Raw genomic sequence first — 72,089 nt, forward strand, 5'->3', positions numbered from 1 at the left:
TTGACTCTTGGGGGCCAGGCGGATGCAGAAGAAGGCACCCTTGAAGTCTAGGCATATGAAGAAGGCAGCTTCGGCAGGGATAAGACCTAAGAGAGCGTATGAGTTCCAGACAACTGGGTGCAGGGTGACCGTGGCCTGGTTTATTGCGCAGGTCTTGGCCGATAGTCATCAGTGCCCAACTCCTAGGCTGGTAGGCGTGTTCCAAGATGATTGACAGGGTCAGAGGATGCTGTATTTTAGAAGCCTCTCCAGGTGCTTCTGTATCCCCATTTGTGCCTAATGAGATATGAAATATTGTTTTTGGAAGATGGGCCCTGCCGCTGGCTCTAGTTCTAAAATTACTGGAGGTATGTTCCGGGCCAGTCCTGATGGGTTGTCCTCAGCCCACACCCCCAGTAATCTGAAGGGCAGCTCAGGTCCCTGTTGTGGCTCCTCCATGAGACTGTAGAGGCGCCATTCTTCCCTTTAGGGAGTTGTGAGAGTCATAATCTTCACTGCCAGCTTTCATAGGGTCAGAGTAGCTTGTCTGCAGAAGTTGAAAGTTGTCTGGGCCTGCAGCTTTCCCAACAGGTCCTGGCCCATTAAAGCTATGGGGAAGTCATGGAGGGACAGGAATTCATGGATGACTCCATGGCCACCTAAATTACATTGCTGAGGCAGCGGGAAGGACAGTGTGTCCAATTGCCCATGGCCCCACAATAGTGGCTTGTCTCTGTGATGGGGGCCCATGGGTTGGGTCACCACCAAGGGTTTCACCCCAATATCTACCATGAACGTGATGGGTCAGCCACCCACATTCATTAGGACCATAGGCTCTTCAGGGCCTAACAAAATAGAGCCCTATCTTTCCTAGCCCTCCTCAGAGTCCTCCATGGCAGTTAGCCCCACAAAATCATCTTTGGGGGCCCCATGAGGCCATGATGCTGGTTGGTACCAGTCTTGGACCACATGGCCTCTTTCTTTCTGCTTGGGGCCCTGCTGAGAATCACCCAGCTGAAGGGGGCACTCGTTTTTCCAGTGGCCCTCCTGACAGCAGTGAGCACAGAGGTTTCATCTAACTTTGGTCCTGGGCGATATGATCCTCCCTGCCATTCCCCTTTATGGCCTGACCCCGTCCCTGCAGGGCATCTTTCTAGGAGCATTCTGACCACTCCATCAAGGCAGCAGCTAACAACTCTGCCTTTTCTGCATCTTCCAGCATTCTTCTCTTCAAGCCACCTGGTCACAGCTCACAAATACCTTAGTAGCTACTTCTAGCAACTAACTGGCATTCATGTCGGTGAAACCCTCTAGCTTTTGCAGCTTGCACCAGATGTCCCTTTGGGCCTGACCTACAAAAGCTGCACTGACCATCTGCTGGGTAACGGGCACCTCTGGATCAAAAGGAGTGTAGAGATAAAATGCCTCACATAGTCTCTCATAGAACTGGCTCGGGCTCTCCTTGGGTCCCTGGAGCACCTCTGATATTTTACTTATATTTATGGCCCTTTCCCCTCCTTCCTTCATCCTATTTAGAAGGGCTTCTTGATACCATTCAGTCCTTATAAGCCCTCCATCTACACTTGAGTCATTTGTGTCCCATTTGGGGTCCTCCCCAGGGAAGTGAGCCCAAGCGCAAGCCTGGGTGTCCAGTGTCCCAGCCGGGGCATTCTCCTCTAACCATTTTAGGCCTGCCCCTGTAATTCAGCAAGGCCCCTTTTGTCAGAGGGTCAGGAGGAGTTGATGGCAGTCCATCCAGGTAGGTTAATGGGTTTGAATTATGGACTGCATTAGTTCAATCATAGCCTGGGGCTTCTCCGCATAGGAGGGAAAATGGTACTTCCAATTTAGGAGGCTTATAGTGGTAAAGGGTCTGTACACAAAAACACTCTGGCCTCCATGGATCTGGCCTTCCTGAACATAATAGACAGGTCACCTAGTCTCCCTCAGTGGCCTCAGTAGGGCTCCCCGGTGTTGCTGCAGGGAGGGAGTGTCTCCAATGGCCTCATCTTCTACTCACCTTCTGGGAGGGGTGTATGGGGTTAGGATTGATGGTTTGGGTGAGCCAGTCACATCTGGAGAGGCTGGTGGCACTAAAGGAGGTGAGGTCTTGGGACAAAGGGACAGACTCCAGTAGGGTTTTGGCAGCCAGGGCGGCTGGAGCTGCAGGTGGCAGTGAGGGGTACAGTGAGGCATATGGCAGTGGGGTCCCCTCAGGCTCTCCTGACAGTATACATTTTTAAGATTTTGGCTGGCATTTGGAGGAAGCCGTGACACAAGCCATCATAACTTTACAGTCTCAGCCAGGATAGGACCAGGTCTTGCCAAGGGTCAACGTTAGGAAATTGGTTGGGGTGGCCTGGATCCCCCACAATGACCTTGAACACTCAGCCAACTAGTCCCTTATCAAGTGAGACCTCAGAGGGCCAGCCCACCCTGAACCATGGCCAATCAATTTCACAGAATGTCAGGAGGTTTCTGGGAGTTAATTTCTTTGTAGCAGAGACTCGTTGGTGATTAACTCAACACAATCTCAATTATTGTCTTCACTGTCCCTTCACTGAGGTTGAAAATCTGAGTAATTGCACCCAAGCCTTGCTTATCAACATGCAGAAGACTTCTGGCTAATAATGGTAAACAGGAGTGGGCTGGGTGCTTCTGGAAAAGTATTCTTCCTGAGAAGAGAATGGTTACTGTTGGCACAACAACCACCACCTTTGTCTTTTTTATCCCTCTTCTCCTTGTTCCTGCCTTAAGGAGCAGCAGCAAACCTGAGTCCATGAAGCAAAGGCACAGGGAGATACCAAAATGCTGGCATTGTTGAGCAGCTGAGGCACCACCAGAGGTTTCTTCTTCCGTGCTTCTTACTAGGAAAAAAAATGCAATCCGTGTTAATGTTCTCCACATTTGATTTGCTGTTGTTGCCAGCTAGCTCTGCCTTACTAATGCAACACAACTGTTTGGTTAGTAATGAACGATTGTCGTATTGTTTTCTGCATGTGGGTTTATTCTTCTTGCATACATGGTAATTTTAAAGAGATGATTTTGGTTTTCTTTTGTTTGCCAAAAAAGTTGTGTGGAAGATTAGACACTTGGCAAATGTAATAAATAACTTCATATTATTTATTCTATGGCAGGGTTTCTTCACTTCAGCACTTATTGACATTCTGGGCTGAATAATTCTTTGTTAGGGTGGGAAAAGGGTCTGTCCTGTACATCGTAGGGTTTTTAGGAGCATTCTTGGTCTCTACCTACTAGATGCCCGTAACATCTTCCTCTGAGACATGACCATCAAAAAGTCTACAGACCTACCAGATGTCCTCTTGGGGGCAACATCATTCTAGTTGAGAAACAAAATATCTAAAGCCATTTGGATAAGATACATTAAAAAATGAGGAAATTCACCTTAATATTTTTATTCTTCAGTTGCATTTGGTAAATATTTTCTGTATTGCAGTTACTTTTGCAGTACACATATTTTATTTTGATCTATGAAATTGCTTTCTACAACATGACATGAAATAAGCTTCAAATATAAATAACTTGCAAGAAAATGCTGTAGAGTTAGTCGTTTTTATGTGATATGAAAACCACAGGTTAATTCTGTTAAAAAGGAACACTGAAGCAAAGTAGTAAATAGTTACTTGGCATTGGGTAACATTCAGTTGACACAAAGTTACAAAGTCAATTGACATCAGCCACAAAGGGGGAAAGAAAGTCTGTGAAACAGCTTTAAAATTTCTACTGCATTAGAGACTTGTAAACTGAAGCACATTATCCTGAAGAATATTTAAACCCAAAGAATGCTAAGCACTCTACAGGCTGTAAAATTGTATGCTTAGGTATATTCAACTGCTAGTTTGCAACTCCTAAATAATTTTGTCCACAGGGGACCCTATAACCATTCCATGTTCAACTGGATGCTTTGGCATAAAATGTCCATCTTTGTATTGTCTTTGAGTTGGCTCATCTGGACAGTCTACACATTTAAATTGCGTTTTAAACTGGGTACCAGGAAAATGATTTCTTTTTCACCTTAAGTGCTAGGCCATGTGTTTTGGTCACAGACAGGCAATAATTATCAAACCAATTTCATTGATGTTCTACTCTATTTCTATAAAAACATGAAATACTTGACTGGCACAAAATGATTTAGAGTGGTTGTTAGTTATTCATTCATTCTTTATATCATTCAGCAATTATTTATCCATTACCTATTTGGAAACTGTAACTGCATCAGATGCTGAGGTTGCAAAGAATAATGATAATAATAAATGATGTTGATCCAAAGATACCCACTGTCAAGTAAAAATAGATGGTAAAGAAATAATTATAATACTATGTGGTATTATATGATAATACAAACATTCATAAAATATTATAGAAATATGGGGAAAAACTAGCTCATTCATTCATTTCTTTTCATTTTTTTCTAAGTTTTTTTATTTATTTTGAGAGAGAGAGAGAGCGAGCTGGGGAGGGGCAGAGAGACAGGGAGAGAGAGAATCCCAAGCAAGCTCCACTCTGTCAGAGCAGAGACCAACATGCGACTTGATCTCATGGACTGTAAGATCCTGACCTGAGCAGAAATCAAGAGTCCAGCACTCAACTGATTGAGCCACTCAGGCGCCTCAAGAAATCACTTTCAATAAATCACTTAAGCAAATAAGATTAACCATAAAAGATTCAATTGAAGCACACCGACACTTATTTCAATATTGTTATTATGCAGATTTGTGGTTTTAAAGCAACTAAAATCAATGTAACTCAAAAAAGTGGTCAGCTTCTTTTTCTATTTTAATCCATTATCATCAATGGGAAACTTTTGAGGATAAATTAAATTATTAATTTAATATTAATATCAGATTATTATTAATTAATATTCAATGAATTAAATTCTAATGGAATGTGTCTCAGGACAGAAATAAGACAGCAAATAAGAAGATGATCAGCACAGGAATAAATTTTATCCATTTAAGCTGCTATTAATCACAATTAATCCTCTAAATTGAGCGTTTATTTTTGCAAATAAAGCAGGTGGGCTCTACGACAGTGGACTTTAAGGCCCTTATTATTAAAGAATCATTGGAACCACAGCTTTTCTTTTTCTTCTCTTCTCTTGAAATTATTATACTTTCTACTGATTTCAAAAAGCAAGAGCCATTCCTCATTCTTAAAATATTATTCAAGATACTCTTAGTGCTCAATCCATACCCTTTGGAATCTAGTCCAGCACATGCCACATTTTGTGGAACCAATATACCAATTTTCTCCCTCAGGGTAGCGTAATGTTAAAGCATCTTTTACATGTCTGTCTCCCAAATGTTCATATTAAGTGAAGCTTCAGATGCACATAGTAATAATCTGCTAATAATATACCTTTCACTATTATATGTGAATATATAAATTATATATATATATATATATATATATATATATATATATATATACCTTGTCTTCCTTCCATTCCCGTACTCACTTCCCAACATCCCCATCAGTGTTTCCTGGGATCGCTATCCAAATAAACTCCTTGATTCAGGAGACTGATATAAATACAAATTTATATTTATTATTCTACAAAGAAAAATAAGCATTTTATTACACTTGGATTATATTATTCTTTGTCATATACTAATTTATAAATTATGATTCCTAAAGTGATGTTGTGTGATGATTATTTGTGGATCTTAAACTCTCGGGTAGTTAGAATAATAGTAGTAAGTAATAACAATAGTAAAATATGCACTTAAAGTTAGTACAAAGCAACATATTAAAATGTTGTGAGTAGTGGGACACCTGGGTGGCTTGGTCCATTAAGCACCCAACTCTTGATTTCTGCTCAGGTCATGAGCTCACGGTTTGTGGGATTGAGCCCCGCCTGTGTTAGGCTCAGTGCTGACAGCATGGAACCTACTTGGGATTCCCTCTCTCTCTCTCTCTATGCCCCTCCTTGGCTCTTTCTCTCTTTCTCTCTCTCTCTCTCTCTCTCTCTCTCTCTCTCAAAGTAAATAAATAAACATTTAAAAAATCTTTTAATTAAAAAATAAATAAAATAATATGGCTGTGAGTGGTAAAAATAATTTAAAGGCTTATAAAACAAGAGGAAACTTCTGGATGGAGTTATCAGGAAATCAGGGGAAACATTAATCCATTCTTTTAGTCAACAATTCTTTAGTGTCTCCTATGTAGCAGGCACAAAGCTAACAGATGTGAAGAAAAAATTTGGTTATAATGACCTGACCTTTTGTATGTTGTAGATTGGCAACATCATTTCAAGACACACATACATTTAAAAATATTTTTCATGATTCATTTGACAGAAGTCATTCATTTGGCAATTTAACTAAAAAGGGGGTAGTACAGAGACATAAGAAATATATAAGGAAGGGTAATTTTATAATTTATTAAAATATAAATTGCAGCGTTTGATTTTTGAACTTCAATCAAAGCATTGCAATGACTTTTAAACTGGTAAGTCAGACAGTCTAGTATTCTCAAAGTGTCACATAAATACAAAGGATAAAATCTGTGGTTTTTCTGGAGGGAGGAATAAGAAGAATGTAGATCCTAGATGTTTTACCATCACTGATCAGATGAACCTACAGAAACTGAAGCTAACACAGAGCCCTCTCTAGTGAATTTTACAGCGGAGTTTGCTAATTTGCTTGTCCTCTAAGAAAGATAATTAAAATTTGAAAGAAAGAAGTAGCTGAATGTAAAACAAAGTTGGAATCAATAGCTCAGGAATCACTAGTACGATGATAATGGAATAGAACAATCTCATTCGATCTCAAGCATTATTATTATTAATATTAATAATTATTAATATTATAATAATATAATAGAATAATTAATATTAATAATAAAATAATACTAATGCTATTATTAATATTAATTATTATACCTTTTAGAGCAAGTTGCATGGATCTGTTCAAGTTATTTGAAACCTGAAGATTCAATAAAGTATATTGTATGTGTATCATTAAATCCGCTACAATATTTCTAGAACTGCCAGGACTTAGACCTACCAAAATGGAACACATTGAATCAGAACTACTAAATCTTTTAGTGACATTTGATTTCTTTGAATGATTTGGACAGTACTTCTTATTTTATACCTCTAGTTGGATATCTTCAAATATAGTAAGTAATGCCAGTCATTCTTTTATTTTGAACTTTGGCTCCCTCATCTTGAAAATGCTGATATCGGGCCAACCTCTTTCTTTCTTTCTTCGTTCTTTCTTTCTTTCTTTCTTTTTTATTTCATTCTCTTTTTCTTTCATTTCTTTCTTTCCTTCATTTCTTTCTTTTCTTTCTTTCTTTCTTTCATTTCTTTCTTTCTTTTTATAATATAGTAAACATAGAGTTGGATATTTACAATGCCTAGACTTCCTCTTTAATGAGAATTAGACATGATTTAAGATCAAAAAGAGCTCTAAGCCACATAATAATGATAAAAAGAATGTTATTGAGTATTACTATAACTGTGCATTTGCTAGCATTTCATTCCTTTAAAAAGTATCATTATATAACCAGAAACTACTTTTTAACATTTTAGTGGAAAATCTCTCACTATAATTCAAAGTATTATAATTGAAAGAAGTTTTTAATCATCTCCACTGACCTCTTATCTGATTCTGATATTGTTTTCTCTTGGTAGTTCCTTTTTATTTATTGATAGATATCATCTGGGCAGAATGTTTATTTCATAATAAAGAGGAATTGCATGCAATAGGGGAGATGACAGCATATGAAATATTTATAATGTCCTTCAGTTGCTTTGCAATATGTTAAAATGACCTATGTTTTTGGATTTTAGGTATTGTGACATATGTTGACACAATTTGAGATCTAGAATGTGATGTTTTTGCACAATAGTGCCACCAGTGAACCCTAAAAGGGGAAAATGAATTCCGGAAAGAATAAGTGCTATGTATTAAATCCATCAAAAATTATTTTCTTTAAGATCAATTCTCTCTGAAGATTTTTGCGATCTTTGCATTTCAATGCCAAGTCATACTGCTAACTGCAAGTTCATGTGGGCATTTGTGAATTGAAACTAACAATTCAAGTGGGTAAGCATTTAGCCTCAATATGGACCAATAATAACTCCAGCTATAAAAAGTAAGTGGACGGAACCCCTGACTACCTTTTGTTTCTAATGGAATGGTTGAGTGACAGGATTGCACATTGTCACAATAACACAAATGCTGCTCTATACTCATTGACCTTAATCCGAACATTCCATAACGAACCTACTTTTCAGAGGGTTGATTATACCATTGGTTATATTTAAAGCTTGTTAGTTTAAATCCTGTTGATTGCCTTCAGATGTGCTACTTAGGTTTCTGATAGTACACATTTTTTTTTACTCAATAAGAGTCCTTTGTTAACGTGAAAAATCGTCAGTTTTTTCTGCTCTCCAATCGGGACCAGTCAATATCCTTGAATTCGAGAAAGGAAAACAAAATTACAGTGCTGAATATTTCAAGTTGTGTTATGTGTACAGAAAGAGAAAGAGTGAGAAAGAAAAAAGAGAATATAGCCAATTAAAACTATAAATTATATCATGATTATGGTTCTAAGAAATAATGTATGCTTTAAAGAACATGCTTTACTCTAGCGTGAAAAAAATTGACTCAGCTGACATTTTATTTATTTTAGAAGATAGTTCAGTTTTTTCTTTTTATTTCGAGAGTTTTTTGTACCTACAAAAATGTTGAAGGAATGGTACATTAAATGCTTGTATACCTTTCACATAGATTCACAAATTGTTAACAATTTGCCAGATTTTGCTGCCTTTGATCTGTTTATCTCGACTTTTTCTTCCTTTGCTGAAAAATTTGAGAGTAAGTTGCAGACCTTGTTATATTTCTCCATTAAATTGTAATACATTTCTCCATTACCACAATACCATAGTCACTCTCCCCAAATTTAAGACTGATAAATATATATGTGTATATAAAAACACTGATATACTGAAATATATATATATATACACATATATAGTTATGTAGTTAATATATAGATAGTATATATGTATATAGTCAAAATATATGTCTATATACATATTTTTCAGTATATGGTATGTATATGTATATATACTTTTTTTCTTTTTCTAATGTCTTTCATGATATTGAAAATATTAAAGAGCTTAGGTCAATTGCCTTACAGAGAGTAGCACATTTAATCTTACCTGATTGTTCAAACTTTAATTTCAGGATACACACACACACACATGCACAAATGTATTTTGCAAGACTATTCTAAACAAGGTGTTATGTGTCTTCTTTTTTTTTTTAAGTTTATTTATTTATTTTGAGAGAGAGAGAAAGCACAAGTGGGGGGGGCGGGTAGAGAGAGAGGGAGACCAAGAATACCAAGCAGGCTCTGCACTGTCAGGGTAGAGCCTGATAAGGGGCCCGAACTCACCAACTGTGAGATCATGACCTGAGCTGGTCCCAGGTGTTTAACCTGGGCCACCCAGGTGCTCCTAGGTGTCATGTGTTTTCAATTGCTTCACATCGGAAGGCACATAAGTGTCAGATGATTTCTGTTATCAGCAATGCTAATTTTGATCACTTGGTTAAGGTGATATCCACAGGTCTCTCCATTTTTGAAGATGTAATTTTACTGTTATAACTAAAATGGCATCTGTAGGGGGTGATATTATCAAGTCATTTCATCTAGGTTTTAACATTTATTGGCGTAGAAGTATTCAAATTAATATTTTTATTCCATATATAAATTTTAATTGTCAAAATTATCTAATATTATGAATTTTCCCCATGACATTCCCTCAATATATATACATCCATATTTATTTAGAAATTCTTCAATTTCATTTGTATTTTGTGTATCTTCCGGGCACTTAGTAAAGAAATCATAAATTTCAAAAAGGAAGAATTTTTGTTGTTATTAATATATAGTTCAAGGCCTAATGATCAGGGAAATGTTTTTGTTTGTTTGTTTGAAATTTGTGGAATTAATTTAGGTTTTTTTCAGAAGTCCTCACGCACACTCAGTTTTCAGGAGTGATCCATGTGCAACTGAATGAAACACAGGAAATGAAAGTATGCAGACTAAGATGGGGCAAGTGAGCAAGAGAGTGTATGTACTTACAGACATTTGCCATGTCCCTTCCACGAAGAGCAGTGCTTGTAGAGATAAGATTATAGGGGTGTAAGAATTGATTCTCACCTCATTATGAGGTTCTTATGGGGTTTTGCAACAAGATCTGCATATGGTATCTTGGCATGATTCATCTATAACATATTAAAAGCACACACAGTTCCTGTGACAAAGTTTCGTTGTAGCTCTGTGTGGGCCCATCTTTACAATAGAGGAAGTAGCAGCCAAAACCAAAGTCTGTTTGGTGTCCACATTATGCTAGATTTATGCACATGCCAGATTTTTGTTATAAAAACTGAGTAATATAAAAGCAATACCTAAATATTGAATTGGTGAGACTGACTAAATATTTGTGTAGTCTCAAATGCATCGGCTTAAACCTATTTAAGATTGTTTTTACAGTGGAAAAGAAAACAGATGAATATTTCAGAGACTAGAAGAATAGTGAGGGGTTACCCACAAACACATTAATCAAAAAAATGTACTCTTAGTAACCAAGTATTTCAGTAAATTATTTCTAAAATGGTTAGCTTCACCATAGCGTCATCAAATATTCTGGCTTCTCAAATCCAGATTTATAATAGTTTTAAAAATGACAGTTTTTAATGAAGTCACCGACATTAAAAATGAGCAAAAATAGACTGCTTAGCATCGTGCGGCCATTTAAGCTAATTATTTAGGAACAGTGTATTTTGCCAAATGATACGAATGATTTATGCCATATGGCTGCTGAGAGAAACTTTAATGTATTTGAACAGCCAATTTTTATGAAGATCACATGCTTTATTGTTAAAAAGTTTTACTGAATTTGTAAATCCATTTGAAATAGCAAGTGTTCCATGCTTATAACGATAGGCTGTTAATGCTTAGAAAGTAAGAGGCACTGTGCCATCCATAATGCAAAAATAAGACCACGACAATCCTGACAAACATAAATGAAATTTAATATTAATAAATTAAATGGAATAAATATTAACTTAAGGTAATTTATTTTTTTTTAATTTTTTTTCAATGTTTTTTATTTATTTTTGGGACAGAGAGAGACAGAGCATGAATGGGGGAGGGGCAGAGAGAGAGGGAGACACAGAATCGGAAACAGGCTCCAGGCTCTGAGCCATCAGCCCAGAGCCTGACGCGGGGCTCGAACTCCCGGACCGCGAGATCGTGACCTGGCTGAAGTCGGACGCTTAACCGACTGCGCCACCCAGGCGCCCCATAACTTAAGGTAATTTAAAAGAAACAAATTCATATTGTTTATTCAGGATGCTTATCAGTATTTACCAGACCACAGGTAGTTTTCAAAGTCAAATGTTTCCTCCATGCAAAACCTATAGGAGACATGAAACTAGGATAATGTTCTCTCATAATAGGAAAAATCAAAACAAAATCTCATTTTATCTTTAGATAAAATGCACTGATACAATAATAAATTTAAGAATTTTCAAATTCACCATTACCGGTTACAGTAGCTTAGTCAAGGAAAGATAATTGAAACCTAATCATATAAATTATTCAGGAAAGGAAGTACAATACTGAAGACCCGATCCTCCTTGGGGCTGGGTAAATTAACCCCTCACTTTAGCATTTCCCAGATGATATCCAAGGCTCCTTAAGTCTGAAATCAATGTTCAGACATGACAATGTGCTTGACATCCTAGCTGTTTAGGGGATACCCTTACTGAAACTTTGGCAAAGTTACCCAACACAGTTCATGTCTGTCAGTGTTTCTTGACCTTCCTGGGGAAATCATCGACTTATCATTTTCTCAAAGCCATGAGATAACAAGAGTAACAATGATAGTCGTATTCTTCTGAGCATGAGGAAAATAAAAAACCTGGTGCTGTCCCCATTGTCTGCTTTTTCTACCAACTAATTGAAGAGAGGATTTTAGATAGGGTGGGAAGTATGTGTAACAACATTGAACTTAGAGTAATTTGAAGGCTGCCTGGGAAATCAGCTTATGTTGGGGAACTTTACGTGAGAAATACAAAATATTATTCACTCTCTTCAGTTGTAGAAAGTAAAAAGGAGATTCAATATTCAAATTCTTACAACAATATGTATGTAACTGTTTAAAACACATACATAAAAGCAAGTGAAAATGTAGGGAATGGGTTTTGGATTCTGCCAATACGGTTGAAGTCTCAAATTGGCCACAACCTGGAAAATATTGTACCAACTCTACTTGTGTTCTGCCTACAAATTGAAATAATAATTATGAAGTTGTCAAAATTAAAATAAGTTATGAGTGTAAAGAACTTAACATGTTTCTTGGCATCTACTATGTCCTCAGTATATAGTAGCTTTGATTAAAACTGTAGTTAAATGAACGCATTCATCCTTCAAACCACACATTTTCTCCTTTTTTTAAGAATTTATTTTATTTTTTCATGTAATCTCTACATCTTACATGAGGCTCAAAACTGCAACTCCAAGATCAAGACTCACGACATGCTCCATTGACTGCGCCAGCTGGGTGCACTTTGAACCCCAAACTTTCACTCATTTCCATAAGAGAGTCCTCCCAGTACCACACCCTCTGCCAGGTATTGGGGGTCCAGCAGTGGGTAGGATACCTCTGCTCTATACAGCTTAGAGTTAACAAATGACAGACATTTTAAAAATATTAACACCAAAGTACGTTTGCACAGCCGCACAAAGTCCTATAAGGAAAGAAAATTACAAGAGACTCTGAGAGGGAATAATAGATCAAATTGGATAAATTCTCCAGGACCTCCAGGACCAAATTCATTCGATTTGAGCTTATTCATAATTAAGTCTTTCCTGTTCAAGTCCTGATAAAGTGGCATTTGTGAGTTCTTTGTAGGTTAGTTTTGTTCTTTAGTACTATATATTCTACCCAGGGGCAAATATTATATACTATATACTGTGACGGGGGAGGATATTACTTTAAAAGCTGGATGGAGTTCAGTTAGTTGTTTATAATCATAAATTGGAAGAGATAGATCTTTACTTTATGAAATCATTTTGACTGGGGCACCTGGGTGGGTCAGTTGGTTGAGTGACCTGATCTTGATTTCAGTTCAGGTTATGATCTCACAGTTCATGGAATCAAGCCGCACATAGAGCTCTGTGCTGACAGCATGGAGCCTATTTGGGAGTCTCCCTCTCCCTCTCTCTGCCCCTCCCCCACTGTCATGTGCCTGCACGTGGTCTCTTCAGTCTCTTAAAATAAATAAACATTAAAATTTTTGACTTTTGTTCCTGTCCTTGTAATCATGATATTGTCGACATTTTTATTGTTGATAAGTAGTTCATATGGCTAATGTCCTTGAGAAAGCTTTTAAAAGAAAGAAAATAATTAGATCTGCATAAAAAGGTGATAGACATAAGGTGTTTCTAAAGTAAGTTAGTGGGGAGAAGTGAGGGACTAAAGTAAGTTAGCCGGGAGACGTGAGGAACTAAAATTTGAAGACCTGGACAATTAAGGAACTTGGACTCTATGGAGGTAAGGAAAGAGAAATTTCCTTAGGTGTTCTGTGATGAAATGGCTGTTTGCAAAACAGTGATATCTGCCTTTTTAACAAAAAAAATTGTTTCTGAATATGTTCAGTACTCACCCTATGGATCACCAAAGCTCCAATGGAGACAATTCTAAGAGTATTGGGCAGCTGTTATTTGGTTGAGATAATGAAAAGGAAACTGTGTTCTACACTCAGTTTAAAATAGTGTAGAAGGGGCACCTGGGTGGCTCAGTCTGTCGGGCGTCCGACTTCAGCTCAGGTCATGATCTCATGGTCCGTGAGTTTGAGCCCCGCTTCAGGCTCTGTGCTGACAACTCAGAGCCTGGAGCCTGCTTCGGATTCTGTGTCTCCCTCTTTCTCTGCCCCTCTCCCACTCAGGCTCTGTCTTTGTCTCTTTTAAACATAAATAAACATTAAAAAAAAAAAGTAGAGTAGAAGACAGCAGCCAGAGAGGATGTAATAGTAAGGATCAGACATACAAATGAAACAGGATTTTGGTGAGAAAGGAGAGTAGAGAAACATAGCTCTCCACCCCCACCTTCAAGTCCTCAAAGACATTGTAAGGGAGGAAATGAAAATGCATTCCTAAATAAGTTATTAAGATACTGAAAGTAAAGACAAACCATGAAAGACTGGAACACATGGGGACATTTGAGTTATAAGTGAATTTAAAAGCATTCACTTATTCTGGATAGAATTTATCAATATAGAAATGTTTATTAAAAATATTAGTCATGTTAGATAAATATGTGTGCTGAACACCAAAAGCAAATTTCATTGTCTGGTGGGCAGGTGTATTCACACACACACACACACACACACACACACACACTGGCACATGCACTCAGACACAGACACATAAACAAATACACACATAAAAATAAAATAAATTTACTTAAAAACCTTTGTAAAAATGAAGGCAGTGTGTGAAAATTTCTGCTTGAATTTTGCAGAAAGTTTGCTAAAAGTTTAGAGGCAGTGTGGACCTCGTATTAACCACGCTTTCTACTCTCTGTGTTATCTGGGCCCTCCTAACCACAGGTTAGCCTAATTCCTGCATATGGCATTGAGTCTGGGGGAAGCATGCCTTTCACACGCAAATGGAACAATGGCCCATTCCTTTCCATTCCTCTTTTATTGGACTCTCACATCCAGGGCCTCTATCTCCTGCCCTAATCACCCCAGGGCCAGCATCAGACAGCTGAAGGCAATCCAGACACTCTGACACTCCCAAGCCTGCTGAAATTGTTGAATTTGCTAATCCCAAACCTGATTGGATTGCTTACCCTGCCTTGCCCATTCCTTCCCAGGAAAACCATGATAAAGGCTTTCCTGAAATTCCCTACTCTCTCCAGCCTGTGACTAATATTGGTATTCTCTTGTATGGCCCTACATGGAGAGACATGACCTTCCTCCCTTCTTAACTGTGAATCATTAATAGCAATACTTTCCGATTTGCTGGCTTCACCATACTTGAATAATAATAAATCCTACATCCTAAGACAGATCTAGTTTATATAGATTAGTCAAGAAAAGTCAATTTACCTCCATGATTCCACTCTTATAGACCCATCAGCTGATCTTTCTTACTCTTAGAAGCGATGCCAAAGAGTATATGTAAATAAGGCATAAATGATACATTAAATATCAGTTAAAAGGAAGATAGCTGGGAAAATGTGGAAAGAAGGCCAATCTCTTTTGAATCAAATGGCAATTTAGTATGATTTAAAGAACTAATAGCCATTTTTCCTAATAAGTGCCCTGGGAGAAAGAATAAAAAATGTGCAATTTCTGGCCTATATAAATTTTGAGGTTAAATTCTAAAGCCTTTTTTTTTTTCCTTTTATTAGTATAGATTGGAACAGTGCTGTGAGGAAATGCTAAAGCATCAATCCACTTGGTTCTGGATGCTGAGGATAGCAAGATATTCACCAAATGGAAATAGAGCTAATTAAAATTAAAACCGTTCCTTGAACAAAAGCACTTATGAGATGAAGAAGCACAGCCAGTAGCAACGGAAATTAAAAAAGATTTCAGTTATAAACAGTTTTTCACTTGACCAAGTGTAACTATTGCAAGAAGATTTTATAAAATAAATTGGCATTTTAGTCAACAAGCTAATATTAAAACAATCAACACTAGTAAAAGCAGATTTTATGTGCTTTTATGACATACATAAGAGTTTTGAGATCAGGGACATTGATTTGGTAAAAAAAATAAACAAACCAAAAAACTTGTTCTGTTTGGCCACTGAACCTGCCTAAAACATTACCAAATTATGATTGGTTCATGAGGTGGCCATATACCGAGAACACCTAAATTGTGGCAGAATTACTGAGATGTGGTATATTTCAACCAAAAGAAGCTATCATTCCATTAATATTATTGTGAAAAACCTCTTCTGTGGGACTAGGGAAATAACCAGATCTTTTGAGGAATAATGGATATAGTATCACCCTATAGCTACCCTGGTTCTTCTGTTAATTAATTAATTTCAGACAGAGCAGACTTTGAAGCAAGGAAAGTTATCAGGAATAAAGAAGGGCATTATGTAATCTCCAAGGAGACCTAACAATTCTTAACCTGTATGTACATAACAACAGAATATCAAACCACGAGAGGCTAAAACTGATAGTAGTTTAAGGAGAAATAGATGACTCTATAATCATAGTTGAAGACTTCAATACCCCTCTCTCAGAAATGGACAGATCTAGCAGGGAGAAAACGATAAGGACATAGCTGAACTCAGCAACTTCGTCAATTAAGTAGACGCACTTTACACTTACACACTACTTTGTCTAACAGCCGCACAGTAAACATTCTTCTCTGGCTCACATGAAATAATTGCCAAAGTAGATCACATTCTGGACCATAAAAGATGCCTTTCGAAATTTTTAAAAATAGAAATCATACAATGTCTGCTTTCAGACCACAATGGAATTAAGCTAAAAGTAACAGAAAGACCATCGGAAAATCCCACAATATGTGGAGATTAACAACATATTTCTCTATAACATAAATTGAAGAAGAAATCCCAAGAGAGATGTAAAAGAAAAAAAAATTAAACGAAAGTGAAAACATAACATCAAAATTTGTGAAATGCAATAAAAGCAGCCAACATCTTGAAAAATCAATAACCAGGTGAAGTTATTATAATTTTGCGGTAGTCAGAATAATGCTCCACCCTCAAAGATTCCACACCCTAATCTCTGAAACCTGTTACCTTACTTGGAAAAAGGAACTTTATAGATAACATTAAGTTAATAGTTTTGGATGGAGAGATTATCCTGGATTATCCAAATAGGCCCAGAGTAACCAAGGTCATCTTTACTAGAGGGAGGCAAACAGGTTAGAGTTAGATAAGGAGATGAGACACCTAAAGCAAGGACCAGTGATACTTTCCCAAGGGAGGAAGGGACCATGAGCCGAGGATGCAGTCAGCTTCTAGAAACTGGAAAAAGCAAGGAAATAGACTCCCTCATGGAGCCTCCTGAAACTACACAGCCCTGCAATTCCTTGTGAGATCTATTTAAATCAGCAAAGGCACAGACTGAACACTCTGATAACTCTCGTGGGCTCTCGATAAATACAGCTTCAATGCCCCCCACCACAGTTGTGTCTTCATAGGTTCTTACTGATAAGTTTTCTGCAGGGCCTCTCAGCGGCTGAACTCCTGAGCACTGATGGGTGACAACAGCTATGATGACATTCTGGCACAGATTACCCCACTTGTATAGCAAAAGATCTTTAAAAAACAATTTCACTTTTGTCATAGATGGATTTGAGATTGTAACAAACACAGACCCCACGGGACACCCACCCACTCATCCCCCATGTCTTTTGTCAGCTTCCCAGGCTTTCACAGTTACCCCCCTGACTTTGCTCTAATACATCAACCGTGTTGGAACACTCAACTGTCTTGGAAATTCAGAAACTCTGATTATCAAATCCTGGAGCTGACGCTCAGCTCTTTCTACCTTCTCTCTACAAGAGATGGGAGCTTCTCTGTAACCTGCTCAAGCTTACAGACCTACTCTCTGGCTCATCCGATTTCATTGTCCTCATCTTTATCATCTCCCCTGTATATGTCACATCTCTGAATCCTCAGACCGGCTGGAGCTTTCCCTCTGCTGTTATGCCATACCACTTTACATCCGAATAAAGCTTTAACAGTCGGCTACCATTTTGTAACAGGAGCTGCATACACACAAACTATTAGCGGGGATGGGGGCCTCAGTGCTGACAGGACGCTCAGTGATCCAGTCCTCCAACTGCTTCTGTCTCTGCTTCCTCAAAATACTCTTGGTAGAATACATGCCAGTTTTGCATCTCCAGGAATCCAATGCTGAGATGTAATTAGGAGTACAACATAGTCATTGGGAGAGTACTTCTTGCAGAAGGAAGGGGGCAGGTTGGGATTAGTTACCGGAGCACCAAGGCTTCAGTGCAGGTGTGACAAAAGTTTCTGCCAGTTTAATTCTGAGCTCCGGAGAAATGATTTGCTGTGAGAGGAGTCCCTCACTGGGGCTTGCTTGGCCGTGGCCAGCAGGTCATTCATTGGCAGTGAAGAGTAGCCTCTCATCGCTAACATCTTGCTGAATCATGGGCTGGGAGCAGGACCCAACAATAACAGGACATTGGTTTGAAAATTGATGTAGAATATGAGGAAGCAAGGATCTAGCTCACCCCACTCCTCGAAACCGGGCAGTAGTCCTTTTTTGAAGGTGCCTCTGAACAGCACGTTCCCCTGTCTGCCACAGATAGCTTAATGCTTCTGGAATTCTTGTGCTAATTGAGTTTGAATTGGTAGACTGTGGTTTGCAAGCGTAATTTCCCCCCTGGATTTTTGCCAAAGATAGCTCATTTTAAAGCACATAAAATATGTACCAATATTTTACCCCTGTGAATGCACTCATGGACACTAATTTATATAAAGTATAGTATTTGTTGTTTACTAATCCCAAAATCATGTATCCTTGACTGGAGAGTTACAGAAAAAATTGCCATAATCAGGTGTAGTTTCTTTAAGGGCTGCTCCCATGATGCTGTTTAGTGGCTCTCCGAAGAATTTGGGAATGTTCAAGTAGTATTGCAGACTTTGCTTTGTTGAAAAGAAAATGACAAAGACTATATTTAATTCTTTTTATTCCATTTACCAAATATTTGTCTCTTTGCTTAACCAACCTTCCCTGAGGTTTTTGGCTAATTTCTAGTGCATGAAAAATAAACAGCAACCCCTTAAACATTTACTGCAGCCATTTTTATGACTATACCACAACCTCGAATCTTTAATTTGTTTTGCTTTTAAGCGTTTGACAAATGATTCTAAGAGGGTGTTTTTTCTTCCTATGTATAAACTATACAAAGTATTTCATGCTGTCAAATGTGGTGGCACAGAGGATATCACCTGTTTTAGGTTTTCTTTTCTGGGAAAGCGTTTTTATGGTGATGTCAAATAACCGTCACAGACACATTTCCATGTCACGAGGGCCTAATAATTTGTTAGACTTTAAGATATTTAAGATATTCAAAGACCTTTATTTTCAGGGACTTGGACAAAATGAGCTAAAATAAATTAGCAAAAAGGTTTCTTTTTATCTAAAATTTGGAATCAGCAATATTCCCATTCCTTTCCCCAATAGGAATGTTTTTTTCCAATTTAAAATTATTACATAACAAGTGTGTTTCCATGACTCTCTTTGCTCTTTTCTCTCGAAAAAAAAAGGGAACTAGTATAAATCATAAATATTATTCCCAATATCAGAGACCTACTGGAGGAAATAATAGGTTTCAGTTGGAATTTTGACCTTAAGAGGGTATAGTGATGGTAAAAAGGGAAAAGTAAGATAAAGTACAATGGAAAGAGTGCCAGAAATGTTCAAGGAAAGCTAGAATGGTTAACTAATATTTAAGCTGAGCTCTGTGAAAGCCATGGCCTTCAATGCATGTGAGTATATTTGGACAAAAAAATGGAAGCATCTAGCAACACAACTTGCTTGAGAAACTATACATAAGGCACAGGTGCTGAGATGTAGGAGGCAAAAGGCTAATGGTAGAAAACGAATCTGGGCAGGTAGATAACGGCAAACTTCCCAGGGCCTGCTGTTTACGGTACAGAGCTTGGATCTTATAAGTGTAAAACAACAATAAATATAATAACAAAACCTACCATATTCCACTGCCTAGAATGTGGCAGCAGTATGGCAGCCACTTCATAATTGTCATTTCCCTTAATCTCCATGAAAACCATGCATGGTAAATATTTCCATTTGGAGATTCGGGGATTTTTTTTTTTTTGCTTGTTTGTTTTTGAAAGGGCTCTTACAAAAACAAAACTTTGCACCTACTAAATGGCAGAGAAAATAATGTAACCTAGTTCTTCAAACTGTTTGCAATGTCTGCTTACTTCCAACTTAGGACTTTTGAGCCAGTGTGACAATACAAGTACTGATAAGAATACATCTGTTACAGAAATAGTTCTTGTGGTATAGCAGGGGAACAAGATTTGGTGATATTCTAAGCAAGAGATTCGGAGTATGTGAAACATGACTGGATAGTGTGTAAGGCAACGGTAAGACACTGAGATATGGAGATTGCTCTAATGGAACTATTTGCAAATTTCAACAGAAACATGTAAAAAAGAAAAATAAAACACTAAAAGCTTGTGTCGAGAAAGTGAAAGAGTCTTTTCAGTCTGTGTTTGAGTTGAGACAGAGTGATACATAGGTACTTTGTCAAGGGGGTGAGCAGAGAGAAAATTCTATACCTGAAGCATAGTCAACCTCTCAACAATAGGGAATTGTGATACAGTAAGACTCTATGCTAATCGAATTGCCTTTTTAAGGTACTCTTTGACCTGAAATATATGTTTTTGATTTGTTTTACTTAATTTGTAACATGGCGGGGGTGGTGGTGCTGTGTGCATAATATCTATGTCTGGATCAAAAATAAAGTCAATTTTGTGAACATTTGAAAGACTAATTTTTTAATATGTTTGCTGTTGTATCTATTGAAGTCTTGGTATAACATATAAGAAGAAGTATTTTGGACTAGGATATACAGCTCTATAACATTTCTAACTATTGCCAAAAAGAGAAAATCAATTTTAATTTTGTTTTATGTCTATAAACAGAAAGTATTCATAAATGTGAAGTTTAACTTGACATTCTCCAAAAGAAAGAAAAGTCCAACTTTTCTAAAAGTACTTCCCATGGATATGGCCAATATTATTCTTAGGTTTGAAGTGTTGCTTAAAAGAAAACACATCAAAGAGAATTTTAAACACCTGAAAGAGAGGGGAAGCAAAGCTTGTGTGAGAGCATTAGGAGAATGTTGTGTGTAGAGGAAAAAAAAACACACATATAATAAAAAATAACAGAGTATCATTAAATATATATTTTCTCCTATTAGAAATATAAGAAACAGTATCTGGTTAAAGAAGACAAAAATTAGAAGTAAAATTTAATGTGTAACTATGAAGCAGGATATAAAGGATTTCTTAAAAAGAAAAAATGACCTTGTTGCACTATACGCTAATTTGTATGTAAATTAAAAAAAATAAAATTAAAAAAATAAAAATGACTTCTGCTTGAAAGAAATAGATGAATTAAATATACCTGGATCATATATTAACTGAAATAGTTATTGTGACTATTTTATTTGTACTTTATGCAACTTGAATAAAGTTAAATGATAATATCAAAAGCAAATAACACAAATCCTAAGAGTAAAGACAATGTTGTTTCTATTCATAATTGCATAATTGCAATGCTAGCACACTGCGGAACAAAATAGTCCTGTACCATGAACCATGTCTGGATTCTGCAAAATCAGAGCTTGAGGCAAGAGATCACCTGAGGGGAATTTATTTGGAAGTCAATGACAGGCAGCAGGCATGAATAACTAGGGAGAGTGAAATAGGAAAGGAGGAAAAGGCAATTAGAAAAAGCCAATAAAGGATTATTATAAAGTTGGCTACCACTGTGGGTAATGGTGTACAATTCTACTGGGAACGTCTGAGTACCCTTACAAAATGCATTTCAGAATTGTCTGCTGAGCAGTGAAAGGGAGAATCATTTATACGTTGGCTCTTAACCCTTACTGATTAAGGGTTGCCCTGGAGCAGGGGTAGGGGAAATTAATCCCTCTTAGTACCAGTTTTAAAAATATGTCAGGTGAGCTCCAGCAGGTATCCACATGTCTGGAATCATAAAATCCTTAGGTTGTGGGCAAGAGATGCATGACACGTACTTGAAGTAAGGCAATGTAAGCTCCAAATGGGGCAAAGCCCACACAAAACCATTTTCTAAAGCGGAAGCTGGAATCAGATGAGCGTGGTCAATGAGACCAAGCAGAAGAAAGGCAATGCAGAAGTGTCCAGGATAGCCTATTCATTTGAAGGGCTCGGGTCTGCCCAGGCCCCTGCTCCCCCAGTTTAATTAATCCATCACCAAGTCTTTGATGTGAGGATATCAGTAACCTCTACAGAAGACCATGCAAGAGAACTAGTAGAACAAACTATATTTATTTTGTAATGTATTAACTCTAGTAGATATTACCTAAACTATTGTTTTAGCTGCATTTGAAAAATTTCATGTTGTGTTTTTTGGTCACAATTACAAATAGCTTTTGAATTCCATTATAATTCCTTTATGTTCCAACTATTATGTAGATTTATGGATCTTTTCCCAAGTATAAGACATCTTTAATTTCTATTATTTTGATTGATTTTGTGATATTATTAATTATCAATAATGTTGATTATTTTAGTATCTATTCTATTTCCTTATTTTAATGTACTGTGTATATATGTATTGTGGTTAAGTATGGTATCTGGCCTTTTATCTTTATTGAGTCTTTATTACCTCTATAATCGGGAATTTATTTAGAAGGAAATTTAACAGCCATATACAACTTAGTCCAGTGGAGTGGTAGAATAGGAAGATAGATCATAAATTAAATGTCATATGAAAGCCCAAGTTAGTCAGATAGTTTGTTTATTCACTTACTAAATCTTAACCAGGGAAAAGTGAGTTTGGGCAACCTTCAAAGGTACCAGCAAAAAATGGGGAAGAGACCTTCTAGTTGAGAAAAATACCAAAGTACCTACAAGTATCATAAGTGCCAAACAGACCAGAAGCAAAGAAGTGGTCCACTGCTGAGAAAGCAAAAGGTATAACAAGGCAAGAACAGAGTTGGTCAGAAGCCACATTTTTAATGGTGCCTCTTAGAACTATGAAGAGAGCGGTGTCTGGAAGAGACCTTTTAGGTTCTGAAAAAGATCATGGTCTCTACTGAGACTTGTACATCCCCACAGTATTAATGTAAGTTTGGGAGATCGGGTACTTGATGAATGCCTGTATGCTTGTAGTCCGCCAGAATTTTTCTGAATAAATTGTTACATTATCACCTCAAGGAGTTAACACACTGAGCAAAACCTGAAATCTAACTGTCTAACAAAGTTGTTAAGTGTTTTGCTACTTTCATGTTAACATAGCTCACATTTTTGGAACACCTCTTTTGCTTTCCATGTAGCATTTTAATTCTCTCAACAAAATGTATGTGTTGCATGATATTTTCCCCACTTTATAAATGCAAAAGGAAAAAAAAAGATGCTCAGTTCTGTGAAGGAAGCTGTTACATTAAAATAGCTAGAAAAGTATTAGAGGACGATTTCAACACAGGCTATTTGACTTAGTGCTTGGGTTCCCTTTTATGCTGTATAGATATTTGTGGCCAAATCGATACCAAAAAATACGTTATTTTCTACTGTGATAAAACTTTTTTTTTCCATATAGATAAAGACACAGATTTTTATTCTGCTACCTTTCCAGCACATCAGTCATATAAGAGAAATAGCCACAATACTATGTGCTGGGCATATTAGATATAAGTCTCTTTTTTTGATCCTGCTTGGTATTTTCCACATTTTAAAGATATAGGACATGAAACCCAAGAAATAAATTTCCCAGGGTCACAATACTATTAAGTAGGAGAGAAAAAAAATGTGCACATACTTCATCTTTTACTGCTTTGCCAATATGAGAGGAAACCACGCTAGATGCAGCTACTCCATGAATTACTTTTTGTCTCCATGCTCGAGAAGTGCGGTGACACCACAGACTGGATGCTGGGAAATCATCCAGCTGGACAATGAACATGTGAGGAAGAGCTACTAAGTCGTTACCAGAGTCACATTAGAAGAATGAGTCTACTCTCAGCATATTTACAAGACTTATCAGCCAGGAGTCAATGGGAATACGTAGTGTACGATCTCCGAAAGCATAACAATAAGAATGGCTCTGATTGAGAATTACACTCTTTCTATTTCCCAACCTCGTGGTTCAATATGACATTAAATTGAGCATTTATAAAATACAGGATTTTTTTTGTCCTTTATCCACACTAAAAGGAATAAACCAAAACCTATAAATAACAAGTAGTTGGTCTTTGGCTTGCCTAGTTCCAGCTAAATGGTCTGGGTGACTCAATTAACTATGAGCAAAACCATGATAGCCTTACAGTAACTCAACACAGTGGAACAAAGTACGTTCAATTGCATGAAATAATTCATCTAATGGAAATTTTTTCTTAGTGGCTTCTTGTTGCTCTAACCTAAAATTGTTTTGACTGCTTTCGTCTTTGCCATTCGTCAGACTGGTCAGTCCTATCTATGTCCTCTTTCCCTGTATGGGAGAGAATAGCCTTAAAACTGGGCTCTGAAAATGTTTTATCTAAGGAGTTAGGAAGTATTTTCGTCTTTGAGGGCCACACAGTTGCTTTCACAACCACCCCACCCCTAGCGTTGTAGCACAAGAACAGAGACAACATGTAAGTGCTTGATTATGCCTCTGTTCTGATAAAACTTTTTTGGACACTGAAGTTTGGATTTTGTATGATTTTCATGTGGCATAAAATGTTACACTTTTTTTGATTTTTTAAATTATTAAAGAAAGTGTAAAAAGATTCTTAGCTTGTGTGTTGTACTGAAATCAGGCCGTTGGCTGGATTTTGGTCCATAGGTCACAGTTTGCCGACCACTGATTTATAGAATAAAATATAGAGAACAACGTGATAGTTGCCAGAGGGGAGGTGGGTAGGGGATTGGGTGCGACTGATGAAGAGGAGTGGAAGATACAGGCTTCCAGTTATGGAATGAATCAGTAACGGATATGACAGGTACAGCACTGGGAAAATAGTCAATGGTATTTAATAGTGCTATAGTGACAGGTGTTAGCTACGCTTGTGAACATAGCATAACATATAAACTTATTGAATCACTATCTTTTACACCTAAAACTAATGTAACATTGCTTGTCAACCATACTTCAAAAATAGAGCAATTACATAAAAGGAAGAAATCAACAAATAAAATTAAAGAAAGGAAACACAAGATCTTTATTAAAAGGAACTAATTGTCTCAGGGCACCTGGGTGGCTCAGTCGGTTGTGTCCAACTTCTGCTCATGTCATGATCTCACAGTTCGTGAGTTTGAGCCCCTCATCAGGCTCTGTGCTGACAGATCAGAGCCTGGAGCCTGCTTCAGATTCTGTGTCTCCCTCTCTCTCTGCCCCTTCCCCACTCATGCTCTGTTTCTCTCCCTCTCTCGAAAATAAACAAACATCAAAAAAAAAAAATTAAAAACAGGGACTAATTGTCTCAATATTGTCTGCTGTTACTCTATTATTTATTAACACATTTTAAAATTAGAAATGTTTTTAATGGAGCTAAGTAACCATAGGGAGACTAGTTTGACATCTAAAAAAGAGCAAATATGTAGTGTGGGCAAAGTTATATAAGTTGTTGGTATTTCATCATTTGTATCACTAATGGTTTCTGTAAAGTTAAGCAGGTGTATAATGTTTCTGTATCCTTATTAATCCCACTTAGCTAAAAGAATGGTACTAGGATTTGATTAGAAAATGTTAGAGAAATGAGGAAATTATGAATGCTCCATGAATAAATGAAGATTCTGTTTCTATTTTCTCTTATAATATATTACATAAAACTATAAACTGTTTATATGATGAGTAGAAGGCTAAGAAATAGGTATAATTTTGGAGATAAAGAATAAAAGAAGCATTATTTCAACTGCAATAGCTATAGTTATACACATTCCAGAGTATAATTTCTAGCCTCAGTTATTTCAGCACAATGAAGGAAAGAAAAAATATACTACTAACAAAATAATAGATAACAAAAATATACTTGATAAAAACATCAACACATACTGTGTATAGAACATTATTGTGTCTTAAGCAGAGGCAACTAGTTAAACATCATAATTCATTATAAAGGATTAAGATTCCAATGAAATTGGGGGCACCTGTGTGGCTCAGTCAGTTAAGCATCCAACTTCGGCTCAGGTCACTATCTCGCAGTTTGTGGGTTTGAGCCCGGCTTTAGGCTCTGTGATGACAATGCAGAGCCTGGAGCCTGCTTCAGATTCTGTGTCTCCCTCTCTCTCTGTCCCTCCTCTACTTTCACTCTGTCTCTTTATCTCTTTCTCAAAAATAAATACACATTAAAAAAAAATTCCAATGAAATCGGAAAAAGAACCAAGCCTTCAAGGAGACAGAAAGTACAGTACTCAGAACATATGGTATAAGCAACTTCTATCTGAAGAACATATTCAAAAGCAAATGCTTAGTCAAAAATTTCTGAATGAAAAAAAAGCTGACGAAAGATCTTCCCTTTAAATAATAAAGTGGAAGATACTTAAATATAGTGTCTCCCTCAATCCTTTTGTTTTTCACTTTGTTCTTCCTCATTACTATGAACCCAGAAGAAAAGAAAAAAGTGCAAATGGATTTATTTTTTCTGATCTGTTTAAGTGCTTGAGGAGAGTAAACAAATCTGTATCTCTGCTAAGTAATTCTTCTCTACCTCATTTATGAACTGGAACCCTTACGCAATGTAAACCTATATAATTATGAATACTGGGGAGTCCTGTCCTCTATTACTGAGAAATCCAATAGTAACATTCTTCTCCTCTAGGTGTACTTGGAATGATATGTTATTACATGGTCAGGAAAGTACGGAAGCTGGTCAGTTGGGGCTTATAGGAGATCAAGGCAGAAAATAATTCTACCTTTCTTCTGGAGTTCTTTTCTACTTCATCATGAACAGTTCAAAGTTCACATTGTACATGTAAAACTAATGTAACACTGTATATAAATTAACAGTCAACACTCTTAACTATACTGGACCTAAAATATTTTTAAAGTTTTCAGTTACTTATTTTCTTGAGAAAGAGAGAGAGAGAGGAAAGAGTGAATCTCAAGCAGGCTCCATACTGTAAGCGCAGAGCCCAATGTGGGGCTCAAACTCATGAACCACGAGATCATGACCCAAGCTGAAATCAAGAGTCAGATGTTTAACCAACTGAGCCACCGGGAAACCCTGGACCTAAAATTTTCAAAAACAGAAGGCTATCTAGGGAAAAAAAAGCGCCCCTTCTCTATATCTGTTGGAACATCCTTTCTGTCACTATTGTTAGATAAAATTATGAGAACACTCTTGGGATTTGCTTTATGAGCTAATTTCTTTCTAGACGTAGGTTTCTACATGGTCTGTGATAGCAACAAAGGTATATGAGGAACAATTTGATCTTTTTCTGGCTCTTAGTTTCACCATCTAAGAAAGTGTCCTAGTGACCTCTTATAGCTTATCCTGCATGAAATTTAAAGAGAGCAATTTTCCTCTGGTAACAGATATATAACCAGGAAGTTCTTATTCAGATATATGTGAAATTTGCAAATAGACTTTCACCTAATTCAGTGAAATCTGAAACACCTGCAAAAGCTTATATTATTTTTGGAGGTTTCCATTTAAATCTCAAATCCTGTGCCAAGTGGCTTTGACCACATCCCATCTTTGGGATGATGCCTGCATTCTTTATTGGTGATGAACTTAACTATGACATGATACTTTATTTTTTCATATTTTATGTATTATCTTTTAATGTTTATTTTTGAGAGAGAGAGAGTGAGAGCAGGGGAAGGGCAGAGAAAGAGGGAGACAGCTTCAGGCTCCAAGCTATCAGCACAGAGCCCAACAGGGGGCTCCAACCTACGAACTGTGAGATCATGACCTGAGCTGAAATTGGATGCTTACCCGACTGAGCCACCCAGGTACCCCATGATACTTTATTTTTAATTAGAAAGGTAGATGAAGAACTGATCAGGAAAATCCAGGAGGCTTACTCTATTTCTTAATAACTCTCTGGAGGTATTTGGAACCACAGTTACCACTGATCTGTGCCATTTGATGCTTCTTTGATGAACGTTGTCACAATGCTTTTCTTGATTCACTCTTAATAGCCATGCCATAATTCATCAAATATCAATCCATTCTAGTGTTTTGTTCTAAGATATGTACCCAGAAGAGATCTGAATGTTGGATAAAGGCCTCCCTTTATTCCAAGGGAAGCATGTGAAATATCTAGAAAAAAATCTCTGCAATTTTTGTAGGTTCTGGAGGAAGCCTCATTAATTAGGAATGGCCAATATTCTTCTTTTTGATACATATTCTGAACTATTCCTTTCCATATCATTAATGTAACAGATCAAGAGATCTAATTATTCTACTCACAACTGAAGAAAAATGCCAATGAGTGATGTAGTCATTGCATACGAACCCCCCCTGCCTCCCCACCACTCATGTGGAAATACGTGCATTGCCTGAGAAAACATCTTCCTCTGATATAAGTTATGATGGTACATCTTTGATGAATAGTTCCTATGATGCTGTTTTAGCCCTACCCATGGGCATATCTAGGGATGTAAATTAAATCTGTGGAATTTCTTTTCCATTTTAATAATGTAAATATTACCTCTGAAATATCTATCTGGCCTTGGAGAACATTGGGACATATTTTATTGAGGAACATCTTGATGTTTCTTTTACCCTATTTAATATTACTGTTGGAATAGTTTACCTCTCAATATTCATGGTCAGATATGTGGTGTTTCTCTTTTCTTCTGAGTCAAAGAAACATGTCTTATATTTGCCATGGATTAGTCCCCATTGTTTATAACTTTAGAATCTGGACAATCATATCATTCTGTTTTGGTTGCCATTGTAGAAAAGTCTGTATTATATTTCATTTTATCTTCTTCCTCCAAAAGACAAATGACCTGCCCCTCACCTCATGGAAGAAACACACCCTGGGATAGATTCTTCCTCTTCCTTCCCATCTAAAACAAACAAACAAACAGACAAACAAACAAAACCATTTTGAAGCCTCATTTCTCTATTTCATGGAATAATTCCAAGTTTCTGGATAGCATGTAAAAATGGGGTAAATTCCTCCTTAACATCTCTGTCTTGATGGACTTTGTTCTTTCAGGTACCTGCTAAGGTTTCTAGACAGAATGAGTATCAAGTCCTTTGGAACATTTCATTTAAATAATTTTGTTCACTAGGTTTTAAATATATTTTATTTTGATTAATGAAGCTCTTATTTCTCTTCAATTTATCTCTCTTTTTCTCTGAGAGTGTGCGTTTTGAGCCAAATAAACTGTAAGTTTGGCAAACAAAAACAGGCTTTTTGTCTCAATGCAGAATATCTCCTAAGCAGTAGCATCTAAAACAAAATACTGCTTAGTGTTATTTTTAATTAATTTACCAATTACAGAGATTGCATTTACTTGTCCTAAAAAGTGTAAGTGGTTTTTTTTTTCCCAATTCTTACATGAAAAAGTTATGCCAATGAAGGAGAAGAAAGAGAAGGAGTAAGAAAAGAAAGAGAAGGAACAATTGAAGATTGGATAGCTGGATTACTTACCAAAGGCATCCAAATCACCATATAGTCTTTCCTACCTTTTATTTCAACTTTGACTTCTTATAATTGCCTAAAGAAGTTCCTCCATGCTTTTCTGATTAAAAAAAAAAAACTCCTTGTGAAAATTATCGAGAAATCACTATGTGTTTAAATTCATTAAGCGTATGAAATACATGAACATAACAAATATCATAGAATATAAATTATTTAAGGATAAACACTTATAGTTAAATTTTATTTTAAAACTCTAAATATTTAATATCTTTTCTTTAAAATATTGCTTTAAATGTGGAGCCTAATAGGTTGAAGACATGACTTCATAAAATAGACAATTATATTTATAACAAGTCAAATGTCATAAACATACTGTATCCTTTATAATATGCAATTCTTAGTTCAAAGTTTGGAGAAAAATTAATAAATAAAACTTTTATCATTCACAGAGTTTTAAATGCCTTATATTCTCAAGTACTTTGTCAACTGACTCCATTTTCCCATTTTTTCTTTTGCCCTTTTCCACTGCATTGTCTTACTGTCTTACATAGTAGCTGTAAGTTTATATAATACTACAGATTATTTCTTTATTCAGTTTTACATAAAAATCAAGGGTTGCCAAATTAAGAGTCAAAATCCTTGGAATAAACATTTTAATTTATTTTTATTTACAAAGATAAATCTTCATGATTTGCTAAATTAGCTTTCTTCATTGGAAACATTTTTGCAGTATCAGAAAAAAGTCTCCTTTGAGTTTGATATCTTCTTAGGAAAGTGAAAGAAATAGAGTAGGGGCCCATTTGCTATCTTTCTCAAAAATTACTCACTTTACTAATTTTCAGACCCCTGCCCAGTCATACATTCTTCTTTCTTTGTGAAGTTTGTGACGATTATTAAGATGGTTGATGATCTGCATACCATTGCCTAGCTATTTGGGCCAGCGGACATGACTGTGGTATTTCACTACTGAAAAAAAAAGACTCGGTGTTAACTTAGCCATGGCTTTTTCATTCTGAGACAACATGGCACATCAGTAAGATACATGGCATATTATCTTATGCATATAAATTACTCATAAATTGACAACCTTTTTATGATTTACTTTGAAACTTAATTTTAGAATTATCAGACTCAAACATAGCGAGACTTTCTACCTAAAATAAATTGTAAGTTTAGATGTAATTATGAATAACATCTTACAGAAATACCTTTGTTTCTGATAAATATTGATATTTTGAAAAGGTTACTGTATTTTAATTACAAAATTATAAACTCTAAGTCAATAAATATCTAAATATTCTTAGCATTGGAATATATACCTTCAATAAAGCATCTGTCATTGTCACTGCATCTTGCTTCTATACAATTTAAGGTCAGTCAGTTTTGATAGCTTACAGCAAAGATTGATAACCCTTAATCTTTGTTAAGCTTCTTTATTGGAGACCATCAAGATTTAATTTTTTTTTAATCTTACCACTTGGTAGATAAATGGCTTACAAGTCCCTTCTTTTCTAACTTTTCTAATTAATTTGAATGTCATTTGAGAGGGCAGGGAATAGGAGGGCTTTTTTTTTTTTTTTAAGTCTTATACGGTAACTCTTACAAATATGGTTTTTATCAATGTCAACTCCCAGATAATGCCATCTGTGCTAATCCCTAGCCCTCTCTACTGTAGTGCTTTAAGTTGTCTTTTGCTTTGATTTATCAGACAACTGACCCTGGCCTAACCCTGTCAGCTTTAGTTCAGAGGAACTCTCACAAAACATAGGCCTCTGATCTGACAAATTGATTGGCTGCAAGGAACAGTTTAACTGGAAAAGGATCTCCCTAACAAGTGATAAAGCCCTTTTATTCTCAGCTTACAGCTTTGGGGATGTGGACAGAATGTATAAAATGTCCAACAGAAGAAGGAAACATTATGAGTAATCTGGAAAGCTGAATATAAAGGGAAGCAATAAAAGGCTCACAGCTTTCTGGTTAATGATAGTTCTGAGAATATCAGCAACTATATTTTATTTAAAAGCCTTTAAGTGGAGGTTAATTGAAAATGATCATCCTAATTAGAAAACAAATATTAAAATTCTCCTAGTACTTCAAGGCTGACTTTAACTGGAGCATGATGATTAGGTACAGGGATAAGTGATTGCAACCATAGAAAACCTATTGATCAGATTTGAGGAACAGGTTGACACAACATCCTTTGATGAAACTGTTCAGTAATTTCTGTCCATGGCACTTTGGTTCTTGGCACACACTTTTGCTACTAGCAATGACTACTCCAGTAAATTTTTATCCAAAAGGTGTATGGTCACATTTTCATTAAGTTTCAAGAAATAAAAAGAATTAAAAAAAATTTGTTTTAATTCAGAAAAAAATATTTTTGAGACCAATATAAAATCCAAAAGATTTATTCTTTAAAGTACTTGGCTATTTTAATTATACCATGCAGTAAAATTAGGGCTGTTCCCACCTTCTTTTTCTTGCCAATTTTTTTGTTTTCCTTTACCTTCATTCTTTTTTCCCCTCTCATTGTACCTTTTCTTTTTTTTTTAATTTTTTAAATGTTTTATTTATTATTGAGAGACAGAGAGAGACAGAGCATGAGCGGGGAGGAGCCCAGAGATGGGGAGACACAGAATGTGAAGCAGGCTCCAGGCTCCGAGCTGTCAGCAGAGCCTGACATGGGGCTCGAACTCACAAACTGTGAGATCACGACCTCAGCCGAAGTCAGACGCTCAACCGACTGAGCCACCAAGGAGCCTCTCATTGTACCTTTTCATTCTCTGTACTCCTGCATCATAAAAGGTATGTACAAACTAAACTGCACTCTGTAGCCTTATATTCCTTTTACACCTGGGTACGTTCATGATGACCCATCTCTTTCTCATGATGTTTGCCCGAACCAGACCAAAATCAAGGATGAAAAAATTGATTATATTTTCTGATGGAAATAGCGGTAGCACTTATTTGATATTAGAGGCAATCGATTATCCGTTCTCGGTCTTCCTCCTGTCCAGAATGGGGATGTGGGGTCTGGAGGTAGGAAAGCCATCATGATGTCCGATAGTCAAAAAATTGTTCATAATAGTTAACATCAGAGTTGAGACTCTAGTTGTGCAGTGGCAAGGGTTACATGGAAAATGCTATGGTTATCCTTATAGCCATCATAGGACTGGCATGACTTTCTGTATTTCCACTATAGTTGGCCTTCATTGATTTCCTTTTTTTTTTATTCTGATCTTCCTGGCAATCATGTTAGATGGCTTTCTGTTTCGTTCTATGTCTGCCAAAGTTATCCAGGCTAGATTTGCATTATTTGTAGATGCCTGATCAGATACTTTTGGATGAGGGAAACAGAGACTAAATTGATAGACCCCCATTTTATTTTATTTTTTAAATTTTATTTATTTATTTATCTATTTATTTAATTGACATCCAAGTTAGTTATCATATAGTGCAATAATGATTTCAGGAGTAGATTCCAGTGTTTCATCCCCTATTTATAACACCCAGTGCTCATCCAAACAAGTGTCTTCCTTTATGTCCCCTTACCCATTTGGCCCACCCTCCACCCACAACCCCTCCAGCAACCCTCAGTTCGTTCTCTGTATATGTCTTCTGTGTTTTGTCCCCCTCCTTGTTTTTATATTATTTTTGTTTCCCTTCCCTTATGGTCATCTGTTTTGTATCTTAAATTCCACATATGAGTGAAGTCATATGATATTTGTCTTTCTGTGACTAATTTTCCTTAGCATAACACCCTCTAGTTCTATCCACGTCGTTGCAAATGGCAAGATTTCATTCTTTTTGATTGCCGAGTAATATAATGGAATATATATATATATACACATAAAGGAATATATATATAAATATATAATAGAATATTAGATATCTAATAATATATATTAGAATATATATATATGTATATATATATATATATATATATTCTTTGGAGTTGAGAAGAGCAAACTAGAACACTACAAGCTGAGATGGTAGGAAATGATCAACTTCTAAGTATATACACTTTAGAAGAAAGTGTTGTTTTTTGTTGGTTTGTTTTAAATAACGATGGCTAACATTTAATCCTGAAACATAGTAAACTTCATGTAAACTTCCATTGTAAACTTGTAAACATGTAAACATGTAACATGTAAACATGTAAACATGTAAACTTCAATTGTCAAAACAATTAGCATACTTAGAGAAACACTGTCTTCAAGAATATTTTTTAAATGAGGAGCTACTGTGTTCATATTTAACTGCAAATTGTTTCTGTCTTGGGACCAACCTAAGTAAACTTTTAATTGTCCCCTCTTTGACTTCCATTTCTCAGCTGTGGCTTCTAGCTCACAACACTTATTTGTAGCTGCAGACCCCTCTCATTCTCTAGCTTTCATGAACCAAATATATCCATTTTTTTCTAACAATCTATCTTCTTTCCTCCAATTGCACAGTTGCTCTAAGTAAAAATGATAGCAATACTGATAATAATAAAAAAAGAAGAATGCTTTATGCTATTTTAATGGAACACTTAGCTGAGACTGAGAGACATTGATGTTCTCAGAGAAATTATTTGATCATGGACATTCCTTTTGTTTATAAATTCACCTGGGACCTGTTGAATGTACAGATCTTAACAAATGTGCTATGAGAAAAGAAGATATTAAAATAGTGGTAAGATGGGCCACCTAGGTGACTCAGTTGGCTAAGTGTCTGAGTCAGGTCATAATCTCACAGTTGTGAGACTGAGTCTCATGTCTGGCTCCACACTGGGCATGGACCTTGCTTGAGATTGTCTCTCCCTCTGCCCTGTTTGTGTGCATGTTCTCTCTCTCTCTCTCTCTCTCTCAAAAAAAAAAACAAAAAAAAACAAAAAAAAACAAATGGTAGCAGTACTTTTCAGATGTTATTGAAAATGCTGCAAAATCCCATGATAAAGTTCTATACTTCCCTCTTTACATTTTTGATTAGACTCTATGTCAAGTTACGTTTCTATATGTAGCAAGGGATGGAGTATATCTAGATTTAGCAACGACGTCCAAAAGATTTACTCATTGATAGCTTTTATTTTAAAACATCTTCTACTCATCAGTCATTATGACAGTTGTTTGGGCTACAAAGCTCTAATAGTATTTTGTTAAATTTGAAAACATTTTGGTATATAGTTATGTGAAGATACAATATTTTTATTTCTTTAATGGAAGAATGAGAAACCAAAAAAATTGGTCACTGTTAAAGGAACCCTTAAAGTAAAAGAGCTGGTCACTAAAAAAGTAAAATAATTAAAGTAATTATTAGCTAATCTGAAAGCACAAAAAGTTAAAAACACAGACCAAACACTGATTCTTAAAGGTAATTTCTTAAACATATTTGCATCCAACTCAGTTTTTAAAGGACTAGTATTTTAATATACTTTATTAAAGTATATATTCCATAAGCTATATGTTTGTTATGTTTCTATCTGATTTTAGTGCTAAAATGTATCGTCTTGAATCGTTCTGTCAAGTTAGTTTTGATCCACATGGTTTTCAAGCCAGTTAGGTTATTTTCAGCACAGCATGAAAGGAATTTTCATTTTAATCCAAGCCATTTGCTTCATGTAATGTCAATGTATACATGACAACATTAGCAAAGATTTTGCCAAATACGCTATGATATACAATGAAGAGAAGGAAAAGTACAAAATTATATTATCTGGTTTTGAGTTGAAATCATCCTACCTAAGAAAGACTTTTGAAGTCATATTTCCTGAACATTTTAAAATGTAGCTGCTTCCAATAACTTCACACAAATTTAGTTATATTTTTTATAAAGAAATGGCATTTGTTCCTGCAGTTCTTAATTATATTTCACGTATACATAAGAATACATCCTGTCATCCAACAGATTATAAGACTAATTCTTAATAATGGTGCTGTGAAATGTATGCATTGGTTTCCTCTACCTAAATCAGTCTTGGACTATTTAATATCACTAGTTTCACATTTCACTGAAGGGGAAAACAGAAAATAGCTCTGCTATCCAGAGTTTTGTCCATGAAATGTTTCCTAACAAGCATTGCCATGTCAAATATAAATGGATTGGCTTTAGAAGATTAGTCAAACTACTTTACTATTTACCTGTGAAAATTGAGGTCTTAGGTTCACATAACTAAATGAATTCCCTTACAAAGTTGCTAAGTCATAAGTAAATGGCTCTTTACGAAACAAAAGGCATTTTCCTGACATATAGCACGTAATTCCTAAACTTCTAACAGTATTGCCTTAAAATGCATAAATTTATGTAAAATTAGACCCATAATAATACTTTGTCAACCATTTTGCTTCTCTTTGCCTATGGGGCAGAAAGTCTTTTACTTTCTACTTAATTCTATTTTGAATATTGTTGTAACAATGAGAGGGGATATGATTATTATTTTTTACAACTGGAAACACTTGAAGCGAGTTTCAGATGTTTAGTGATTTTTAAAGTTATTTTTGACAGATGATTTTTAAAAGGAACAGCAACTATAGTAAAAGTAAAATAGTATCTGAAAAAGCATTGAAGACTGAGGTGATTAATCAGATCCCCCATAAGGAGAGCACATACAAATTATAACAATTTTCATATATTGCTCAATATACTTTACAGATAAAACTCAATCCAATTACACATGTTCTCAAAATTATAACAAAATTAAATACTAGGTATTAAAATGTTTTTAATTATTGGTCCAAGTTCTTTTGTCACATAACTAACTACTTTAGATCTGATTAACTTATGGACATCTAGAAAAATTATCATTGCTAATTTTGCTTGAAAGTTACGGTTGGTATACTTTTATACATTCTGGTATATTCAAGTAAATGGTTTTTAAAATTTATTAAAATTTTTTTAATGTTTATTTATTTTTGAGAGAGAGAGACAGAGCATGAAAGGTGGAGAGTTAGAGACGGAGCTGTCAGCACAGAGCCCAACAAGGGGCTCAAACCCATGAACCGGGAGACTTTGACCTGAGCAGAAGTCGGATGCTTAACTGACAGAGCCACCTAGGTGCTGCCCCATTTTGTTTTAATTTTTTTAATGTTTATTGGTTTTTGAGAGAGACAGAGACAGAGGCAGAGTGTGGGCATAGGAGGGACAGAGAGGGAGAGAGAGGGAGACACAGAATCTGTAGCAGGCTCCAGGCTCTGAGCTATCCTGCACAGAGCCTGATGTGGGATTCGAACCCACGAACTGTGAGATCATGACCTGAGCCAAAGTCAGATGCTTAACTGACTGAGCCACCCAGGTGCCCCTAAAATTTATATTAATAAATAAAGGCCCGTATGAAAGAGGAGAAATAACAACAAACACCACAGAAATACAAACAATTAATAAGTGAATATAATGAAAAACTGTGTGCCAACAAATTGGCCAACCTGAAAGAAATGTACAAATTTCTAGAAACATACAAACTACCAAACTGAAAAAGAATAAATAGAAAACTTGAAGAAATTGAATCAGTAAGCAAAAATCTCCCAACAAGAGTCTAGGGCCAGATGGCTTCCCAGGGGAATTCTAGCAAACATTTAAAGGACAATTAATATTTATTCTTCTCAAGCTATACCAAAAATAGAAATGGAAAGAAAAATTCCAAATTTGTTTTATAAATTCTACTTTCTAGTAAAATGTTTATCAAATAGTAGAGCTGAAATTGGCCTTTTGAAATCATCTCATCAGATATCTGTTTCCTATAAAACACAAGTATGAATCTCCTCTATTCTTGAGAGTCTCTAGGAAGTGAGAATTGTATACTATTCTTCTAAATAAATGGGTATGGATTTCTGAAAAATTTTGCTTTTAATCAAAATACCTACAGACAGGACTTATTACTGTAATGTGATATCCCAGTCACAAGGTAGACTTCACATAAATTGCTTGCTAATAAATCAAGTAACCTTAATTTTTCTGTCATCACAACTCAAGGAAAAGTATAAAGAGTCACCCTCTAAGAAAAAAACCTACTCAATTTAAAATCATTGCGTGACTAGTTCTTTCTTGGGTAACACAATGCTTAACTAACTGCTGAAAACACTAGACCGTCATAGGAACAAAATGAAGTAGGAAAAAAAAAAAAAAAAACAACAACATGGTTAAAAGGCAGAGACACTTGTAAAGTTCAACACCTTTAAGTTTCTCAAAGGTAAGACTATGACTTGCTATCATAAGTAAATAACAAGGCTGGGAACACATTTTGCTCCTCTGAAATGGTATCAATGAGGAATCAGTAACACAGACAATACCAAAAATAAATAAATAAATAAATCTGGCTTTCTCACAGGTTATACGAAATTCACTTATATGACATATATTTTCTGCATTGTCATACCCAGCTATGACCTTTTAGTGGAATTGTGATAAAATTGCAGACACGTATATATTTAAATTCTTTTTTAAAAAAGAATTGCTTGACATTCCATAATTTGGCTATTGTTGATGAATGGATAAAGAAATTGTGGTTTATATACACAATGGAATACTACGTGGCAATGAGAAAGAATGAAATATGGCCTTTTGTAGCAACGTGGATGGAACTGGAGAGTGTGATGCTAAGTGAAATAAGCCATACAGAGAAAGACAGATACCATATGGTTTCACTCTTATGTGGATCCTGAGAAACTTAACAGGAACCCATGGGGGAGGGGAAGGAAAAAAAAAAAAAAAAAAAAGGACGTTAGAGTGGGAGAGAGCCAAAGCATAAGAGACTGTTAAAAACTGAGAACAAACTGAGGGTTGATGGGGGGTGGGAGGGAGGGGCGGGTGGGTGATGGGTATTGAGGAGGGCACCTTTTGGGATGAGCACTGGGTGTTGTATGGAAACCAATTTGTCAATAAACTTCATATAAAAAAAAATAAATAAAAAAATAAAAAAGAATTGCTTTTCTTTCAAAAAAAAAAACAATTACAACATATATTCACTATTGTTGCAAAATCATTTTCCTCTTAGCATTGATCAAGTTATATTTTGTAACATTGGGACAACATCATCCCAAAGGACCACAGTCAGGTAAAGAGGATAATAATGGCATGCCCTGGTGAAACATGGGAGAAGATCGAGTGGAATTTAGTAGCATACTTCCAGGAAATAGAGAACAATATATAAGTAGTGGCTATAATTGCCAATGTTTCTTTTATTTTAATTTATGGGGAGAAACATGCATGTATAAATGCAAACTATTTTAAACTTATCCTTTTTACATTCCCCTTTTTGTTTGTTTACTCCTAACCATTCCTCTGACTTATTTTGCCATTAAATTTAGTCATGGGGTTTATCCAATATGTTTTCTTTATTGATATATAACTCCGTGGAGGTTTATATAATATATACCCATATATACATCAGGTTTTCAGTCTTATAGTTTTACAAAAGTAGAACTGTGTTATTTCCATAATGCTTCTTTTTTCACTGAAAAATAACTTCTGGATATTCCTGTAGGTCCTATGAGATATGTCTTTTATGTTAGTGACTGCATAATATTCTCTGGAGTATACATAATTGAGTAGTCCTTCATTGAAGGCTGAATATTCACTTGAATTTTAGAGTTTTTAATATGTTACAGAATTATACACTAAAGTGTTTAAATTTTGATAATTTATGCATAAAAGCACAATTATGAGTTACCAAACCAGGTTTAGAATGCCTATGTTGAAATGCACATGCTTATTTAGTTTTAATTGATGTTCCCAGATTGGAAATTATTCTAGAATGTAAACTCTACAAGGAGCTTTGCTGCTGTTCAACAATATATCCTAAGTGTACAGAAGAGAATATGGAATTTTCTGTTATTGTTTAGTAATGTGTTTAGAGAGTGCCTACAACTTATTTTTGTTCAATAGATACTTTATTATGGTCAATACAAATTTCTTGAATAAATAAACAGAAGAACATAATACCTCATATTTCTATGACCAGTGTGCTAGTGTCTTTTTTGCCCCATCTCCACTAGTAGATTTTATAATTCTTTTGTGTATTAAAAAATACGAATCTAAGAGACATAAAGTTTACCTTATTGTCTTTACTTTACATTTTCCTAATGTATTTTAGCATTTCTCCATTTTCTTTTGCAATTTGATTACTATGCTGTGAATTATGAATTAGAATTCAATTTTACTTTTATTTTTATAAATTTTCTTCTCAATTTGTAAGAAATCTCAGGGGTACTATAGACATGATTTTTGATCTTCTATTGGCCTTATGAATATATTTTAAATTTACCATTTCACATTGACTTTGCAAAATACTTTGCTACTATTTTTGCTTTTTATATTTGTGTTAGCTAACTTAAACCACTAAACCCTTATAATAAATGTGTACTTAATCCTTTGCTAAATGCCGTTTGATTTATTCACCTTGGAAATTAACTCTAGCTTCTGATGCAAAACATAAGTCCTCACTAGAATAAAACTAAAAATTCCAACTAATTTTCTTCACTAGATTCTACTTCACTAGATTCTAGCTAGAATTGCATTGTACATCTTTAAATAATTTAATCATTCATTGTTAAATGAGTTATTAATCTTCTTGAGTCTTAATATGTCTTCATGAATTTTCTCCTCAAGATTAAATGATATTGTTTTTATTTTTCTTCCTTTCTTCATTTTATTTGTCTTCAATTTTCTGGAGTTTCCTTATGCAAATAGTTATTGCTAGCTTTATTTTATCAATGTAAAAATTACTTAGATTGTGTATAAAGTTAAAACCTGTGGGTAATTTAGATTTTAATGGTATAATTTAATAAAATAAATACAAATGTGAGGAAAAATTTTGCATGATAAAATATTTTTATTATTTTGTTATTTGTAAGTTGATTCTAGATTCATTTTTATAGCATTAGCAGTATTTACCTAAGGATATATTTAAATCACCATTTGAAAAATTAATTTTTAAATGTAAAATTTTTTGTTTAAGAGTTTGTGTAACTAAAATGCATATAAATTTAAATGTGGTTTGTATGTTTTTGTATATACACATATTTGAACACATACATATCTATGTATATACACATTCAATTGCGATAATGTCTAGTAATGGTGATAATGAAGAATTTGAATTAATAGAGAATAATTAACCCATTTTCCAAGTGGTTTTCCAAGTTTTCATTTCATGCTTTTTGTGTTTGTTTCAGATATGTTAAATTGATAGTTTATGTTTCTTCTTTTCTTTTTTTTTTGGCTTTCCTTTGAATACTGTCTGCTATAATTACACATAAAAAGAAATAATAGATATCAGTAGAAATAAAAAACATAGTAAAATTAATATTTTGAAGATGGAAAGGTATCATCATTAGAAATACATATAATAAGATTCATAGAATACAAAGATGTTACTATAATCAAAAATCACAGTAGTCTTATATATCTAAATCTTCTCTCTCCAAGATATCTAGTTGTCCTTTATTTTACTTATATTTTGATGGTCTAACCTCAGAAGTGAATATATATAGTTTGAGACTTCTAGGATTTATTTATTTATTTACTTACTTAATCTTGAAAATAAGTACTCTGTGGGACAAACTTCCAGTTATAAAATACATAAGCCATGGTGATAAAAAGTGTAGAACAGAGTATATAGTCAATTATATTGTGATAATTTTGTATGATTATAGATGGTGGCTATAGTGTTAATGGTGAGGATTGACTAATGCACAAAATTGTCAAATCAGTGTTGTGCACCTGAAACTGGGCAAAAGATTCACCCTTGGAAGAAGGAAAGAAAGAAGGAAAGAAAGAAAGAAAGAAAGAAAGAAAGAAAAGAAAGAGAGGAAGGAAGGAAGGAAGGAAGGAAGGAAGGAAGGAAGGAAGGAGAAAATAAGCACTGTGGTAAATTTGTGGAAAATAATGGCAACCAAGACATAAATGCCCAGGAAGCATAAAATCTAGAGGACTGGGCAAGCATTGAAAATGTATTTTATAATATGAAAAAGGTTATGGGGGCACCTAGGTGGCTCAGTCGGTTAAGCATTACACTCTTGATTTCATCTCAGGTCATGATCTCACAGTTTTGTGAGTTTGAGCCTATGTCGGGCTCACCTTGAAGAGCCACCCTGAAGAGCCTGCTTGGGATTCTCTCTCTCTCTCTCTCTCTCAAAATTAAAAAAAAAGTGATAAACTTAAAAAAAAATAGTTGATGGATGAACTAAACATTGCTACCATACCATGTAGGAGACAGACCATACTTAATGTGGAGGTAAGCAGGAAACCCCCCACAGAGAATTCAGAAATAGAACAAGTATAGGAGTTGATCAGGCTTTCCTTTCTCTCTCAACAGGAAACAGCTATTTTAAACCCATAAAAGAAATATCAGATAAACTGAAACAATAGGAATAATGTAAACAGAATAACTGAAAAAAAAATACAAAGAAGTGAAAGGAATTCGTTTAAGCTCAAATGGTAAATGGAGCAAAAGGTATGGAAGCATTTTGATTCTATTGTAAAAGGAGTGTGGTATCACTGCTGAAACAGATATGGGCAGACTTGTATCAATCATAACTTTTAATCAACAGTGTGGAGAATGAATTAGAATCCGTAAGAGTGGGATGTTTACCATGAAAAATAAAGAAAGCATATCATGCTTGTCATAAGCATTTCTCTCTCTCTCTCTCTACACACACACACACACACACACACACACACACACATCCTATTTTAATTTATCTGCAGAATGACATATAGGTTATTGTTATCTATCTATAGAGAAATGTAGGTTCCAAAATGTACATCGTCTTCAATTGTACAAAAATAACTATTTTCTTAATATGCTCCCATTTTGAATTTTTCAAAGCAGGCAGTTTTGTGCTGAAACACACAGGAATGTCAGCTTTCTAATTAGATTTGATTTTGTCCTAATTTCAAGGTTATGATTAATCCATTAACTATCACTCATGCCAAACAGCAGTCAATGGATGCAAAGCAGAAAAATCATGTCAAATACATTTAATTTCCAAATTCCATGTAGTTTTGTAAATGCTACAGTTATTTTCTCAAAGACACTCTGACATTTTGACAAATCTGTGGGATGATCTCTATTTCTCTTGCAAACAAAATGCATTTCACTCTAATAACTGATCATTTTCCTCCTGCTGTTGATCAGTTCTGTTTGAATAACTGCATTTATCTTGTTCAGAGTCACAGACGCTGACTTTTTTCTTTGAATTTTATTTGTACATCTCTGTAGTCAAAATATGGAATTTGTATAGTTTCCTTAAGAAGAATTCATCATAATTAAAATAAATTTAGTCAATTGTGCTATAAATTCTTTTAATGGTCGCCATATGCATTATCCTTTTTTAGCATTTGCTTCCCAGGCAATTCCTTGATATTAACAACATACTTCAAATATGATATATTTACTTGGTAGTGAAGCCACTCATATTTAAATTGAATAGTCATACTATGTATCCTAAACTAAGACAGTTGCTTTTCATAATTTTGATAAAAATGCATAACATCATTTTACAATATTTTATGTATGAATAATACTTATAAGAATGTTTTTTCCTAACAATATTGTATTGAATATAATTGAAATTAACAAATTTTATAACACAACTGTGGTACTTATGTATATGATTTTAGGTTTATTACTTCTCTTCTTCATTTGGACTTGCATATTTTTATCTTCATTTACACAATTGAATAGTGTAAGTCAATGTTCTTGTTTACACATGTTTTTGTTTCTTCTTGTATCTGTGTTATTTATCTCTCTGGTGCCATCCCTGATAATTTTTTCTTTCAGAGTTCACAGTAATTTCACACTGTGAGGTAGATTTTAGTCTCTTTTGAGCCACTACAGACTGCAAATATCATTTTCCTGTTAACACCTATTCTCAATTTATGAGCTGTGTGTGCACCACCTTACATAACTCCTATATTTAAGTTTGAACATGAATGGATTTTCCAAAATGATAAACCAATCTTAATATGAGTAGGTCTTTGCAGAGTTATTTTATGCATTTAATATGTTTCTTGCTAATAAATTTTTAGAACTCAACAGCAGTGTGTACTTTAGATCTTTGAGGATGACTACACAAAGATTATGATCCCCATATCAGACATCTGAAAATAATTATCTTTGACTATGAAAAAAATGAAAAATGAATTAGAAGACTGACTATCGTGAGTAGAGGAATGTAAATTGGTCATTGTTTTTATTTCATTTAACTTGTAAAATAATACGAATTAAAAATGCAAGCCAGCTTATATACATCCGTTACTCTAAAGCTGTGTTGTCTAATAGAGCAGCCAGTGAACACATGTAAATACTGAGCACCTGAAATGCGATTTAGGCACAGAATTTTCAACTTTATTTTAATTAACTGAAAGTTGAAATCTAAAGTTGTATAAAATAGTTTTTCCATTAAAAACAATTTTATTGTTTTAGTGTAACCACATTTCACTTTAATCATTGCATCGTGTGATATGGTTGCAGTATAATGTTGTTGTGTCAGGCACATATGTAGCTTTTAATATTACACATAAACACATCCCTGTTCTAGTAAGTGTCATTGTATTGCTTCAACTCAAATGATGCAATATACTGATTTAACATGGCTGTATGTTTGACTGTTTTATGTAGACAGCACATGTTAGAGAAATATTCATGTAAATTGTTACACTTTTAATATTGTAAGTACTAATTATTTTGCAAATGTTTATTATACTTATGATTTTACTTACAACGTAATTATTTTTCTCATGTAAGTAAATAAGTATGGTAAATTTATTTATTTATAAGTGTTTATTCATTTATTTTGAGAGAGAGAACATGAGGTGGTGAGGGGCAGAGAATGAGAATCCCAAGCAGGCTGTATGCTAACAGCACAGGGTTCAACCCCACAAACCATGAAATCATGACCTGAGCCAAAATCAAGGGTCAGATAGATGCTTAACCAACTGAGCCACCCAGGTAACCCCAGAATTATAAATTTGAAACAAACCTTAATTTTGATACAGAATCAAGTAAGGATACAGGAGATAGCATTACAATCAGAACATTAAAGCAAACAGACTGGAAGAAAGTATTTGCAAATTTCATGATTAATGGAGGCTGCATCATTTGACTGCAACAGAGTGAACTAGAAAAGCATCTTGTCTGTTAAGTTAAAATGTTATATAAAATAAAATGTACAATATTATAAGACATTTTCAGCAAATATATAATAAATTTGATGTTTTTTCTAGGAGTCAAAAATGAATAGATAAAATCAGTTGCCTAAAATGAGAACTAAATGTCTTGCAGAAATTTTTTAAATTAGTCTTCAACAAAATTGTGTCTCATAAGTTTGACCAGTTATTTGAATTATTGTATTAAAAAATTGCTTTTAGATGAATAAGTAGTTAAAGAAATTATTGGTTATAGAAGATTTTTCGGATTATGACGACCAGTAAAAGATACTTTACAAAAGTGAATGATCTCAATTAAATTGTGAGTAGAATGAAAGATCTTTCTAACGATATCAAAGGTTAATTGATTCAAGATTTGAAAAAAATGGAGGCATTTAAGTGGCTCAGTCAGTTGAGCTTCTGACTCTTGATTTTGGCTCAGGTCATGATCCCAGAGTTATGGGGTTGAGCCCACATCAGGCTCTGTGCTGAGTGTGGAGCCTGCTCAAGATTTTCTCTCTTTCTCTCTCTCTCTCTCTCTCTGCCTCTCTCCCCAGCCTGTGCTCTGTCTCTCTTCTCTCTAAACAAAAACAAACAAAACAAACAACTCCCTCTGCAGAAAAAGAAACAGATTTGAAAAAAATGTAAGCATTATTCTTTAGCCTTAAAGGAGACATGAGGTATATAAAACACCTCTCAACTCATACTTTGGTTATGTTGTATCTCCAATTTTACAAAGAAATGCTGTCAAATTGTGGTCTAAATTCCTGAATTTCCATCATAGACATATTTTAATCTTCAACATGTGTTAAAGAAGCGTATCTGCTAGATATGATTTTTGTTTTTTGTCACGGTGGGTGGTACTCCAGCGACGTTAGACGAAATTCTGGATTTATTGCAATTTTAAGACAAGAGCCTGAACTTCCCGTATTGCTTTGTTCCAATCTTAGAAACACATTGAAAATATCTGTGCTCAGCTTTCTGAAGCAAACTTAACAAAAAACGTTATGCCTATTGCTCAGTTGTTAAAATCATTTAGTATATGCACGCAAATGTATGCATCATAGCCAGTTTGGGGAAATTTGGAAAGAAATAAAAGACAATCAATTCAATGATTTTGCATTTATTGCCAGTGATTATTAGCTGGGTGGTGGAAGAGTTTCACACAAATTACTCTCCTATCATCTCCAGTTAAAGTTTTGCTTGAGACAAAAGGAACGCTTGCCAGTATTCAATTACTAGGTACAAAAAAATTGTCAAGTGATTTATGTTTTCTCATCCACATCATGATGTATTTGAATGAGGTAGGTGCAAAGCTCTAAGAGTAGGGGTTTATACTGTACCCTCGATAGGTAAATACAAAATTTTTCACAGTACAAATTTGTAATAATGACCCAGATATTTTTCTAAAATGGATAAATAAGCAAGATAAATGGACAGTGTTGTGCAAATTGGCTGCAAAATTACTTTTCAAAAAATTTTTGAAGAATGCTATGCTGATATGGATAGAGTGATTTTGGACTATTAAATTTCTAGTTGAATTTGATGTTAATGCTCCTGAGTTGCCACAAGTGTTAGTAAATTGAAATCACTTGGGGAGAAATATTTTTTAAATGAATACACTTTTGCTTCAAAGTCGAATCCATTAAAAAAAAAAAAACATTTGTTCATTTGGATACAAATATTGAGGCACAATTATTTTTATAATTGATTCAGCTATTGGAAATTTTAAAGTATGTTTCAAACAACTTGGATATCTGAAGTTACTATTTCAAATGTAAGTTTATGAAAGATTAAGTACAGATCAATTATTTTTTGTGAAAATTTAGCATTTGAATTAAATAAACTGCACACGTAACAAGTGTATTTTAATGACTTGGTGTTTTAAAAAGCATTTTAGGGGTGTCTGGGTGGCTCAGTTGGTTGGGTGTGAGACCTCGGCTCAGGTCATGATCTCGTGGTCCGTGAGTTCGAGCCCCGCGTCAGGCTCTGTGCTGACAGTTCAGAGCCTGGAGCCTGCTCTGGATTCTGTGTCTGCCCCTTCCCCACTCACACTCTGTCTCTCTGTGTCTCGAAAACTAATAAATGTTAAAAAATTTAAAATATATATATATATTTTACATCTTGAGATAGAAATAGTTTTTAATATATTAAAAGTAATTTAAAAGTAATTTTAAAAATGATACACGTAACCGATTATACTTCTATTCATCAATGCTCTTATAAGGCAAGATTATCAGTGTGAGTTAAACTCCTATATAAAATATCGCAATGATATTCAGAGTTTTAGACTGGAAATGATTCCCAGAACTCCAGAAATCCAGAAATATATTGTGACACAGGGTTCTGTTCTTATTTTATAATTGCTTAGCTCCATAATCATTGTATTTTCAGGTTAAAAGAAATGTGAAGACTATCTTAAATTTAAATTAAATAAAAATTTGAAAAATCTATAAGAATACAAAAGATAGACTTGTTTAACCTAGTCAAAAGAAAGACAAATGATGGGTTATGTGGATTTAGTCATTTGCTTCACTATTTTAATGAATAGGACTGTTTTTCAGTAAGTTGCCATAACATATTTATAAGTCAAAGATAGAAGAAATAGTGTTTACTCAGTCATCTTTCTCTTATTTCTTTTTGAAGAACATAATAATGCTTATGGGTTATATACGAAAAAAATGTTTCTTGGTAAGTTTTAGTTATAATTCCTTCAAATGGTAAATGGTAAATGGAAGGGTTTTCTTCCTTCTTTTTGAAAGTATCATTTGAAGGAAATTTTCATTAATTTTGAAATTATATGTGTTTATGAAACGAAATTTTTTCGGGGTATATATGTGTATATATTTGTGTTATTTTCCATGTTTCACAGTGGTGTGAAGGAAAACAACAACAACAACAACAGCAACAAGAACCTTTATAATTTCTTACCCTATGTGACATGAATGAAGGAATTAAAACTGCAGGAGAAAAGCAACAAACTTTCACCCATATAGGAATAATAAACCAAGTAGCTCATTTTTATACTGTTTCTATAAGAGAGAATGACATTGCCTAGATGAACTTCACAAATGCTTGATAAAATTGTTCACTCCCAATATTTAGTATCTTGAGGAATCAGTATAATCCTACCATGGTGGGCCTAACATAGATATTCCTAATAAGGCACACAGAATCTCATTAAATTCAGTGCAAATTTGTCACCAACTTCAAGTTTATGCAGTCTTATTTTAGTGAACTATATTTAGAATAATTAATATATATAATGGGTTCTAGGGTAAGAAAATCTTTTTACAGTGAAGTAAATAATGATTCAGTAAATAAAATTTTAAACATCTAAACCAAGAATACAGTCTATTGTCCTTTGATTGTTTCACTTTTTTAAAGTACAAAGTTTAATTTGAGAGGAAAGAGAATCAACATTGAAATTGATAGTTAGAGCCTGAGGCACTGGTAAAAAGGCATTCAAGATTTCAGTTTAGATTTACATCTTCAAAGTGAGAATAAATTTGACTTGTATCACTTCTCTTCCTGTTAAAAATCTTTGTCGAAAGAAAAGTGTAAGATTGTTAATGACCTCTTTTCACTTTACTCACCCGAAATATTAATTTGTATTTATTTGCATTATGGTGATATATTTATTTATTTTTTAGTGACTTTATTTTTTTATTTTTATTTTTTTTTAAATTTATTGTCAAATTGGTTTCCATACACCACCCAGTGCTCATCCCAAAAGGTGCCCTCCTCAATACCCATCACCCACCCCCCCTCCTTCCCACCCCCCATCAACCCTCAGTTTGTTCTCAGTTTTTTTCAGAGTCTCTTATGCTTTGGCTCTCTCCCACTCTAACCTCTTTTTTTTTTTCCTTCCCCTCCCCCATGGCTTTCTGTTAAGTTTCTCAGGATCCACACAAGAGTGAAAACATATGGTATCTGTCTTTCTCTGTATGGCTTATTTCACTTAGCATCACACTCTCCAGTTCCACCCACGTTGCTACAAAGGGCCATATTTCATTCTTTCTCATTGCCACGTAGTACTCCATTGTGCATATAAACCACAATTTCTTTATCCATTCATCAGTTGATGGACATTTAGGCTCTTTCCATAATTTGGCTATTGTTGAGAGTGCTGCTATAAACATTGGGGTACAAGTGCCCCTATGCATCAGCACTCCTGTATCCCTTGGGTAAATTCCTAGCAGTGCTATTGCTGGGTCATAGAGTATGTCTATTTTTAATTTTTTGAGGAACCTCCACACTGTTTTCCAGAGTGGCTGCACCAGTTTGCATTCCCACCAACAGTACAAGAGGGTTCCCATTTCTCCACATCCTCTCCAGCATCTATAGTCTCCTGGTTTGTTCATTTTGGCCACTCTGACTGGCGTGAGGTAATATCTGAGTGTGGTTTTGATTTGTATTTCCCTGATGAGGAGCGACGTTGAGCGTCTTTTCATGTGCCTGTTGGCCATCCGGATGTCTTCTTTAGAGAAGTGTCTATTCATGTTTTCTGCCCATTTCTTCACTGGGTTATTTGTTTTTTGGGTGTGGAGTTTGGTGAGCTCTTTGTAGATTTTAGATACTAGACCTTTGTCCGATATGTCATTTGCAAATATCTTTTCCCATTCCTTTGGTTTCCTTTTAGTTTTGTTTGTTGTTTCCTTTGCTGTGCAGAAGCTTTTTATCTTCATAAGGTCCCAGTAGTTCATTTTTGCTTTTAATTCCCTTGCCTTTGGGGATGTGTCAAGTAAGAAATTGCTACGGCTGAGGTCAGAGAGGTCTTTTCCTGCTTTCTCCTCTAGGGTTTTGATGGTTTCCTGTCTCACATTCAGGTCCTTTATCCATTTTGAGTTTATTTTTGTGAATGGTGTAAGAAAGTGGTCTAGTTTCATTCTTCTGCATGTTGCTGTCCAGTTCTCCCAGCACCATTTGTTAAAGAGACTGTCTTTCTTCCATTGGATACTCTTTCCTGCTTTGTCAAAGATGAGTTGGCCATACGTTTGTGGGTCTAGTTCTGGGGTTTCTATTCTATTCCATTAGTCCATGTGTCTGTTTTTGTGCCAATACCATGCTGTCTTGATGATGACAGCTTTGTAGTAGAGGCTGAAGTCTGGGACTGTGATGCCTCCCGCTTCAGTCTTCTTCTTCAAAATTCCTTTGGCTATTCGGGGCCTTTTGTGGTTCCATATGAATTTTAGGATTGCTTGTTATAGCTTTGAGAAGAATGCTGGTGCAATTTTGATTGGGATTGCATTGAATGTGTAGATAGCTTTGGGTAGTATTGACGTTTTGACAATATTTATTCTTCCAAACCATGAGCATGGAATGTTTTTCCATTTCTTTATATCTTCTTCAATTTCCTTCATAAGCTTTCTATACTTTTCAGCATACAGATCTTTTACATCTTTGGTTAGATTTATCCCTAGGTATTTTATGCTTCTTGGTGCAATTGTGAATGGGATCAGTTTCTTTATTTGTCTTTCTGTTGCTTCATTGTGAGTGTATAAGAATGCAACTGATTTCTGTACATTGATTTTGTATCCTGCAACTTTGCTGAATACATGTATCAGTTCTAGCAGACTTTTGGTGGAGTCTATCGGATTTTCCATGTATAATATCATGTCACCTGCAAAAAGTGAAAGCTTGACTTCATCTTTGCCAATTTTGATGCCTTTGATTTCCTTTTGTTGTCTGATTGCTGATGCTAGAACTTCCAGCACTATGTTAAACAACAACGGTGAGAGTGGGCATCCCTGTCGTGTTCCTGATCTCAGGGAAAAAGCTCTCAGTTTTTCCCCGTTGAGGATGATGTTAGCTGTGGGCTTTTCATAAATGGCTTTTATGATCTTTAAGTATGTTCCTTCTATCCCGACTTTCTCAAGGGTTTTTATTAAGAAAGGGTGCTAAATTTTGTCAAAGGCCTTTTCTGCATCGATTGACAGGATCATATGGTTCTTCTCTTTTCTTTTATTAATGTGATGTGTCACATTGATTGATTGCGAATGTGGAACGAGCCCTGCATCGCAGGAATGAATCCCACTTGATCATGGTGAATAATTATTTTTATATGCTGTTGAATTTGATTTGCTAGTATCTTATTGAGAATTTTTGCATCCATATTCATCAGGGATATTGGCCTGTAGTTCTCTTTTTTTTACTGGGTCTCTGTCTGGTTTAGGAATCAAAGTAATACTGGCTTCATAGAATGAGTCTGGAAGTTTTCCTTCCCTTTCTATTTCTTGGAATAGCTTGAGAAGGATAGGTATTATCTCTGCTTTAAATGTCTGGTAGAACTCCCCTGGGAAGCCATCTGGTCTTGGACTCCTATTTTTTGGGAGATTTTTGACAACTGATTCAATTTCTTCGCTGGTTATGGGTCTGTTCAAGCTTTCTATTTCCTCCTGATTGAGTTTTGGAAGCATGTGGGTGTTTAGGAATTTGTCCATTTCTTCCAGGTTGTCCAGTTTGTTGGCATATAATTTTTCATAGTATTCCCTGATAATTGTTTGTATCTCTGAGGGATTGGTTGTAATAATTCCATTTTCATTCATGATTTTATCTATTTGGGTGATCTCCCTTTTCTTTTGAGAAGCCTGGCTAGAGATTTATCAATTTTGTTTATTTTTTCAAAAAACCAACTCTTAGTTACGTTGATCTGCTCTACAGATTTTTTAGATTATATATTGTTTATTTCTTTTCTGATCTTTATTATTTCTCTTCTCCTCCTGGGTTTAGGCTGTCTTTGCTGTTCTGCTTCTATTTCCTTTAGGTGTGCTGTTAGATTTTGTATTTGGGATTTTTCTTGTTTCTTGAGATAGGCCTGGATTGCAATGTATTTTCCTCTCAGGACTGCCTTTGTTGCATCCCAAAGCATTTGGATTGTTGTATTTTCATTTTCGTTTGTTTTCATATATTTTTTAGTTTCTTCTCTAATTGCCTGGTTGACCCATTCATTCTTTAGTGGGGTGTTCTTTAACCTCCATGCTTTTGGAGGTTTTCCAGGCTTTTTCCTGTGGTTGATTGCAAGCTTCATAGCATTGTGGTCTGAAAGTATGCATGGTATGATCTCAATTCTTGTATACTTATGAAGGGCTGTTTTGTGACCCAGTATGTGATCTATCTTGGAGAATGTTCCATGTGCACTCGAGAAGAAAGTATATTCTGTTGCTTTGGGATGCAGAGTTCTAAATATATCTGTCAAGTCCATCTGATCCAATGTATCATTCAGGGCCCTTGTTTCTTTTCTTTTTTTTTTTTTTAATTTTTTTAACGTTTATTTATTTTTGAGACAGAGACACAGCATGAACGGGGGAGGGGTAGAGAGAGAGGGAGACACAGAGTCAGAAGCAAGCTCCAGGCTCTGAGCCATCAGCCCAGAGCCCGATGTGGGGCTCGAACTCGCGGACCGCGAGATCGTGACCTGAGCCGAAGTCGGACGCTTAACCGACTGAGCCACCCAGGCCCCTGGGGCCCTTGTTTCTTTATTGACCGTGTGTCTAGATGATCTATCCATTTCTGTAAGTGGAGTGTTAAAGTCCCCTGCAATGACCACATTCTTATCAATAAGGTTGCTTATGTTTATGAGTAATTGTTTTATATATTTGGGGGCTTCCGTATTCGGCGCATAGGCATTTATAATTGTTAGCTCTTCCTGATGGATAGACCCTGTAAGTATTATATAATGCCCTTCTTCATCTCTTGTTACAGCCTTTAATTTAAAGTCTAGTTTGTCTGATATAAGTATGGCTACTCCAGCTTTCTTTTGACTTCCAGTAGCATGATAAATAGTTCTCCATCCCCTCACTTTCAATCTGAAGGTGTCCTCAGGTCTCAAATGAATCTCTTGTAGACAGCAAATGGATGGGTCTTGTTTTTTTATCCATTCTGATACCCTTTGTCTTTTGGTTGGCATATTTAGTTTATTTACGTTCAGTGTTATTATAGAAAGATACGGGTTTAGAGTCATTGTGATGTCCATAGGTTTCATGCTTGTAGCGATGTCGCTGGTAATTTGTCTCACAGGATCCCCCTTAGGATCTCTTGTAGGGCTGGTTTAGTGGTGACAAATTCCTTCAGTTTTTGTTTGTTTGGGAAGACCTTTATCTCTACTTCTATTCTAAATGACAGATTTTCTGGATAAAGGATTCTCGGCTGCATATTTTTTCTGTTCATCACATTGAAGATCTCCTGCCATTCCTTTCTGGCCTGCCAAGTTTCAGTAGAGAGATCGATCACGAGTCTTATAGGTCTCCCTTTATATGTTAGAGCACGTTTATCCCTAGATGCTTTAATTTTCTCTTTATCCTTGTATTTTGCCAGTTTCACTATGATATGTCGTGCAGAAGATCGATTCAAGTTACGTCTGAAGGGAGTTCTCTGTGCCTCTTGGATTGCAATGCCTTTTTCCTTCCCCAGTTCAGGGAAGTTCTCAGCTATTATTTCTTCAAGTACCCCTTCAGCACCTTTCCCTCTCTCTTCCTCCTCTGGAATACCAATTATGTGTAGATTATTTCTCTTTAGTGTATCACTTAGTTCTCTAATTTTCCCCTCATACTCCTGGATTTTTTTATCTCTCTTTTTCTCAGCTTCCTCCTTTTCCATAATTTTATCTTCTAGTTCACCTATTCTCTCCTCTGCCTCTTCAATCCAAGCCGTGGTTGTTTCCATTTTATTTTGCATCTCGTTTAAAGCGTTTTTCAGCTCCTCCTGACTATTCCTTAGTCCCTTGATCTCTGTAGCAATAGATTCTCTGCTGTCCTCTATACTGTTTTCAAGCCCAGCGATTAATTTTATGACTATTATTCTAAATTCACTTTCTGTTATATTGTTTAAATCCTTTTTGATCAGTTTGTTAGCTGTTGTTATTTCCTAGAGATTCTTTTGAGGGAAATTCTTCTGTTTCATCATTTTGGATAGAACTGCAGGGCACTTCCCCTGTGCTGTCTTGAATAACTTGCATTGGTGGGCGGGGCCATGGTCAGACCTGATCTCTGCCCCCTGCCCACCTCTGGGGCCATAGTCACTCTGGTGTGTACCTTCTCTTCCCTTTCCTAGGGGCGGGAATCACTGTGGGGTGGCATGGCCCGTCTGGGCTACTTGCACACTGCCAGGCTTGTGGTGCTGGGGGTCTGGTGTATTAGCTGGGGGGGATCGGCAAGGTGTACAGGGGCGGGAGGAGCAGGGTCAGCTCGCTTATCCTTAGGTGATGCACTTCGGGAGGGGCCCTGCAGCACCGGAGGGAGTCAGACCCGCTGGAGGGATGGATCCTCAGAAGCACAACGTTGGGTGTTTGCGCAGTGCAAGCAAGTTCCCTTGCAGGAACCAGTTCCCTTTGGGATTTTGGTTGGGGGATGGGTGAGGGAGATGGCGCTGGTGAGTGCCTTTGTTCCCCACCAAGCTGAGCCTGTCATCCGGGGCTCAACAACTCTCCCTCCCATTGTCCTCCAGCCTTCCCACTCCCGGAGCAGAGCTTTTAACTTATAACCTTCCAGATGTTAAGTCCCACTTGCTGTCTGAACACACTCCGTCTGGCCCCTCCGCTTTTGCCAGCCAGACTCGGGGTCTCTGCTTGGCCTGCGAGCCGCCCCTCCGCCCCGGCTCCCTCCTGCCAGTCTGTGGAGCGTGCACCGCCTCGACGCCCTCCCTACCCTCTTCCGTGGGCCTCTCGTCTACGCTTGCCTCCGGAGACTCCATTCTGCTAGTCTTCTGGTGGTTTTCTGGGTTATTTAGGCAGGTGTGGGTGGAATCTAAGTGATCAGCAGGATGCCCGAGCTCAGGGTCCTCTTACGCCCTCATCTTCCTCTACCTTAGTAATGAGGCACTATTTAAAGATGATTTGTGGGGCACCTGGGTGGCTTAGTCAGTTAGGCATCCAACTCTTGATTTCAGCTCAGGTCATGATCTCACGGTGTGTGGGATTAAGCCCTGTGTCAGGCTCCACACTGGCAGCTTGGAATTTTCTCTATGGTGGTATATTTAAATGAAAAGAAATATTTTACTTCAAAAGCCTTATTAGTCCTCAGTTGCAGTTACAGAGTGTGAGGTTATTTCAAGGAATCTGAAAGAAAACATAATAGAAAAATCTAAATTTAGTTACTTATTACACTTTTTTTTCAGGATGGTTTTGGTGATCATAATCTGGAGCTAAATTATTGTTACACTAGACTTAATTCACATAAATGTGTATTCTTATAATAATTTCAACATTATTTGTAACGGGTTCAATTCCAGTTCCACATTAATATCAATTTTCACTTCACAAACATTTTAAAAGCTTTTGAGGTTTATTTTTGGAGGTACAAGAATAGGTACTTTTCCTCCTCTCACAGTTTGTGTGTATGCACGTGTGTGTGTGTGTGTGTCGTGTCCCCACACAACCTTTGGTATATGCAAACCTAATAGGCAGCACATCTTAAATTTGCAGAATCCTAACAACACAAAACTGGGAAGACAAGTGCCTTAGAAGCATAGATACCCTATCCATTAAGCTAAGAGTGGAAATTAGGCTTAATGAAGTTATATGAACAGCGTAAGGCACAGCGTTCAAAAGTTGTGCAAGGTTCACCATTTTTCAGTCATTAGAAGAATGAGGATATTCAGTCTTGCAGAAGATACATGAATTTAGAAAATATAGACAGAATGTGATTCTCCAATCTCAAGTTAGGTAGAGCTTCACTCAAGAAGCATCCATGACAGCAGTCTATATGAAGAGTTACAAAGAGCAGGATGCAAACACAGGAGAAGATGGTGGAAGAAACAGTGCAAGTTCTAAAATGTGGCACAACAGATAAATTATTGGGCAGAAATTCACGTTTGGGAAGGACTAGACTACAAGGTGAATCACTGGGGTTTAAGGACATTAATTCTGTGGATTCTATCAGTGTGGGAATAAAGATTGCTCAGGCATCTCCCCAAAAGATAGCTGGAGTGCAAAGTAAGTATAGACATACATATATATATATATAATATATGTGTATATGTGTGTACATAAATATATAAAGGCATAAATAAATACATGAGTTAATGAATAAATGAAAACAATAATTTAGTGAAGTAACCAGCAATCATAAAGTGGCATATAGCAGGTGTTCAATAAATTTAGATATCCTAAATTTACCACCATACACTCTTCATAATACTATGAAACTCTGATACAAAATTTGGGTGGCTCACTGTGTTAGGCAGTGTAATAGCCCCCTCAAACATGTCCATATCAGTCAGATAAGCATCTGACGCCTGATTTTGGCTCAGGTCATAATTGCACAGTTGTGAGATCAAGCCCACACTGTGCATGGAGACTGCTTAAGTTTCTTTCCCTCTCTCCCTGTGCCCCTCTGCAGCTTGTGTGCACACGCACATGCGCGTGCTCTCTCTCTCAAAAAAAAATAAATAAATAAAATAAAATACTATAAAAAAATGAGATAGAGTAGGAGTATCTGGGTGTCTCAGTCACGTAAGTGTCCAACTTTGGCTCAGGTCATGATCTCGGGGTCCATGGGTTCCAGCCCCACATCAGGATCTGTACTGACAGCTCAGAGCCTACAATCTGCTTCAGATTCTGCCTCCCTCTCTCTCCCCTCCCCCACCTATACACACACACTCTCTCTCTCTCAGAAAATAAATATTAAAATAAATAAATACATAATAAAATGAGATAAAATTAGCTTGCCATGGCTTTATTTAAATGAGTCTTTGCTGAACACTAATCTTCATGAAGGGTCTTTAATACTCTTAAAATCTTTCAGTGAGATCATTATAAGTTTCTCTGTTGAAATGAATTATGGATTCAATATTTTTGTTTGGAAATTGAAGTATTTACTAATCTGTCTGAAATTCTATCCATAAGATTCTTCAAAGACTCCTGTCTTTAGTTAGAACTGGTCTCATATTTACAAATTTCTTTACTCTCTGTAATATAATTTGACGAGCCAAGGTATCTGAATGTGTTTGGACTCAATAAGAGACTTGCTGTATATCTTTATGCACTAAGGGTTTCAAATAAGGAATCTTGTATGTATACATGAGAATATTCAAATTTGTATTTTTGTAAGATTTTCGCTGGAAGATTTTATTTGTTGACAGTTAGGTTTGGTTGTCTTCGATGGATTTAAGGATAGGAATTATTATCTGCAGTAGAGAATCCCTGCTTATTTCCTTAGAGAATCTGGCAGTGGAGTTAATCGGGGATTGATACAAAAAAAAAAAATCCCCAATTACACCATTCCAGATGAAATCAGAAATGATGCATACTAGAAACTGACACTTCAAGTGTGGTTCTTTGTATTGCCAAGTTTATTCTTCGAATCACTATAGAGCTCAAGCCAAACTATCTTATTGTGGAATAATATAAGCATCAGTCTCCAAATCTAGTTACACTCAGCCGACAGGTAGTTATTTAGGGAGACCATCCACAGGGAGTGATTGGAGTCCCATCTGTTTAAGAACTGTCTGCCAGTGATAGCAAAAGATAGGGAAGATCCATCATTCTAAGTGGGGGATCAATGGCTGAGAGCATACTGTAAAAAAGCAAGTCAAGAGAGCGTTATTTTGTATTGGGGAAAAGTTAGAATGATATTGACCTTCTCTAAGTCATGTAGAATTGGATTTAGGGACACGGTTTTTATTGTGAGTGCTCCAAGTAACTCGTTAAAGTCTTTCAAACAGCAGTAAGGCAGGGCACTTCAAGTCTCTACCTATCATTAAAAAGAATAAAAGTATGTCCATTCAACCACTCTTCAGAGAAAAAGAAAAATGTCAATGTTATGTGACTCTTAGATATCTCCTCTAGTATCTTTCGAAGTGAAACACACACTACACATTTAATACTCAAACACAATTTTCTCCCATCAAACAGATGGGCTGTCTACTTGAACAGGGTATGGTTCAATCAGTCATGGAATCATAGACTAGTAAATCAGGAGGATATCCATGATAAAATCTATAAAACCATCTCAAATTAAATGTGACTGAAAGAAACTAATTGTCTCCATGTTAAACAAACAGAAAGGCTGGTGGAGAACAAAGGTATAACCAGAACCAAATATTCTTTAATTTAGTATATTTTTCTTCGTCTACAGTATGATGCCATTCCAATTAGCCAGTTATCAAGTAATTATATATTTGGGAAGATATGATCATTATGTATCAATCAATAATGAAGTAATGTGATAAAATCCACTTTAGGACAATATAGTGAATGGATACCCAATATTCATCCCTCCTCTTGATATACTACATAGGTTGAAAACTAAAAATTCAACTCCTCAAAATTTCTTGCGACTAGCATTTCATGTTATTAAAACTCAGTCAATTGGATGAACTCACTCAGGTTTTGGAAGTTGACAGTATGGCAAATTCTTCACTTTAGCAAGCATTTTTATAGAAGTATTTGAGCTTTTTTGGGGGCGGGTAATATTAACCAAGGTCTTTGTATGTACCCGTGGGTGTTAGGATGCAGGCTTCAATTTTGTTTGGATCCAATAGACATAGTCTAATCCTATGGCCAATAACTCTGGTAGAATCTTCCTCATGCTTATTTCATAGCTAACATGTTCCTGTAGTCAACAGGCACCATCGTCTCCCTTAACTATGGCAGACTTAACATCTTCCCTAGTCTTTCAGTTTAGTGGTATTTTCTGATATATGATTCCTGGATGCCCCATCAATGGATAGTCTCCTCTTCCTACCTTCTAACAATTTAGTTAGCATATATTTTCCTTTGTTAAATATATTTCTGTCTTTCAGCTTGAGATATTTGGTGAATTTTTGTTACCTACAACTGACCACTGATTAATATAAATTTAAAATATTCAAATCAAGGGTATGAATTAAGACTTGAATATTACAAGAAAGCTTTGTAAAGGAAATGGATTTAAAGTTAGACTTCAGGAGGATTCTGGGAAGATGGCGGCGTAGGAGGACGCTGGGCTCACCGCGCGTCCTGCTGATCACTTAGATTCCACCTACACCTGCCTAAATAACCCAGAAAACCGCCAGAGGATTAGCAGAACGGAGTCACCAGACCCAAGTGCAGACGAGAGGCCCACGGAAGAGGGTAGGAAGGGCGGCGAGGCGGTGCGCACTCCACGGACTGGCGGGAGGGAGCCGGGGCGGAGGGGCGGCTCGCCGGCCAAGCAGAGCCCCCGAGCCCGGCTTGCAAAAGCGGAGGGGCCTGACGGACTGTGTTCCGACAGCAAGCGCGACTTAGCCTCTGGGAGGTCATAAGTTAACAGCTCTGCTCGGAAAGCGGGAAGGCTGGAGGACAAAGGGAGGGTGAGCTGCGGAGCCCCCGGACGACAGAGCTCAGTTTGGCGGGGAACAAAGGCGCTCGCCAGCTCCATCTCCCCCGCCCATCCCCCAGCCAAAATCCCAAAGGGAACCGGTTCCGGCCAGGGAAATTGCTCGCTCCGCGCGAACACCCAACTCTGTGCTTCTGCGGAGCCAAACCTCCGGCAGCGGATCTGACTCCCTCCGGCTGCCACAGGGCCCCTCCTGAAGTGGATCACCTAAGGAGAAGCGAGCTAAGCCTGCCCCCCCTGCCGCCGTGCACCTTGCCTTCCCACCCCAGCTAATACGCCAGATCCCCAGCATCACAAGCCTGGCAGTGTGCAAGTAGCCCAGACGGGCCATGCCACCCCACAGTGAATCCCGCCCCTAGGAGAGGGGAAGAGAAGGCACACACCAGTCTGACTGTGGCCCCAGCGGTGGGCTGGGGGCAGACATCAGGACTGACTGCGGCCCCGCCCACCAACTCCAGTTATACACCACAGCACAGGGGAAGTGCCCTGCAGGCCCTCACCACACCAGGGACTATCCAAAATGACCAAGCGGAAGAATTCCCCTCAGAAGAATCTCCAGGAAATAACAACAGCTAATGAGCTGATCAAAAAGGATTTAAATAATATAACAGAAAGTGAATTTAGAATAATAGTCATAAAATTAATCGCTGGGCTGGAAAACAGCATACAGGACAGCAGAGAATCTCTTGCTACAGAGATCAAGGGACTAAGGAACAGTCACGAGGAGCTGAAAAACGCTTTAAAGGAAATGCAAAACAAAATGCAAACCACCACGGCTCGGATGGAAGAGGCAGAGGAGAGAATAGGTGAACTAGAAGATAAAGTTATGGAAAAAGAGGAAGCTGAGAGAAAGAGAGATAAAAAAATCCAGGAGTATGAGGGGAAAATTAGAGAACTAAGTGATACACTAAAAAGAAATAATATACGCATAATTGGTATCCCAGAGGAGGAAGAGAGAGGGAAAGGTGCTGAAGGGGTACTTGAAGAAATCATAGCTGAGAACTTCCCTGAACTGGGGAAGGAAAAAGGCATTGCAATCCAAGAGGCACAGAGAACTCCCTTCAGACGTAACTTGAATCGATCTTCTGCACGACATATCATAGTGAAACTGGCAAAATACAAGGATAAAGAGAAAATTCTGAAAGCAGCAAGGGGTAAACGTGCCCTCACATATAAAGGGAGACCTATAAGACTCGTGACTGATCTCTCTTTTGAAACTTGGCAGGCCAGAAAGAATTGGCACGAGATTTTCAGGGTGCTAGACAGCAAAAATATGCAGCCGAGAATCCTTTATCCAGCAAGTCTGTCATTTAGAATAGAAGGAGAGATAAAGGTCTTCCCAAACAAACAAAAACTGAAGGAATTTGTCACCACTAAACCAGCCCTACAAGAGATCCTAAGGGGGACCCTGTGAGACAAAGTACCAGAGACATCACTACAAGCATAAAACATACAGACATCACAATGACTCTAAACCCGTATCTTTCTATAATAACACTGAATGTAAATGGATTAAATGCACCAACCAAAAGACATAGGGTATCAGAATGGATAAAAAAACAAGACCCATCTATTTGCTGTCTACAAGAGACTCATTTTAGACCTGAGGACACCTTTAGATTCAGAGTGAGGGGATGGAGAACTATTTATCATGCTAGTGGAAGCCAGAAGAAAGCTGGAGTAGCCATACTTATATCAGACAAACTAGACTTTAAATTCAAGGCTGTAACAAGAGATGAAGAAGGACATTATATAATAGTTACAGGGTCTATCCATCAGGAAGAGCTAACAATTATAAATGTCTATGCGCCGAATACCGGAGCCCCCAAATATATAAAACAATTACTCATAAACAGAAGCAACCTTATTGATAAGAATGTGGTAATTGCTGGGGACTTTAACACCCCACTTACAGAAATGGATAGATCATCTAGACACACGGTCAATAAAGAAACAAGGGCCCTGAATGAGACACTGGATCAGATGGACTTGACCGATATATTTAGAACTCTGCATCCCAAAGCAACAGAATATACTTTCTTCTCGAGTGCACATGGAACATTCTCCAAGATAGATCATATACTGGGTCACAAAACAGCCCTTCATAAGTTTACAAGAATTGAAATTATACCATGCATACTTTCAGACCACAATGCTATGAAGCTTGAAATCAACCACAGGAAAAAGTCTGGAAAACCTCCAAAAGCATGGAGGTTAAAGAACACCCTACTAACGAATGAGTGGGTCAACCAGGCAATTAGAGAAGAAATCAAAAAATATATGGAAACAAACGAAAATGAAAATACAACAATCCAAACACTTTGGGACGCAGCGAAGGCAGTCCTGAGAGGAAAATACATTGCAATCCAGGCCTATCTCAAGAAACAAGAAAAATCCCAAATACAAAATCTAACAGCACACCTAAAGGAACTGGAAGCAGAGCAGCAAAGGCAGCCTAAACCCAGCAGAAGAAGAGAAATAATAAAGATCAGAGCAGAAATAAACAATATAGAATCTAAAAAAACTGTAGAGCAGATCAACGAAACCAAGAGTTGGTTTTTTGAAAAAATAAACAAAATTGACAAACCTCTAGCCAGGCTTCTCAAAAAGAAAAGGGAGATGACCCAAATAGATAAAATCATGAATGAAAATGGAATTATTACAACCAATCCCTCAGAGATAGAAACAATTACCAGGGAATACTATGAAAAATTATATGCCAACAAATTGGACAACCTGGAAGAAATGGACAAATTCCTGAACACCCACACTCTTCCAAAACTCAATCAGGAGGAAATAGAAAGCTTGAACAGACCCATAACCAGCGAAGAAATTGAATCGGTTATCAAAAATCTCCCAACAAATAAGAGTCCAGGACCAGATGGCTTCCCAGGGGAGTTCTACCAGACGTTTAAAGCAGAGATAATACCTATCCTTCTCAAGCTATTCCAAGAAATAGAAAGGGAAGGAAAACTTCCAGACTCATTCTATGAAGCCAGTATTACTTTGATTCCTAAACCAGACAGAGACCCAGTAAAAAAAGAGAACTACAGGCCAATATCCCTGATGAATATGGATGCAAAAATTCTCAATAAGATACTAGCAAATCGAATTCAACAGCATATAAAAAGAATTATTCACCATGATCAAGTGGGATTCACTCCTGGGATGCAGGGCTGGTTCAACATTCGCAAATCAATCAACGTGATACATCACATTAACAAAAAAAAAGAGAAGAACCATACGATCCTGTCAATCGATGCAGAAAAGGCCTTTGACAAAATCCAGCACCCTTTCTTAATAAAAACCCTTGAGAAAGTCGGGATAGAAGGAACATACTTAAAGATCATAAAAGCCATTTATGAAAAGCCCACAGCTAACATCATCCTCAACGGGGAAAAACTGAGAGCTTTTTCCCTGAGATCAGGAACACGACAGGGATGCCCACTCTCACCGCTGTTGTTCAACATAGTGCTGGAAGTTCTAGCATCAGCAATCAGACAACAAAAGGAAATCAAAGGCATCAAAATTGGCAAAGATGAAGTCAAGCTTTCGCTTTTTGCAGATGACATGATATTATACATGGAAAATCCGATAGACTCCACCAAAAGTCTGCTAGAACTGATACATGAATTCAGCAAAGTTGCAGGATACAAAATCAATGTACAGAAATCAGTTGCATTCTTATACACTAACAATGAAGCAACAGAAAGACAAATAAAGAAACTGATCCCATTCACAATTGCACCAAGAAGCATAAAATACCTAGGAATAAATCTAACCAAAGATGTAAAGGATCTGTATGCTGAAAACTATAGAAAGCTTATGAAGGTAATTGAAGAAGATTTAAAGAAATGGAAAGACATTCCCTGCTCATGGATTGGAAGAATAAATATTGTCAAAATGTCAATACTACCCAAAGCTATCTACACATTCAATGCAATCCCAATCAAAATTGCACCAGCATTCTTCTCAAAGCTATAACAAGCAATCCTAAAATTCATATGGAACCACAAAAGGCCCCTAATAGCCAAAGGAATTTTGAAGAAGAAGACCAAAGCAGGCGGCATCACAATCCCAGACTTTAGCCTCTACTACAAAGCTGTCATCATCAAGACAGCATGGTATTGGCACAAAAACAGACACACAGACCAATGGAATAGAATAGAAACCCCAGAACTAGACCCACAAACGTATGGCCAACTCATCTTTGACAAAGCAGGAAAGAACATCCAATGGAAAAAAGACAGCCTCTTTAACAAATGGTGCTGGGAGAACTGGACAGCAACATGCAGAAGGTTGAAACTAGACCACTTTCTCACACCATTTACAAAAATAAACCTAAAATGTGAGACAGGAAACCATCAAAACCTTAGAGGAGAAAGCAGGAAAAGACCTCTCTGACCTCAGCCGTAGCAATCTCTTACTCGACACATCCCCAAAGGCAAGGGAATTAAAAGCAAAAGTGAATTACTGGGACCTTATGAAGATAAAAAGCTTCTGCACAGCAAAGGAAACAACCAACAAAACTAAAAGGCAACCAACGGAATGGGAAAAGATATTTGCAAATGACATATCGGACAAAGGGCTAGTATCTAAAATCTATAAAGAGCTCACCAAACTCCACACCCGAAAAACAAATAACCCAGTGAAGAAATGGGCAGAAAACATGAATAGACACTTCTCTAAAGAAGACATCCGGATGGCCAACAGGCACATGAAAAGATGTTCAGCGTCGCTCCTTATCAGGGAAATACAAATCAAAACCACACTCAGGTATCACCTCACGCCAGTCAGAGTGGCCAAAATGAACAAACCAGGAGACTATAGATGCTGGAGAGGATGTGGAGAAACGGGAACCCTCTTGCACTGTTGGTGGGAATGCAAATTGGTGCAGCCGCTCTGGAAAGCAGTGTGGAGGTTCCTCAGAAAATTAAAAATAGACCTACCCTATGACCCAGCAATAGCACTGCTAGGAATTTACCCAAGGCATACAGGAGTACTGATGCATAGGGGCACTTGTACCCCAATGTTCATAGCAGCACTCTCAACAATAGCCAAATTATGGAAAGAGCCTAAATGTCCATCAACTGATGAATGGATAAAGAAATTGTGGTTTATATACACAATGGAATACTACGTGACAATGAGAAAAAATGAAATATGGCCTTTTGTAGCAACGTGGATGGAACTGGAGAGTGTGATGCTAAGTGAAATAAGCCATACAGAGAAAGACAGATACCATATGTTTTCACTCTTGTGTGGATCCTGAGAAACTTAACAGGAACCCATGGGGGAGGGGAAGGGAAAAAAAAAAAAAAAAAAAAAAAAGGACGTTAGAGTGGGAGAGAGCCAAAGCATAAGAGACTGTTAAAAACTGAGAACAAACTGAGGGTTGATGGGGGGTGGGAGGGAGGGGCGGGTGGGTGATGGGTATTGAGGAGGGCACCTTTTGGGATGAGCACTGGGTGTTGTATGGAAACCAATTTGTCAATAAACTTCATATATATAAAAAAATAAATAAATAAAGTTAGACTTCAAACCAGCTAAGATTTTGATAGCCTGAGGGAAAAGAAAATGCCATTCAGAGGTGAGAAGTAACCTGAATTTATGGCAGCAGGAATGAAGTTGCATACATCGACTTTTCAACCATGCACTGAATGCCAATTACATGTCAAGTATTGTGAATACAGTAGGTTGGGACCGCCATAAACACTGGTTTGAATACAGTGGAGACTTCCTTTTGGGGAAACGAAGAATATGCAGTTGAATTAATAGGAGGGAAGTAAAGTAGAGAAGGCCTTAAAAATGGGGAAGCTATTGAAAGAAATAGTCTTTGAAGGGTTTAGAAAAGGGAGTGACATGATAAAACCAAAGTTTAAAGCATAACATGGGCAGTAATATATAAGATAGTAGCTTGACTAGAGGGATATTAAGATTAATGATGCTGGAAAGGGAGGCATAAATACAAGATTGAGCTCTTTTAGGAAGGGAGGATGTCTATAGATAGGGATTCATTTTAGCAAGCAGTTAACTTTAGAGGATAAACATTAATAAAGATTTTCATATAAGGCTCTAGTGGAGATGAGATCACAGGTATAAATAAAGGGTAGTGTGGAGCTAGAAAGAGGGCAAATGTGTGCTATATGGTATAGGACTTTTCAGATATGAGAGACGTTCTCTGCCTTGAGCTGTAGGGAGATGGAAAGCTATAGCAATTGGAATTCAATGAAATAAGATGTTTAAGAGGGTTTTTGGGCAGTTCACTAGGAAAGTGGTCAAGGATCTGGGCCAGAAAAAATATGGATAGTATAAATTTCATGTAGGCCACATGTCCCTACAGTATTCTATAGCCCAGGTATTACACCAGAGAAAAGGAATTTATATACTCTTTACAAAATGTGTATAAGTATGTTAACCCTAAACAATGTGGAAAATGAGTAAGTTGAAATAAATGGTAATGTCAGGAGTTCCAAACGAATTTCAGAGTTTAATATTAATATAAATAACCTCTAAGAATGTCATATATCATGATTCTCTACTTTGTTTCCTTTTATCCCCTGAAGTTTTGAGGCATTCCACAGTTATATGTGAAGAAGGAAGCCCAGATATTCCGGTGAGACTTTTGCTCCTGAATGAGAAGGGACAGAGTAAGTACCCCTGACACCCAAATGGGAAAACTTCTGTCTAGTTTTGGTCTAGGTTCTGTCTCACCTTGTCTAGTTAGCCTTGAGTTAGAGACATCAGTATCAGGAAGACATTTATTTCCCAGGCTCAGAGGTTATCTTGTCCCCATCCTCCTCAGCCTGCATGAGAGGTAGGACTTGGAGGGCCTTAAGCCTCAGAAAGGAGGCTATCATTCTCCACTCTACCTGGAGGAATCTTAGTGAAGAGTTGCCAGGAGTGGTCATTTCTAGCAGTATCTCCCCATGTTAGTAGAGGCAGAACAATAAACAAGGAATTTTATAGGCTATATTTATATTTAAATATATATCCTCCTATTTATAGGAAAGGAGGAGAATGAAGCTATTCCTGGTCCTATCTCCCCCAGGCACACAGAGCAGCTTTCCCTTTCAGTATTTTCTTTATACTAATGGCTTCCAGCCTCCTGCCAAACCACATTGTGTTTTGAGGACAGGAAATTCTCTATCTTCTCTCTTTCCCCAACATTCTCCATGTAGGTAGTGCTCAAGCTTGCCATGTATACAGAAGAAAGAGGATGGATCTAGTTGTCGTTGCCCACTGCTCTCCAATCCTCACCCCTCACTGCCCTCACACCCACACATCCACACTCACACAAACACTCCACTATGGCCAATCTTTGGAGGGCCTGAAGAACAGACCAGGAAGGAGAAGATTTAGACAGGAGAAAAACGTAGCGACATGAATTCTAGGCACTGAGTTTGGACTTTTCCTTGGTCCAAAACCAGCAGGAGAAGTCAACGACTGAGAGAATTTCTCCCAGTCACAAGTATCCCTGGGGATGTGGGAGGTAACTCTCAGTTCATAGTTCTGCCTGAAATAAGGATAAGAAAACTTGCAGTCAGGGTTTTAGAAGCTCTCAGAAGTTGAAGGCAAAAGTGAGGCTTCTTGGGCTATTGTTGCCATGAAGCTTTATTGTGGAGAAGTTGATTTTTTTTTCCTTTTTTGGCATTGTAATTCCTGAATCTAATCACTTGCTTTGTAGGAGTTGAGGGAATGTGGCAGTTGGTCGTAAATTCGGTTTATTGATGCCATGATTGTAGCAGTGTGATCTTGAGGTCAGTACCAGTAATGGCCTTCTGATTCTCCATCTTCTTAATTATGACAGAGGCAGTGACTATCCTGGCTGGGAAGCTAGCTGCTCTTGTTCTGGGAGTAATTGTTGGTGGTCTGTCTGACTGCTTAATCCGCTACAGCTTCTGAAATATTTCTCTAATAAATCTATTTTTGATTAAAATATCCAGAGCTGTTTTTTGATTTCTTCCTGTAACTGAGGCTTCGTTGATAAAGGGGGCTAATTTAGATTCATTTCTATTAGAAACAGCATTTGTGAAGACATAGTTTTTTTTTTTTCACTTTATTTACTTTTGAGAGAGAGAGAGAGAGAGAGAGAGAGAGATACAGAGCATGAGGGGGGAGGGGCAGAGAGAGAGGGAGACACAGAATCCGAAACAGGCTCTAGGCTCCAAGCTGTCAGCACAGAGCCCGACGTAGGGCTCGAACTCACCAGCTGTGAGATCATGAACTGAGCCGAAGTCCAGCGCTCAACCGACTGAGCCACCCAGGCGCCCCAAAGACATAGCTTTGATGCTGATAACTAAGGGGTAAATAAGTGTTAACCAGGTAGTGCACTGGGTAATAGGAACTTTCAGGCAGAGGAAACAGCAGAGGCAAAGCTCTGACACTGGAAACAAAACTCTAAAGTACTAAAGATAAGCCAGGGTGATTGGACTGTATGGGCGCAGAGGAGTCTCATGGTGAATGATGCTAGAGAAGTAATTAGAGTATCATATAAGGACAAATAATTTGAGCTTTCTCTAAATGTAAGACTTGGTGGCTAAAGACATGAGAGAAGGAGAGTAATGAACATATTTTTGTTTGAAAAAAAGATTTCCCAGGTTGATTTTAAAGACTAGATTAAGAAGCAAAAATGGTGGCAGGGAATGCAGTTGGAATACTATTGAAATAGTCTAGGTAAAAGTTGGTGGTGATACAGAATGGAAAGATTGTAATTAAGAAAGATAAACTGGCAGATTTAAGACACAGTTAAGTAGTGAAACTGGCAGAACAATAAGGCAGAATGATTTCTTTTCCTGCTTTCCTTTAATCCCACACCCAAGTCTTAGATGTCAATACAATCTGACAAAGACCAGCCCAAATCATGCCAGCCAGGGAAGAGAAGACAGTATTTGTCCCAAAAGACAATATTTTTTATTTTCTCTCCCAGGTTATAGCCCCATTTCCCAAGTATTGAATGTCCTCATTTCTGACCAATCTATACTGTCTGTTTCTTAGAGTTAGGTCAAGGTTATAAGATAAACCTTGGAATAGGGATAAGTAGATGCAAGTGCTGCCGAAACACTTCACATATTTCATTTTTTACAGCAACCTAAATGTTAATCCACTTATTTTCCCTATTTGCTAGATAAGGTAACTTGCCCTATTCCCAGAGAAAAATAAATGAAATTTAATCTGAGAGAGTCTGATACCAGAGCCCATGGTTTTAAATATTATTATATCTGATTAATATACACTAAGAAAAAATACCTGCAAAGTGTGTACTTCTTGCCTGAAAATAAGTTACTGTTAAATATGAATCTCAAAGTTCAAACATTTGAAGTATTCTGTGCTAAAAAAAACAACAACCATAAAACATCTCCTCTAATTAAATGTATAACCTATAATTTCATTTTAAAGTCAGAAGTATCATCATCTATCCTAAGGAGAAAAATAAACTTATTTTTAAAATAATAACACCTTTAATAAGATCTAAGATCCATTAGTAAGCTCCTCATTACAAATACATTTCTAGCAGTGATAATTTGCCATTGTCCCAAATACCACTCTTTAGTCACAGATAATTTCTGCTATAGTTAGCACAATATTAAGCTTTCCCATCATACTCACTGGGTCACATACATGCACACAATCACAGATACAGGGCTGTATGGGATAATACAATGTGAAGTATTTTGTGAGACCAGGTCTCCAGTGCATGACAGTTCATCTAGAGCTTGGAGCCAAAAATGGTTACTTCAAATTATAGTTTTCAGAGAGTGAAATATTTATGTTGCCTCTTTCTTTTTAGTGCAGAAATGACTGAAGACATTGTGAAATAGTGCCAAGAATTTTTGTTGGAAAGTTAGAAGACTAATCTCTTGCTTTTTCATAAAGGGCTATTTAGGCAGCTCTTTTTTAACATCCACGGATCTCAATTCCTATATTTCTAAAATGAGGGGACTGGAGCCAGATGATGTCCAAAATTAATATATTGGGTTATCAATAAGAGATTAGTTCTCAGAGTAAGCACTAAAAAAGTCCCCAAGCAGTAATTACAGATTGCAATTATAGAGGATGCTCCCATAACATGATATTCACAGGGAAAATACCTTGCATTAATTAGGGTTATCATTAACAATGATTACTATCGCTTTATGTAAATTTGTCTTTATATATTTTGAGACCTTATTATCAATTGCTTACATATTTAAAATAAATACTTCCTTCTGGGGAATGGAAATCACTATTCAATAATTTTTTTTTGTCTGGAAATGCTTGGTCTAATAGAGAGATCTGCATTAATTTTACGTTAATATAACTATATAAGCTTATTTTTGGCAATTATCTCTGACAAAAATGTATCTTTTGAAATTGCTTTTCTTTTTTTTAAGGTTTTTATCTATTAATTTTGAGAGAAAGAGAGACAGAGCACGTGAGCAGGGCTTGTGGCAGAGAAAGAGGAGAGAGAGAGAATCCCAAGCAGGCTCTATACTATCAGAGCCAGATATGGGGCTTGAACTCACAAACTGAGATCATGACCTGAGCCAAAGCCAAGAGTTGGAGGCTTAACTGACTGAGTCACCCAGGCACCCCTGCAATTGCTTTTCAACATTTCTGTTAATTATATTTTTAGCTATGTCTCATGTGAAAAAAGAGAGTTGGATTTTTTGGGGTGTTTGGGTGGCTCAATTAAGCATCAGACTTGATTTCAGTTCAGGTCATGATCTTGCAGTTTGTGTGTTTGAGTCCTGTATTGGGTCCTGTGCTGACAGTGCAGAAATTCTGTGTCTCCCTCTTTCTGCCTCTTCCCTGCTCACACTCTCCCTCTCTATCTCTCTCAAAATAAATAAACAAGCTTAAAAAATATTTTTAAAAGTCGGAATTTAAAAAAAAGCAAATCTCAAAGCCATTGTCATTTAACTGGATCATTTTGTCCATTTACCTTTACATAAATACTGATACAATTGGATGGATACCTATCACCTTTCTAGTGAAATTTGTTCTAATATTTCTGTTTCTTTTTTTCTCTTTTGTTCTCTTGTATTTGTTAATTAATTTTATCATTCCATCTTTTCCTCAACTAGTTTGGTGGCACTCAACACTCTTATTAGATATATCCAATATTTTTATTAATCTTCTTATGGTTAATCTAGATCACTTACACATCATTCAGATTGGCATTAGCAAGAGGCTGCTGGTGGGAAACTCCCACAGATTTGTCTGAAAATATCTTTATTTTACCATTTGTATTAATTTTTTAGGGGTGCTGTAACAAAGAACCACAAACTGGATGGCTTAAAAAACAGAAATTTATTATTCCACAGATTTGGAAACTAGAAGTCTGAAATCAAAGTACCTGAAGGGTGGACTCTTTCTGAGTGTTCTGAGGAAAGGATCTGCAGATTGTCTGTACAAGGTTATCTTCTACCTAAGTCTCTTGACATTCCCTTCATGTGCATCTGACTCTGGGCTTCAGGGTTAATTAGGGTTTATTTTGAGAGCATGTATGAGAAAGGCTGCATCTATTTGGCTATATAAAAAGGTAAGATTTCTTTCTGCCTTTGCAATCTTCAGCAGATTTTCTATTATGTATATCATATATTTGTTTAATGATTTATTCAATAAAAAACTGTTTTCTTTCTCTTGTCTTGTGAAGAAATTTTCTGGCTTTTTAATTTTATTTCCCCAGCAATACATATTCAACCTTCTAATTCTATGTTCCATGTCTCTTAACCTCTCTTTCCATATATATTTTTTCCTTCTTCTCTCTGTGCTATATTGTGGAAATTTTTTAAAATTTTCAGGTTTTATTTAGATATAATTAACATATACTATTGTGTAAATTTAAGGTATATAACATAATATTTCTTTATATTATTTTTTTTGTTTTTATTTAAATTCCAATTATCTAACACACTGTGTAATATTAGTTTCTTGTGTACAATACAGTGATTCCACACTTCCATACAACACCCAGGGCTCATCACAAGTGCTCTCCTTAATCCCTATCACCTATTTAACCCATTCCCCCCCAACCCCCCACCCACCTCTGCTCTGGTAACCATCAGTTTCTTCTCTATAGTTAAGAGGCTATTTCTTGGCTTATCTCTCTTTTTCTCCTTTGCTCGTTTGTTTTCTGTTTCTTTTTTTCTTTTTTAATTAATTAATTAATTTATTTATTTAGAGAGCATGCATGTGTATCATGAGCAGGGAAAGGCAGACAGAGAGAAGGAGAGAGAGAATCTCACTCAGGCTAAGTGCTGTCAGCACATAGAGTTGAATGAGCGACTCAGTCTCACAAATGGGGAGATCATGACCTAGGCCAAAATCAAGAGTTGGATGCTTAACAGACAGAGCCACCCAGGCACCCCTGACTTGATTTGTTTCTTAAATTCCACATATGAGTGAAATCATATGGTATTTGTCTTTCTCTGATTGATTTATTTCACTTAGCCTGATACTCTCTAGCTCCATTCATGTCATTACAAATAGTAAGATTTCATTCTTTTTTACGCCTGAGTTATATTCCTTTGTATATATACACCACCTCTTCTTTATCCATTCACCAGTTGATGGACACTTGGTTTACTTCCATAATTTGGCTATTATAGATAATCCTGATCTACTTTTGAAGTCAACCATTTACCTCTTTGGTTATGTTTAGTTTGCTCTAAACCTACTCTTTGAGGGGCATCTGGGTGGCTTAGTCAGTTAAGCATCCAACTCTTGATGTTGGCTCAGTCATGATCTCACAGTTTGTGAGTTCAGGCCCCCCACATCCAGGTTCTGTGCTGACGGTGCAGGGCTTGCTTGGGATTCTCAGTCTCTCTCTCTCTCTCTCTCTCTCTCTCTCTCACCCTCCACCCCCTTCCCCAACTTGTGCATCCATGCACTCTCTCTCTCTCTCTCAAAATAAATAAAATTTTTAAAAATTAACGAAAATAAAACTACTCCTAATTTTTTTTCATTAATACCTATATTTATGTTTGCAATGTACTTTTTTCAAGCTTTCTTTGTCATTAATTAATTTTCCTCACATATTTTCAAGCTGTTTTTTAATTTTTTAGAAAATAGCAAGAATTGTCTCTTCCTCTCTCATATTCTGTTTCCATTAGTTCCAGCAAAATTATTACGAGTCTGTTACTACAATTTTTATATACATTTTCAATTCAGGCCTCTTAATTTTGTTATTAGTTTAGAAATATTTTATGTTAAATTTTTCAGTTTCTTTCCAGAACAATATTTGTGAGATTTATTTCAGAATTCTTTGAGAATTAAGGCACATTTTCCCAGAGAGAATGTCTCTTATTTCCACCA

Source organism: Lynx rufus, unplaced genomic scaffold (assembly GCF_022079265.1).
Source record: "Lynx rufus isolate CCGP_SWC_20201006 ecotype Redwood Valley unplaced genomic scaffold, mLynRuf1.p SCAF_5, whole genome shotgun sequence".
Lineage (NCBI taxonomy): Eukaryota > Metazoa > Chordata > Mammalia > Carnivora > Felidae > Lynx > Lynx rufus.